Raw genomic sequence first — 72,089 nt, forward strand, 5'->3', positions numbered from 1 at the left:
CCTGGACACATGGCTGTCTTTAGAAGAGCATATGACGGCCGTGGCCAGGGGGGCTTTTTATCAGGTTCGCCTGATATGCCAGTTGCGCCCCTTTCTGGATCGGGACTCCTTGTGCACAGTCACTCATGCCTTGGTCCCGTCACGCCTGGACTACTGCAACGCTCTCTACATGGGGCTCCCCCTGAGGAGCACCTGGAGGCTCCAGCTGGTGCAGAATGCAGCCGCGCGGGTGATTATGGGAGCGACGTGGCGCTCCCACGTAACACCTCTCCTGCGCGAGCTGCATTGGCTCCCGGTGTTCTTCCGGGTGCGCTTTAAGGTGTTGGTTCTCATCTTTAAAGCGCTCCATGGCTTAGGGCCAGGGTATTTGCGAGACCGCCTGCTGCTACCGATAACCTCCCACCGGCCAATACGCTCTCACAGAGAGGGCCTCCTCGGGGTGCCGTCGGTCAGGCAATGTCGGCTGGCGGCCCCCAGGGGGCGAGCCTTCTCTGTGGGGGGACCCGCCCTGTGGAATGAGCTGCCTCCTGGAATACGATTGATCCCGGACCTCCGGACCTTCCGTAAAGCCCTGAAGATGTTTTTATTTCATCAAGCCGGCCTAGCCTAAATGGTTTTTTAATTGGGATTTTAAATTTTATGGATTTGGGGTTTTAAATTTGGGTAGCCAATGATTTAATTCTTTTAATTATCTTAACTTTTGCATTTGTATGTTTTTTAATTTTGGCTGTTCACCGCCCTGAGTCCCTTCTGGGAGAAGGGCGGTATACAAATTAAATTAATAAAAATAATAATTAATAAAAAATCTAAAATTTGTTACTACTGGTTCTGTGGGCGTGGCTTGGGGGGTAATATGACTGGGTGGGCGTGGCCAATTCTTTTTTTTTTACTTTTAAAACCATTTTTTCTATAACCTCTGAAGACGTTGTAAAAAAATGCTTTCAAAAGTCTCTGACAATCAGGCAACTCAGCTGGGATCGTTAGAGGCATTTAAAAGACAAAAGTTTTTTTCTTTTAAATGCCTCTGACGATCCAAGCTCTGATGATCCCAGCTGAGTTGCCTAATCGTCAGAGACTTTTGAAAGCATTTTTTTACAACCTCTTCGCGGAAGAGATTGTAGAAAAAATGCTTTTAAAAGTAAAAAAAAAAGGCTCTGATGATTGTACGGGTAAGCTGGGCATGTGGGTGGGTGGGGGAGCAGGGATTTTTGCTAACGGTTCTCTGAACCACCCGCCTCCATCGCTACCGGATCAGGTGATCCGGTCCAAACCGGGAACATTTCACTCCTTTTCTGGATGAATCCAGTTCCACACAGCCTCCCATTTTCCTCAGTGTGACCCACCTTCCTGAGTGGAGAAGGTCCCCTCCGGACAAGGAACGCAGTCATAGCAGCAAACTGGCTCTCCTTCTCGAGCCCTCTTGACAAATCCAGGATGACAACTTTCCACACATTTGGACTGAGGCAGAGACTGAGCAGAAAAAAAGGAATGCCAATGGAAATATGTTAGAATTCACCATCCATTGAAAATGGGGGGAGAAATGAACATTAGACAAGTAAATTCTGGGCTTCACTGAGGTAAATATGAATATCTCTGACTCCTTCCAAACAGATGTAGGAGATGTGACCCTGTGTAAGGATCGCCTCTCCTTCTAACTCAAGAAAATGAGAACTCTTGAAACGTGGTTGTTCAAAAGGATTCTTATATTAAGCAGAAGTGAAAGCCATCCAGCTAAAGAATGATCTGAATACCCTTAAGCAAAGCAGTAGGATTAAAGCAATAGAGGCCTCTCCTTCCAATTTAAGAAAGTAAAGACTCTTGAAAAGGATCCTTTTATTAAGCAGAAGTGATAGCAACCCAGTTAAAGAAAGAGCTGAATGCCCTTAGACAAGACAAGTAGGATTAAAGCAGTAGAGACCCCTCCCTTTAAGTCAGAATGCAGATTTTAGCCAATACACAAGTGTGAAGATGTTTTCTTTACTAGTTTCCCTGAGAACCCAAACAAACATGCATTCCCACCGTTATCCTTTAAAGTGAAAAAACCCACATGGCTATCATAAACATTCCTCCACGTTAAGAGGATCTCAGGGCTCTTTGGCGCCAGGATATGGGTTGTAAAATATCTGTTGACACAGGCAATGCTATTAAATCGAATCCAAGTTTCCCCCCTCCTCTGATTGAATGGCAGTATCACTTTTAGGGATCTGACACCCTGGAAGGTACTTTCTTTAGTTCCTCTCCTTTGCTTCTGGCATTTACCACTGCAATAAAGGACTTTTCTATTTAATGTAGTCTAGAGGGATGGAGTTGAAAAAAGATTTAAAAATGGTGATATATTCTTATTAAAACTGATACTAAAGTTTACTGTAAAAGATTTAGAAAATTTTATTCTATTAGTTTTTTAAATATGAAATTAAACTGTGATGAAGAAAGAAACCTCTGACCAGTAAGATCTTGAAAGGTTTCCATAGAACATGGCAAAGCCTCTCCACTTAGGTCCCGTCTGTTGAAGAGCTTCCATTAGATGACACCATCTGGCATGGGAGGCCAACCACCCTGGAGACTCTAGGCTTTGCCCACTTGAAATGGGACCTCAGGCTTTGGAAAACAGAGAAAATACACCAAAATTTCTCCCACCTTATTGAGCAACTTTAGCCGTGAAAGAGTATCTTGGTCGATAGTAAGTCTCTGTCTTTTAAAATACGCCATAATCTCTCTCCTGGCATCCCCCTTGGGGAGAACCAAGAAGCCGTCAATGGCCAGATCTGCCATTATCTCTCCATTTTGGTCCAAGTACATTTCAAAGCGGGAAATATTCCAAAATTCATTCTTCTCCAGAAAGGGATGAAACTAGAATGGGAACATCCAGGAATTTGAAAAACAGAGAATTTTGTTTTTTATCCCACATTGAATCTTTCTTCTACAATTGTCTCATCTCCAAATATGCTTAATTAGGATACAAATACTGTCATCATCTTCATAAGTGAACAAGAAAGTTTGAGAAAAATTTGTCAATCATTTACTGACAAAATATAGAAAAAGTATATAATTGACACAATTGGTCAATTATAAGGAACATTCTAGAGCAGATGACAAATAAAATAAACAGAGGAAAAAAAAGATGATTCATAAACTCTTTGAAAACAACAGTTGATTCCCAGAAAACATGGGTTGATCAAGAAGAAAGTTGTCAGGCTAATCTTCTCCCTGGTCATCCTGATGGAAAACACCTCCAGATGTGCTAATTGTAATTAATTGTAATGCAACATTAACAAAATTTTGCAGATCTGAAAGAGCAAATCTCCCACCAACTCTTTTCTCATCCTGAAAAGTTAGCCAGGATCCTTTCTGAGCTTCTTTCTCTCCCATTATGCAGCTGCAGGATTCTCCCCTCTTCTCTGATCCTTCCCTAGGCAGCCTCTCTTCCCCTCATCCCAAAAGTCATTCTCACACATCATTACACTTCCTAAATAGATTATGGGAAGACTGGTGATATCACTGGATTTCAGTAAAGGACTCACAAACAATTTTGTGATGTGATTAGAAACCTGAGGGGCTGGATAATAACTGGATAAAAACTGTCTTCAAAATGATACTCAAATAGTTTTTAACCCTTTTCAATCTTTCCTAGGAAACCTGAAGGTGATGGATAACAATTTGCCACTGCTCATCAATTTTTCTATGTTGTCATTAATACGGTAATTAATAAAATCTTAGAATAAACTAATTTGATGTGATTTTAAAAAATATAAAGTCTTTCAATTTACAAGCCTTTTTTGAAACTTCATTTAAAAAGTTTGATAAAATAACAATGGTATTAAATCAACTTAAAGGCGATAATCAGAAGCAAGCTACAATTGTTGAATCGGATGTATTGGATGGTCAGATGGACTGGAACTTAATTTCCTGCTGGCATCCCTGAAGGAGGAGTCTGGTTTGAAGGCAGGCTGCTTGGAGACGGCTGGAGAGGCCATGGACCCTGAAGACTCAAAGTGGGCAGAACGGATGACTGATGAAATGGATTATTTCAAGAAGATTGAGGGAGATTGGGGAATGGACTAGTCATATTTAACTGGAAAACAAATCTTAAGAGTCTTTGTGTCTCAATTTACAGGAGGTCCTGTGACTTTGGGGAATGGAAAGCAGTTGCTGGGAAAGTTCCTAAGTAAAATTTTAAGGAAATGCATTATTATTAAGAATCAAACAAAGATGTTTAAACCTGGACAGATTCTGGATGGATCAGAGATGATGATTGTGGTGGTCTGTGGTAGATAAGAAGCTCCTGTAAATTTTCTGTGAGTTAAATACAATAGCAGATAACAGATCATTTTGAAGTTTTTAATTTTAACTTTATTGTTGGATTGCCTGTTAACTTCGTTTTTTATATACAGCAGATAGATGACAGGTCAAAGTAGTTGCAAATAGATGTATAGTTTATAATTAGTGGACCTATTTTGCAAGAGGGAGAAATTATTATTGCTGTATTTTATTCAACTGGGGGGACAATATGCAAGTTTTTGTCTGTTTTTAATGCACATTTAAAAAAAAAATACTTTGTCTAATTTTGTTTTGTCTTTGTAATAGTTTTATTTTCCAAAACTTGTATTTTACCTTTTTGAATAAAATAAAATTTAATAAGAGGAATATCAAGCTTCCAAAAACAATAATTATGATTAGGACACAGAGAAGGATGCAGGAGTAAAAAGCAGGAGAAAAAAAATCTGATTTTCAGCAACTAGGACTTGACTAACAATAGACTCTCATATAAGAACATGAATGGTGGACTGGAAGAAAGATGAGGGATGCCAAACTTGATAGGCATGTTTGTGAAAATGATTTCAAAATCGTAGTTAACTGGGAACAGAATCTGAGTCAGCAGGGAGATGTTCATGGAAAGAAGGCAAATGCAGCCATGAGAATCTCAGGAAGTGAATGTTTTGGTTTGGGGAGACCCCAACTCAAGGACCAGGTCCCCTTGCAGGCAGCCGGTTTGACCGAGACACACGGTCATCCGGAGGCCTCTGTCCCTCACACGGAGCATCGCTGGAGAGGTTCCAGCTGCTTCTTTGTTGGCTGATAGTTAATGCTGCCTATCTCCTATTTATCTTTGATTCTCACTCTTTGCATCTCCTCAGTTTCTCCGTGCCCTTTTCTCCCAATGAAACACCCAGATCCACCCCAGGCTCCCTTTCACTGGAGGAGAAGAGGGGGGTTGAGCTGCCGGTTGAGCTGCACACAGACCCACCTGCAGTGGGGACGGAACAAAGGGGAAATTCCACCATGCTCATCACAAACCCACAAATACAGGAATTTTATTTAAAAAAGAATACAGCATTTTCAAATGAGCAGAGTTTAATATTAAAATGCCGTGGTATCTACTCTTTGGGACCATTATTCCCTGAGTAATTGAATTGGCCAGATCTGTTGAGTTGGTTCCCCTCCTTCTCTTCTGGATTCCTCCTCCAAAGGATCTAATATTGATGGATCCATATCGGGACCCCATACCTGCCACGGCTGCAGACTTGGAGACCCCAAAGTCTTTTCTCCCTCCTTCCTTCTCCTCCTCGATCTGGAGGAATAAGCGGCATTCAAGGCCTGGGCCAGAGTCTTCATAAAACAGTAATCATGGTATTGATTTGGGATCCTTTTTCTGTTCCTTTTTTCCTGGGTCTCCAGTGGGGCTTTCTGGGTGCATCTTCTGCGGCCTTTGACAGAAAAGACGTTCTTTGAAAGAGAACAGCGGAAATAAAAATCTTGAAACTTTTCTTCCACAAAGAAATGGGGTTTAAAGGCATCATCCATTGGCCTTTCTTTTGGCAGATAACCAAAGTTCCAAATACTATGGATGTATTTGAGAAGTCTATGGTTGTTCATTTTATACCGAAAAAAATTTGTGACAATCCAGACTTTCCCTTCAATGGGTCCTGGCAGACGAATAAATGTTTCATGGAAAGGATGAATTCTCTTCCAAATGGAATCAAATTCCATGAAATGAACAAAGACATTGACTTGTCTCCACTTAGAGAGGGAATCCCTGAGGGATGCTGTTGTGTATCCAGTTGTTGAGAACAGTTGTGATATAACCACACAAATTCCATTCCTGACAAGCATAGGAGGAAAAATCCTCATGAAATTCTCTCCCTTCTCTGTGTCTGAAGCAAAGAGGCCAATCAGGGTCCATCTGAAATGGAGGAGCAGTGGGACAATTGCTGGGTACTGGAATCCTTCTTTAGGATTCATCCGGTGGAAAAAGGGAAATTGACTTTTATCACTCAGAGCCTCTGAAACAATTTTATGACTGATCTAAAAAAGCAATGAAGAATGCTGTGTTATATTTGGGATCAGATCAAGTCCAAAATATTAGATTTTAATAAATCCAACCTGGTTCTCATGAATGTATTAGAATAGTTGTTAATCAGACATAGTTTAAAATATTAAAGACAGAATATTGGCAAGATTGTATCATAATAATGGAAAATAATAAGCAAATTAAAAAACAAAAAAAATGTAAATCATATAACTGTATCACCGCTACAGTTGATCACAATTAGATTAACATGTGCAAATGCCAACTGGAGTATTCTATTCCAATAAAGGGCCTATTATAATTTTCGAGGATTGCTGCATCTTTTTCTGCTTCTATATCCCAGATTCTTTCTGGAGGAAATTTTTTAACTTCTTTCTCCAGTTAAACAAGAAACAGGCAGACCTCAAAGCCTAATAAGATTTGTCAGTTGCATAATCCAAGTTTGGTCTTTAATTGAAGTTTTGTCTGTTCCAACAGCCACAATTTTCAAAGTCTGTCAGTTTCCATAGATTACATTTTATGCCAATGCCCATATTTTCTGAATTTAGACAAAGCAGAAATTGTGGAAATTCCCAAATTAGCTCTGAGGGCAGCAGCTGGAGTCCTTTTACCCACCCCAAGATCCTCCTCAGAGGCTGAGATTGGGTTGGTTCTGCTGGTGGTTTCTCTCTGGAGCCCCAAACATCAGATTGATGTAAGAACATGGGGGAAAACTGGGCCTCGTATACTTTAATAATTGGGGCTGAGGAAGCTGGAGAGCTATGAGGTTTTCATTTAAGCACCACTTTCACTCCTGCCCTTTCTCTAACGGAGCTCCTTGGATGATGAGGGGGCCAAGATTCAGGCTCAGAGCAAACTACCCAGGTAAGGAAAGGTGTTACTTGCTCTAATGGCTGACCATCTATGGCTATGATGTCATTTCACAAAGGCCATAACTTTTGAACTTGCTTTATAAATCATCAGATAATTATTAAGACAAAACAATCCAAGTCTATACAATCCAATGTGTAAGTATGATAATTTCACATTATCTGTATAAATCAGTGTGTTCCAATAGAAATTTAGCAAGCTAAACATGTGTACCTATAACAGAACTTATAAAAAAATAAAAGGGTTGGAAGGGACCTTGGAGGTCTTCTAGTCCAACCCCCTGTTCAAGCAGTAAACCAGGCATAATAGCAGTAACTGTGAGAGGGATCCTGGAGTCTTAGTGGAAAACCAATTAAATATGAGTCGAGAGTTTGCAGCGGCAGCCAAAAAAGCCAATGTAATCTTAAATTGCATTAACAGAGGGATACAATCAAGATCAAGAGAGGTACTAATACCACCCTATAAAGCCGTAGTAAAACCACACCTAGAATCCTGCATCCAGTTTTGGTCCCCACACTATAAAAAAGATGTTGAGACTCTAGAAAAAGTGCAGAGAAGAGCAACCAAGAGGATTAGGGGACTGGAGGCTAAAACATACAATGAACGGTTGCAGGAACTGGGCATGGCTGGTCTAGTGAAGAGAAGGACCAGGGGAGACATGATAGCAGTCTTCCAATATATATTTTTTTTGTAAATATTTTTTTAGTTTTTTCAAACTTAAACATAAAAGATAACTTTCAAGAACAGAGTCTTGATCCGGTCATAGATGGTTACCACGCTTACATTCCTTTAACAAGCTCCATTCACAATTTCCCATTACATCTTTTACAAATAAAAATTCAAAACATAAAAGAACAAATTTTGACATAAATTCTAGCATCTTCATCTAAACAAATCCATTATATCAATACCATTTTAATTTCAAATTAACTTTCGCTCATTTTTATACCTAAATATCAATCCTGATTATATCTTGTTCTTCTTCACCTTGTATCTTTTACCATCAATGTCAAAATAATTTTTAACAATATTCTAACCTCTTATTCTAATTATTTACCTTACAATTTTATCACCATAAATCTTAATTTCAAATTCAATAGAACTCCATTTTTATTACACTTTATAAAACAAAATTCTATCTAATTCTTAATCTCTTGACCCTTTTCCTCGAATCTTAATATCTTAAACTTTATCAATTTATCTTTGATTTTATCCCAGTTATCATCTCTTATACTTTTCATGTTACACAGGTTTATCACAAAAACATATTTTATTTAAACTAATTTCCAACATATTTTTTTCCATACCTCCCTCTATTGTTTGGCTGTTTTCCAGCGTATTATGTTTGGCTGATTCCCAGCATAGTCTCCTCCAGGGCTCCCACTCTCGTTTGCCTGATTTCCAGCATAGTCTCCTCCAACTCTCCTGTAATTGTTTGGCTGATTTCCAGCATTTAAACTAGTTTCCAACGTATTTCCTCCGAGTCTCAAACTCTTATCTAGTTGGTATCCATCCCTCTTATTTTAACTTTCCTTCAGAATATAATTATCTATTTTATGTCAGTTTCCCAGCATGCTCTTTCAAATTAATTCTCAATATATTTCATAATAATAATCATTTCCAGCATATATTAAATTAAATCACAATTTGTTGCTAAAATCTGTGTATCTTATAGTTTGTTCAATAAAACCTTAATCAAGCGTAATCACCAATCTAGCATTTGTTTGCAAATTAAAATTAAAACATATTACATCAGACAGTAAATTTTCTTAAAGTTGTCTCACATTAATATATACTCTTCTTTATTGTTTTTAACCACCTATATATCATCCTCTATTTTAGTTGCCATCTCTTATTTTCTATTTTTATTACTCCAAAAACCCTCCTGTTTTGATCCAAAAATCATGTATACCTTTAGGCTTTTAAACTTTACATTTCAATTTAGTTAAATTTAAATTTATCTACTGTATTTCCTCCTTTTCTTCCTTTTCCTATCTGTCCATAAATGTTCCATTTCAAAGTTCATCTGTTCAAATTGAAAAATTATGTATGTCCCTTTAATGCTTTTATAATGACTGTTCCATGTGTGATGCATCAACTTCCAATCTTTTGTTCCTACGCCACACCTAATTATTTTTGCTAAGCTTGTTAATTTCCATTGTCAAATGTCCAAAGTATTCCTTCTTTCTTCTTGAAATCATCCAGGACAGAATAGGGATCTCCAAAATCCATAGATCTAATGTTAATTTCAAAGTAATCCAAGGTAAAAAGTCATTAAGATGTTTCTTTTCCAAACAGAAAGGGAAATCTCTTCAATCCACTTTCCTGCTTAGTCACCGCAGACTCCATGGCAATTATGTAGCCATCCGTCTTTCTTTCTTCATTAGCTTCATTAACTTTCAAAGGTGTAAACTCCCAGATACATTTCTCCAATTCAGTCCAAATAAAAGAAAAGTCACTTTTCTAAGTTGTTAAAAGCCAATTCTTCCAAGCCAAATTTACTAAAACAAAGTCTGTCTTGGGTCTTTATTTCCATTTTTTTTCCTTTTTGATCTCCAAGCCCCACAGATCTGTAGCCACTATTTAAAGTTTGGGGTCTTATTTTTTTCAAAAATCCAAATAATCATGTTGTTTTGCCTGGGTTGGTGTCGCTCACCCGGCTTCGAGATACTCACTCTTTCTTCTTCTTCTTTCCTGCACGATCTTGTGTCCCGGTCTGCCGCGGCTTTTTGACAGCCGCCATGGCTGCCTACCCCCACCGCTGACTTTGAGGATTCCCTCTGGCCTCCGACGAACTTGCCTGTTCCTCTTGGCACACTGAGGCGCTCCTCTTCACCCCCCATCCCTGCAAGATGAGGGTCCGCCTTCAGAAGTTGTGGGAGCTTCATCACTGGAAGCTTTCAAGAAGAGGCTGGACCGTCCTCTGCCAGAAATGGTGTAGGGTCTGCTTAGATGACCTACAAGGTCCCTTCCAACTCTGTTAATCTGTATCTATCTATACTATTCCAGACAAGTGGCTGTCCAGTCTCTTCTTAAAAGCCTCCAGTGATGGACCACCCACAATTTCTGAAGGGGAGATGTTCCATTCCTCACCATTAGGAAATTTCTCCTTTGTTCTAGGTTGTTTCTCTCCTTCATTAGTTTCCATCCATTGTTTCTTGTCTTGCCTTCTAGTACTTTGGAAAATAGGTGGACCTCCTCTTCTCTGTGGCAGCCCCCCCAAATATTGGTACATTGCTATGATGTCACCCCTCGTCCTTTTCACTAGACTAGACAGACTGAATTCCTACAACTGTTCCTCATATGTTTTAGTCTCCAGGCCCTTAATCATCTTTTCTGCACTCTTTCCAGAGTCTCTACATCTTTTTTATAATATGGAGACTAAAACTGGATGCACTATTCCAAGTGTGGTCTTGCCAAGGCATTATAATATGGTACCAATACTTCATGTGATCTTGATTTTATCCCTCTGTTAATGCAACCTAGGACTGAATTAGCTTTTTTAGCTGCTGCTGGCTCATACTGCAGAGATTGTCCACTCAGACTCCAAGATCCCTCTCACAGTTACACTTATTGAGCCAGGTTTCACCTCTTCTGTAAGTGTATATTTGGTTTTTCTAGCCTAAGTATAAAACCTTACTTTTCTCTACATTAAATTTCATTTTGTTAGATAGGCCCAGGGTTCAACTCTATTTAGATCCATCTGGATCTTCAGCCTATCTTCTGGCGTGTTGGCTATTCCTGCCACTTTAGTGTTGTCTTCAAATTTGATGATTTCCCCATTTCTCCCCTCATCCAAATCATTCATGAAGATGTTGAAGAGAACTGGGCCTAAAATGGAACCTTGGGGTCCCCCACTGCTTGTTTCCCTCCATGCAGACGTAGTTCCATTGAGGACCACAGGCTGAGCCCATCTGGGGGTGATGCTGTCTATCCCACATATTTTCAGCTTACCAAGAAATAGGTTGTGGTTTCCTTGTCAAAGCCTTTCTGAAATCCAAGTACTGTATACTACATGCACTGCATTTCACTGGTCCAGTTATTTAGTTATTTTTGTCAAAAAATGAAATAACATTTATTTATGATCTGTTTTTTGACCCTGCATTTGTCCTAGTAAGTCATTCATATCTAGACTGAAGAACAAGGGTTCAAATATGCATCTTTCCCTTCCTCCTTGGTAAGCATAGATCCTTCTTCTCATGGCTCCATTGAGCCCAAACCTCCCTCTCAAACAAGGGCTTGGATCAGGGCCAACAGGCTGAGCTCCATTTTGAGGGCAATCAATTTTCTCCATCATAATTTTCTGTTTATTGAGTCAAATGCTACACTAACATCTAGAAAGCAGCAAACCTTGTTTTACCTCACTGATATAGATTAGATATTTCAAGACAAATTTGTTGCCAATATTAGATTATTAACTTATGCATTATTTCTTACAAAATCAATACAGCATTTAACTCTACCTAAAACCTTCTCCAAGGAATGAATTTTTCTCAAGCTTAACTAAGAGGATCATGGCATAAATCTTAGCCACAGTATCTGCTACTCTATTTGGCCTATAATTGCTAGAGTGATTTTTATTCCACATTTTAGATAGATAAAATGCTATTATTGCCAACTTCAATCTGATTGGATAGGGCAGGCATCATTTACGTGTGAAAATGAAGATGCCAATAGAGGCCCCAACAACCAGGGATATTTTTTGATCAGTTAAATAGTTGGTAAAATGTCTTCTCCAGGGAATGTATTGCTTGCATTTCAGGCCTTTTATGATTAATCTCGACATGAACATAATGGGGTAAAATATTGACGTTTTTGCTAATATGGAGAAAAGCAACTCTTGAATTCCATGGAGAAGACATGATTGCATCTATTGCTCACCCACCGCCACCCACCCCTCACTTTACCGGAAGGAGAAACACACACACAAACCTGTGGGACTTTGTAGGTGCCTCCTAATGTTGACATCTGGATGGAGATGCCCCTTCTAGCTCCATCAAGAAGAGCCAGGAGGTTCTCCTTCCTTCCACAGCTGTAGTTGGGGACATTGGCTTCTCCAGTGGAGAGAATGTCCAGCAAGACATCTGAAGTGTGGAAAGTTCTCAAATAGTTGTTATGGATATTGTAGCCAAGTGTGAGATTGTGCAAGAGATGGGAATTCTTGTTGGCCAGTTGAATGTTGAAAATTAATATTAAGCAATATAAAAATTCATGAAAAGCCCTATTGAAAAAAAAGTTATTATAATCAACAGCCACAACAAATACTTTTGTTATATGTAATATATATAATCCTCCACAAGCCTACTGAGCCTTAAACCAACATTGATCCAAAAGCAATGATCAGTTACACAAATATGGAAATGGGCTGAGGTACGGCAACTACAACTGATTCCACCACTACTTTAAATACAATTCATTATCCAAGTGATAAATTAAGGATTGAAAAGAGAGAGGAAAATAATCTGCAGGCCTTTCAGCTTTTTTTTCAGATTCCTTTTTGAGTCTCTTTCACAAAATCAGATCAAAGAGAGAAGCCATGGAAATCAAAAAATTTTCCATGGCCATCAAAAAAAGGAAGAGTAGTACAGAGGACTAAAGCACAGTTATTAACATCTGCTGCTTGCAATTACTGCAAGTTCAAATCTCACCAGGCTCAAGGTTGACTCAGCCTTCCATCCTTTCAAAGGTAGGTAAATTAATATAAATTAAAGCCAAAAAAAAAATCATTTGGAAATTAGACATATTCCCCAATATAGGAATAAATGAAGAAAAAAAAACATAAAATAAGGAGAGTGTTAGAATGGAGGGACTCCATCACCCTGAATGACTTACGGATCATGGAAAACAAACTGAAGAGAAGGAGCAACGTTGAAAAGCAACTTTGTATGTAATTTTTCCCTTCCACTGGTGACTATACCAATGAGATGGTCTCCTGGTCTGTAGTAGCTCCATAGTTTCCCATCCTGGTTTTCCGAACTCAGCGGGCATTTCATTCTCAGCTTCCCAGAGACTGGATGGGACAAAAGCAGCATCAGAAGCAGAAGCAGGAGGTCCATAATTCATGGCGTGAATCAATGAATCCCTTTCCTGTTTCTAAAGAAGAATTAGAAGAATCAAATGACTCTCACAAGATGGAACATCCAGTTGCTTTTTCTCAACCCAGAGAAATGCTCAGCTTCACCTGGAAAGAAGAGAGATGTAGATTCAAGAGCACAGACTCTGCCTGTCCCAAACCTCCATATTTCTCTGCCCAAAGTCTCCCCTGGAGGATTCGGCCAAACAGCAGAGCTGAAACTTTTACCATAATTTTCCCTCTCAGGAGGGATCCCTGGATAATTCAAAGAGTTCTTGGACTTGGAGATTGTTGGGAAATTCTCTGGAGGGAAATGAAAGGGAAATAATCTCCATGTGATTCATAATAACAGGGGCAGAGATGGAATTAAATTGGTCATCTAGAATTGAGAGGTTTGGGAGCTCCATGCTTGAAAGTGACCCTGGAGGGAATACACGGCACCTATGGCTGAAGAAAGAAAGAAATCTGATATTTGTTTGCATAGTGATGAAAGACAGAACTCCGGGGCCAGTTAATGCCAGAGTATGTCACAGATCTGAAATAGCTGCCAGTTGGATAGCTGAGTTGGAACCAAAATTTACTTTATTTTGAAAGCTAATGCTCAAGGGCATCGCCCAAAAGGGCTGATGCAATAGTGTGGCCAGTCTCTAAGAACAAAATCAACTTTAATGAAAAACTAGATGGAGACATCAAGGCTGCCTCTCACCCCATGTGGGGAAAGGAGGGGAGGGAGGAAAGGGGAGCTGAGGACCCTCGTGTTGCAGATGAAAAGCTGATCTTCAAAATCCAACTTCCACCTTCAGAGACCTGGGAATGCAGAAGCCCCTATCCCATGTTCCCCTGCCACACTTTCCTATGCACAGGCCAGGCAATGGGGCTCTTGCAGGGATGCCAGACAGGCCTCTGCCCAGCTGAGTAGGGAACCTTTCCTGAGATAAGGAAGTTGGGGAGCCTGATGGTGGGAAAGGGAAGCAGAACTGCAAAATCTCCCTCCAGGTTCCATCTTCTGAGTCCTGGAAATGGGGGAGACCATATCCCATGTTACTCAGCCACCTCTTTCCATGCATGGGGCACTCAGGGGAAAGCAAAGGGCAGACCCACGGAGAAAGCCCAGGATGGCCAGGGAGGAGGAGGGGATCTGGGGCATTCCTGGGAAGAGGCTAACCTGGTTTATGGGTCCCAGGGTTGAATGTTGCGGGGGGGGGATGCAGCCCCTGGGGATTCTCCAGCTTTGCTTGGACTCCATGTCTTTCCAGGGGAAGCTCCTGTGGGGGAGAAGTCATGCCGGGCTGGGTCTTCCGAGGGGGATCTGGGTTGCCTGTGGGGAAAAGACAGCCAGCTTCACCCTAGAGGGGGCCCTCCATGACTCTGAGGAAGATGGAGGTCCCCTGTGGCCCCTCCAGAGCCCCCAGGTGAGGAGACCCTCTTCATTGCAGCCTTTTCTGGGGAAGGGGCTTAAGCCCCCCTCCCTCTGCAATTCTGGGAGGTTTTGCCTCTTTCTCATCCCCCCCCAAGCTTTGAATTTTGCTCTTTATTTGACACCCCCCCCCTTTGGCTTGGCTTCTTCAGCCTCTTCTCCATCTGTAATGATTGCCTCTCCTTCCAACTTAAGAAAGTAAAGACTCTTGAAAAGGATCCTTTTATTAAGCAGAAGTGATAGCAACCCAGTTAAAGCAAGAGCTGAATATCCTTAGACAAGACAAGTAGGATTAAAGCAGTAGAGACCCCTCCCTTTAAGTCAGAATGCAGATTTTAGCCACTACACAAGTGTGAAGATGTTTTCTTTACTAGTTTCCATGAGAACCCGAACAAACATGCATTCCCACCGTTATCCTTTAAAGTGAAAAAACCCACATGGCTATCATAAACATTCCTCCACGTTAAGAGGATCTCAGGGCTCTTTGGCGCCAGGATATAGGTTGTAAAATATCTGTTGACACTGGCAATGCTAGTAAATTGAGTCCAAGTCTCCCCCTTCTCCCAATTGATTGGCAGCATCACTTTTAGGGATCTGACATGCTACCCTCCTTAGAAAATAAAAGGATCCACCTGTAAAAAAAAAAACAAATATAAACAAAATTTCATGATAGTATATTAACAAGGTTTGTTAGGGTATTGGGAGTGAAATTTTCTCAGTAAAGTTGGAGCCCTAACATGGTGTTTAGCGACCCATTCATTGTGTGCTGATGGTAAATGTTTACAAGCAACTAAATATTGGATTTTCCCTCTGTGAATCCTAGAGTCAATGATTTCCTTGATTTCAAAGTGTTGTTCATCTTCAATCATGATGGGAACAGATGGTGTAGATGCAGATGGTCTGAGGAATGAGATTACTTCTCGCTTGAGTAAACTGTTAGGTGTTTTGTGCCAGCCATGGCAGTTTCTTAAAGGCCACCAGATGGGAGCAAAGAGGCACCTTTGACCCCACTGGTGGGTCAAGGGGCTCCGGCCCCTGCAGCCCCATTGGGGAGAGTTCTTGAATAAATTACAACGGGTGGAAGAAAGGATGCAAAATGGATTAACCCAGACAACATTGATAGAGGAAAGGGAGTACTGGCAACACCAGATTAAATTATTAGATCAAGAGGAATTAGCAAATAAAATAAAGTGGACTAAACAATTTTTTTTTGAAAGGGCGAATAAAACAGGAAAATGGTTGGCTTACCGGCTTAGAAAGGAGCAGGAACAACGGAGAATAGAAGGGCTGAAAGATGTAATTGGGAATTTCCATTGTACTAAGGAAGGCAAGAGAATGGTAGCTCAGGATTTTTTCACACAGCTTTATCAGAAAGGAGAGGAAAATATCTGTGAAATTCGGAAATATTTGGAAAAGACAGACTTGCCTAAAGTCTCGGAAACAATGAAGGAAATTCTTAATGCGGAATTTACGATGGAGGAAGTAGAAACAGTTATGAAAGCACAGGCGAATGGCAAAACCCCGGGTAGAGATGGCCTTCCAGTTGAATTATACAAAATAGTGTTTGACGTGATAGGAAGACACATGACGGATTTATTCAATGCGGTTATGAAAGAGGCTCAGGTTCCAGTATCTTGGACTGAGGCTTATATTTCTATTATCCCAAAAGAAGGAACTGATCTATCTCTTATTAAGAACTATAGACCAATATCATTACTAAATTCCGATTATAAGATATTTGCAGGGGTTCTTGCAGCTAGGCTTAGTTGCTTCCTTAACCAATTCATTCATTCAAACCAAAACGGCTTCCTTCCTAATAGATATCTACGAGATAATCTTAGAATTATCATGAATACACTAGAATTTTTCGAAAATCACCCTGATAAACAATTAGCTTTAATTTTTGTTGACGCCCAAAAGGCGTTTGACAGAATCAGTTGGGAATTTATGATTTCTCAATTGGAATATATGGAGTTTGGTGGGAATTTTATTCGGGCAATTCCAGCTATCTACCGGGAGCAGACTGCAAGAGTTCTCATAGATGGAGAGGAGACGAAGAGAATTCAAATTCGTAGAGGTACAAGACAGGGATGTCCCCTTTCCCCATTGCTATTTGTATTAACTTTAGAGCCCTGCTTAGAGAAGTGAGAGGAAACACGGAAGTAAGAGGAATGAAGATTAGGCAGGAGGAAGTTAAAGTTCAGGCTTATGCAGACGATCTTGTATTTATCTTGGATCAACCACTGGACTTGGGCCTGAAATTATTATGCTTGATTAGAGAGTATGGGAAGGTAGCGGGGTTAAAGATGTATGAAGAAAAAACCTAAAATCCTAGTGAAAAATATGACTCAGATGCAAAGGCAACAGCTGGAGCAGTTAATGGATTTAAGAATAACAAATAAAATTAAGTATCTGGGTATATGGTTGACCGCCAGATGTTCCTCCATAAAGGAGGATAACTATCTTCCTCTTTACAGCCAGATGCTCAGAGACTTAGAAAGATGGAAAAATCTCCAGCTATCAATTTTGGGAAGGGTGGCAACCATTAAGATGTGTGTGTTACCCAAATGGTTATTTCTATTCCAAACAGCCCCGGTAAGGTTGAATAAAGAGTTTTTTACAAATCTGGATAGGAGTATATCTAAATTTATCTGGCAGGGAAAGAGGCCGCGGATTAGACTTAAAATGTTACAAGAACCCAAAAATAGAGGAGGATTTGGACTCCCAAATTGGGAGCTCTATCACCAAGCAGCGAACTTGATTTGGGTGAAAGAATGGATGGTCCTACAAAAGAGACGACTTTTGACATTTGAGGGAGCCGGTCTTCAACATGGCTGGCACTATTTCCTATGGCCGGGAGCATCCGGCCGCCCTAGACACTTTGATGATCACTATTTACGTAGGACGCTTGGGTACACTTGGGAAAAGGTTAGAAGAAGAGTATATTCAAAAGTTCCATGTTGGATCTCGGCGCAGGAAGCTCAGATTTACCCGACATTGTATAAAGGGGAGAAAACCTTGACGTATGAAGGTTTCTTGGATGTTCAGGGTAATCCGAAGTCACGAGAATTATTAACTCTTCAAGGATATAAGATAGACTGGTGGTTTTATTCTCAAGTGCACTCCAGGTATAAAAAAGATTTACATAGTGAAGGAATCTACCGTAAAAGACAAGAATTGGATAAGATCTTATTAGAAGGAGGGAAAGGGATATTATCTAAATGTTATGCATATTTATTGTCTCTGCAGATAGGACAGGATGTAGTGAAGGATTGTATGATAGCATGGGGGCGAAATTTTGGATATCCCCTTGACTTCCAGCAATGGGAACAGATTTGGTTGAAAAATAAGAAATTAACCATGGCCTCCTCATATAAAGAAAACATATATAAAATGGTCTACCGGTGGCATCTCCCCCCGGCGAGATTAGCTAAAATGTTTCCCGGGACATCTGCCTGCTGTTGGAAGTGCGGTTACAGCAATGGAACCTATTTTCACCAATGGTGGACCTGCCCGCAGGCGGTTAAATATTGGAAAAAAATACGGCAATGGATTTTGGAAATTACACAGATTAATTTGGAATTAAGACCTGAGATTTTCCTATTGGGGGCAAAACCTTTGAATGTTAAATCAGATATATGGTTCTTGTTGATTCACATTATCACTGCAGCAAGATTAGCGTATGCGCAGGAGTGGAAAAATCAATACTTACCGATAGATTTGAAAATAATATATAAAATTAATGAGTGTGTGGAATCAGATAGATTAACTAGATTGATCAATGCTAAAAAAGATTCAGAATTTTATAACAGTTGGAAAGTATGGTACGATTGGGTCCAGAAAAGGTGGGATAGAATAGATATATGATGATGTATATACATATGATGGCAAATATGTATGTATAAAGGAATGATTTTATACTTATGGACAATGTAATCATATTATACCATGGTGGCAGGATTGTATATTTTTTGTGTGTGTTAGTGTATAGAATATATTAATAAAAATTATATATATAAAAAAAAAAGAAGAGAGAAGAAGGACAGAAAGGAAAGGAAAGGAAAGGAAAGGAAAGGAAAGGAAGAGAGAAGAAGGACAGAAAGGGAAAGGAAAGGAAAGGAAAGGAAGGAAAGGAAAGGAAGAGAGAAGAAGGACAGAAAGGGAAAGGAAAGGGAAGGGAAGGGAAGGGAAGGAAAGGAAAGGAAAGGAAAGGAAAGGAAAGGGAAGGGAAGGGAAGGGAAGGGAAGGGAAGGGAAGGGAAGGAAAGGAAAGGAAAGGAAAGGAAGGGAAGGGAAGGGAAGGGAAGGGAAGGGAAGGAAAGGGAAGGGAAGGGAAGGGAAGGGAAGGGAAGGGAAGGGAAGGGAAGGGAAGGGAAGGGAAGGAAGAGGAGGGTTCAGGAGCCCCCAGGCCTCATCCCAGGTGCCGCCCACAAAGGCAGAAGGAGAAAGGGGGGTCTGGCCTTGTCCTCGCACTTACGACTAGTGCAGCATCCCCTTGGACACAGAGTCACAATTTGGGTGCCTGGCAATCAACATGGATTTATGACAAGTAAAATCAGGGGGCGAAACGGCGTTTGTTTTCGGCTTTTCCAAATCAGCCTGCTGCTGCATCCTACAGGTAGTCCTTCACTTACGACCAGAATTGGGACCAGAAATGGCATTGCTAAGCTAGGCGGTTGCTAAATCAGTTGTGCTGAATTTTACGATGTTTATTGCCACCGTTGTTAAGCGAATCACTGGGGTTGTTGAGTGAATCCTGCAGCCATGAAACAAACGCCGTTTCGCCCACTGATTTTCCTGGTCATAAATCCATGTTGATTGCCAGGCACCCAAATAGCGACCATGTGTCCAAGGGGATGCTGCACTAGTCATAAGTGCGAGGACCCGTCATAGATGGCTTTTTTCAATGGCCGTGGAACTTGGAACTGTTGCAAAATGAATGGATATAAATCGAGGACTTCCTGTAGGTTTGTAGGTTCCCACTAATGTAGACATCTGGATGGAGATGTCCATCCTGTCAGCTGCATCCAGAGGAGCCAAAGGAAGTGGTCCTTCCTCCCACAACCGTCCCTGGGAACAGGGGCTCCTCCAGTAGGAGGAATTGTGTATCAATCAGCAGTTATAAAAATATGGAACTCGGCTGGGCAGGGGCCACTACAACCGTTTTAATCACTACTTTAAACAAAAGTTAGTATTCAAGTGATGAACTCAAGTTTGGATGGAGAGAGGAAAATAATCTGGAGTTTTTACGGTTTTTATTCCATCCCATCTTTGGATTCCAGCAACTTCCACAATATAAGAGAAAAAGAGAGAAGCTTTGGAAATCCAGACCATTCAGAAAATTAGACAGGTCCATTAATACAGGAGGAAGTGAAATAAAAAGGAAAGAAGGAAAGTGTGAGGAATGCGAAGAGAGGAAAGGAAACTCCAGCACAGGGAATGACTCAGGAATGAAACTGGCAAGGAGGAGCCTGGTTGGAAGTCCTTGTTGTATGCGATCTTCTTGTTCAACTGAGGATTCTCCCCATGAGATGGTCTCCTGGCCTGGAAGAGCTTCCCCTTCAGCCTCTCCCATCTCGGGTGGCCCAGGAGAAGCTCCGGGTATTTGGGAGGCCGTTGCCTGGAGGGGATGAGATCTCCCTGGACCAAATTCTCTTCCTCCGACAGTCGAGGCTCTTTTCCATATAAACCACCAAAGACCAGATTGACCCAAATTCCATACTCACAAACTAGAAACTTGAATTTGATTTGGGTTTTTTTGTCTCTCCCTTCAATGGCTGAGGTGAGATTTTTATTTCACAAATAGGAAAGCTTACACATTTTTAAAATTAAAATAAACAAAAATTCTAAATTGTAAATCCTTTCAACCTGTGCAGAAAGTAATGTTAACACTATAACTATTTTAGCTATTTTCTATAAGCTGTTTGACGACACTATTTTTTTAAACGTCCAATTTTACTTCATCTTCCGCTCTCTCTGCTCTGCGTCTCCAATAGATTTGCTTAAGGCTGACTTTTATCATTCTTTCCTTTATTTGCTGTATATCTCATGGATCTCACTCTACAGAGCTAAAGAACTTTTTCTACAGAGTTTGATAATTTCTCTTTTTTGGTGTTCGCTTTTTATTTTTCTTCTGTCAAAGTCTAAGTTTTCCTTTTTTTAAAAAAAATATTTTTAAATATTCCTTCATTTTCTCTGACCCTTCCCTCCTTCTGATTCTGGGCTGCATCAGAACAGAAGAAATCAGATTTCTCATTCAAATCCTCCTGTTCTTTTTTTTTTAAAAAAACATTTTATTAGATTATAGAATAAAATATAAAAATAAAAAAACAAACAAAGAGGAAGAATTGGGAGGAGGAGAAAGAGAAGTGGGGGGGAGGGAGAAAAGAAAAAAAGCGCTGACTTCAGACTTCCTCTGTTGCAGTAAAATAAAACCATAAAATCGAATCTCAACTTTTTTTTTGAAAAAAGGTTTTTATTTTTAAACAAAACTTAAAACATAAAACAATTATCATCCATTACAATTACAGAAAGTGTATTGATCGGTTACAAATCTTTTGTGCTTAATCCTCTATCCAACATTTTCTTATTTAACAGTTTATTATACTATTATTCTCATTTACCAATTATTTGACAAAAGCTTATCCTCCATAAGGGAAATGAACCCCTCTTTATACGTTTTATTATTTTATCCATTTCATGTTTCATATTTCATTTCCATGCTTTCTTGTCTAACCATTGATAAAATAAATCCCATATCAAATAATATTGTTTGTCTTCCTGTTCCCTAATTTCAAATGTCAATTTACTCATTTCAGCACCTCCAAAATTTTCTTAATAACATCATCATCCGTGGGTATCTTCACTCCTTTCCAGTTTTTAGCAAATATAATTCTAGCTGCCGTTAAAACATTCACAATTAAATATCTCAATTCTCTGTTGTATGTTTCTGGTAAGATCCCTAATAAAAATATCTCTGGTTTAAAGTCAATGTGTTTCTTTATCATTTTTTCCAGCCAGGTGTGGATTTTAGTCCAATATCTTTTGGCTTCTGCACATGTCTACCACATATGTTAGAATGAACCCGGAATCTGTTGACACTTCCAACATTTCTCCGATTTATTCTTGTACATTCTGGCTATTCTTGCTGGGGGTAAATGCCACCTGTAAAACATCTTACACAAGTTCTCCTTATATGCTGTTGTCATTGTCATTTTATAATTCTGCGACCACATTTTTTCCCATTTCTCTAAATCAATCCCATGACCAACATTTTTCCCCAATCATTGTTTCCTTAACTTGTTCTTCTGCCAATTTTACTTCTAATAAGTAACCGTACAGTTTTTTAATTACATAGTCATCAGAACCTGTTAAAATTTTATCTAAATTTGTCAAATTGCTATAAAAACCCTCAATGTTAGAATCTTCATCATATCTAGACTGTATTTGCATATATGAAAACCAATCCATTTCAATCTCTTGTTTTTCTAATTTTTGCTTTGATTTAAGTTCACCCTTTTCATTTAATAATTCACCATATCTGACAATTTGTTCCTTTCTAAATGTTATTGAGTGTGAAACTGCTTCAATAGGAGATAACCAGACTGGAATTGTTAAATAATGACATTTTTCGATCTTCTCCCAATTTAATAACAAAGATTCTTGTATCATATGCCTTCTAAAATAACCCTGTATTTTTGTTCTTTTATACCATATAAAAGCGTGCCAGCCCAACAACAAATCTTGTCCTTCTAAACTCAACAATCTAATATTCATTCTTTAATCCACATCAAATCACAAGCTTGATAATATAATTCCCAATCCGGCAAACCAAAACCTCCTCTTAGTCTAACGTCTTGCAACAGTTTTAATTTTATCCTTGCCTTTTACCCTGCCATATATATTTTAACACAATTTTATTTAAATCTTCAAAATATTCTTTTCCCAACTTAATTGGAATTGTCTGAAATAAATATAAGAGTCTGGGCAATATATTCATTTTAATAGTTGATATTCTCCCTATCAATGATAATTGCAAATTCTCCCATTTTGCCAGATCTGTCGCTATCTGTTGTTTAAGCTTATCATAGTTATTCTCCTTAAGAGTACCACATCTTGCTGTCAAATGTATCCCGAAATACTTGACCTTGTTCGTGACCTGCATCCTTCATACTTCCACCAACTCTTCTTTCTGTTTTTTTAGCATATTTTTTGTCAAAATCTTCGTTTTATCTTTATTTATTTTCAAGCCTGCCACCGTCCCAAAATCTCCTATTTTATCTATCAGTTTGTTTATAGATTGAAGTGGAATTCGAATCTCAACTTTTTACTTTTTCATAATAATATAAATGATTTTGTAAAAGAAAGCAGATATTGCATTCAAATCCTCCAGTTCTCAGGGAGGACAAAAGTCCCGCCTCTCTTTCTCTCTACTGGCTGCTTCTATTCCTGGCCCATCCCCTTCGTCATGACAACCCTGTAGCCAATCAAAGAGGGGGAAGAGACGGTTGCCTGGGAGCTTCCCTGCCCTCAGCCTGATGGAGAAGACGCTGAAGAAGCCAAGCCAAATGGGGGGGGGGGTCAAATAAAGAGCAAAATTCAGAGCTTTGGAGGGGATGAGAAAGAGGCAAAAGCTCCCAGAATTGCAGAGGGAGGGGGGCTTAAGCTCCTTCCCCAGAAAAGGCTGCAATGAAGAGGGTCTCCTCAGCTGGGGGCTCTGGAGGGGCCACAGGGGACCCCCATCTTCCTCAGAGTCATGGAAGGTCCCCTCCAGGGTGAGGTTGGCTGCCTTTTCCTCCTGGGCAACCCCGGATCCGCCTTGGAAGACCCAGCCCTGTATGGCTTCTCCCCCACAGGAGCCTCTCCTGGAAAGACACGGAGCCAAAGTGAGGCTGGAGAAACCCCGGGGGCTGCGGCCCCGCCCCCAACATTCAACCCTGGGACCCATAAATCAGGTTAGTCTCTTCCCAGGAATGCCCCAGATCCCCTCCTCCTCCCTGCCCATCCTGGGCTTTCTCCGTGGGTCTGGGCTTTGCTTTCCCCCTTGAATGCCCCATGCATGGAAAGAGGTGGCTGAGCAACATGGGATATGGTCTCCCACCTTCCCAGGACTCAGAAGATGGAAGCTGGATTTTGCAGATCAGCTTTCCATCTGCAACATGAGGGCCCTGAGCTCCCCTTCCTTCCTTTCTTCCCTCCCTCCCCTCCCCACATGGGGAGAGAGGCAGCCTTGATTTCTTCATCTCTTTTCACTTGGCTTTCTCTAACTTCCCTCCCTCCCTCCCCCCCCTCTCTCTCTCTCTCTCCAGCTCTCTGTGATTTTTTTTAACTGCAAAGTTCGAAAAACTAGTTTTTCACTAAGGTTGATTTTATTCTTAGAGACTGGCTGCACTATTGCATCAGCCCTTTTGTGCGGTGCCCTTGAGCATTAGCTTTCAAAATAAAGTAAATTTTGGCTCCAACTCAGCTGGCAGCTGTTTCAGATCTGTGGCAGGCTCTGGCATTAACTGGCCCCTGGAGTTTTGTCTTTCATCACTATGCAAACAAATATCAGATTTATTTGTTATTTCAGCCATAGGTGCCATGTATTCCCTGCATGGAGCTCCCAAAACTCTCAATTCTAGATGATGGATTTAATTCCATCTCTGTTCCTGTTATTATGAATCACATGAGGATTATTTCCCTTTCATTTCCCTCCAGAGAATTTCCCAACAATCTCCAAGTCCAAGAACTACTTGAATTATCCAGGGATCCCTCCTGAGAGGGAGAATTATGATAAAAGTTTCAGCTCTGCTCTTTGGCCGAATCCTCCAGGGGAGACTTTGGACAGAGAAATATGGAGTTTGGGGACAGGCAGAGTCTGTGCTCTTGAATGTACGTCTCTCTCCTTTCCAGGTGAAGCCGAGTGTTTCCCTGTGTTTGAAGAAGGAAAGCAACTGGATTTTCCACCTTGTGAGACTCGTTTGATTCTTCTAATTCTTCTTTAGAAACAGGAAAGGGATTCATTGATTCACCCCATGAATTATGGACCTCCTGCTTCTGCTTCTGATGCTGCTTTTGTCCCATTCGGTCTCTGGGAAGCTGAGAATGAAATGCCCATTGAGTTTGGAGAACCAGGATGGGAAACCATGGAGCTACTACAGACCAGGAGACCATCTAATCAGTATAGTCACCAGTGGAACGGAAAGATTACATACAAAGTTGCTTTTCAACGTGGCTCCTTCTCTTCAGTTTGTTTTCTATGATTGGTAAGTCATTCAGGGTGATGGAGTTGCACTCCCTCCATTCTAACACTCTCCTTTTTTTCAGTTTTTTATTTGTCATTTCTTCCTATATTGGGGAATATGTCTAATTTCCTGAATGATTTTGATTTCCATGCCTTCTCTCTTTGGTCTGATTTTGTGAAAGAGACTCAAAAATGGGTCTGAAAAAAAGCTGAAAGGGTTGCAGATTATTTTCCTCCCTCAGTTCAATCTTTAATTTATCACTTGAATAATGAGTTTTATTTATTTAAAGTAGTGGTGGAATCAGTTGTAGTTGCTGTACCTCAGCCCATTTCCATATTTGTGTAACTGATCTTTGCTTTTGGATCAATGTTGGTTTAAGGCTCAGTAGGCTTGTGGAGGATTATATATAGAATATATAACAAAAGTATTTGTTGTGGCTGTTGAATATAATAACTTTTTTTTCAATAGGACTTCTTACAATTTTTATTTTTGCTTACTATACATTTTCAACATTCAACTGGCCAACAAGAATTCCCATCTCTTGCACAATCTCACACTTGGCTACAACATCCATAACAACTATATTAGCACTTTCCACACTTCAGATGCCTTGCTGGACATGCTCTCCACTGGAGAAGCCAATGTCCCCAACTACAACTGTGGAAGGAAGGAGAACCTCCTGGCTTTTCTTGATGGAGCCGAGAGGGACATCTCCATCCAAATGTCGACATTAGGAGGCACCTACAAAGTCCCACAGGTTTGTGTGTGTGTTTCTCCTTCTGGTAAAGTGAGGGGCGGATGGTGGTGGATGAGCAATAGATGCAATTATGTCTTCTCCATGGAATTCAAGAGCTGCTTTTCTCTATATTAGCAAAAATATCAGTATTTTACCCCATTATCTTCATGTTGAGATTAATCATAAAAGGCCTGAAATGCAAGCAATACATTTCCTGGAGAAGATATTCTAACAACTATTTAACTATTTAACTGATCAAAAAATATCCCTGGTTGTTGGGGTCTCTATTGGCATCTTCATTTTCACACATAAATGATTCCTGCCGTATCCAGTCAGATTGAAGTTGGCAATAGTAGCATTTTATCCATCTAAAATGTGGAATAAAAATTACTCTAGCAATTATAGGCCAAATTGACTAGCAGATATTGTGGCTAAAATTTATGCCACGATCCTCTTAGTTAAACTTGAGAAAAATTCCTTCCTTGCAGAAGGTTTTAGGTAGAGTGAAATGCTATATAAATTTTGTATGAAATAATCAGGGGTGAAATCTAAAATTTTTTGCTACCGGTTCTGTGAGCACGGCTTAATTAGTGGGCGGGGCTTGGTGGTAAGGTGACTGGGTGGGTGTGGCCAAGTCAATGTCACTTCTTTGCCCTATTTTAACCTACAAAACACAATACAGCACAACTGGCTCACCCACAATGTAAAAGCAGCTGTGCTAGACCCAAAATGGCCCCTGCAACTAGCAGGAACCTCACACAGCCACAAAAAGCCCAAAAAACCAACTTTCACAGTTTACACACACAAAATTCCACATACAGCTTTGTGAGAGTTTATGTGTTTGTGTAGTTAGAGTGAAACACTACAGAAACACACTAAATCTCAGAAAGCTGCACAAATATTATTTTATTTTAATTTATTTTTATTTTTATATAAAAGCAGCTAAATTTAAAACTTCCTAAACTTTAAATGGCTAAGTCTAAAAAAAGAACAACTAAAAAAAACTCCAATTAACTATTTTTTTTAAGCTCCCAAAGGGGAAAAAAACTTACTCAAAGGAACAGGGGTCTCCAACCTTGGCAACTTTAAGACTTGTGGACTTCAACTCCCAGAATTCCTCAGCCAGCTTTGCTGGGAATTGAAGTCCACAAGTCTTAAAGTTGCAGATAGAGCTGCTCACCGATGAGCTTGATTGCAGGCAGGGAGAGTCAGTTGATTGCTGATGCAATGGATTGCGTTGCGACCAGCAGCTAAGATTAGCAAGCTGGAGGGGGGGGACTTTTTTTCTTTTAAATAGGTCTGACAATCCAAGATGAGTTGCCTGATTAGCAGAGCTAATTAGCAGATCGTCAGAGCTTGGCTGGTCAGAGCCATTTAAAAGGGAAAAAAGGCTCTGATGATCGCAGGGCTCAGCTGGGCATGGGGGGCAGGGATTTTTGCTACCGGTTCTCCGAACTGCCTGCCGCCATCGCTACCTACTCGCCCGAGCAGGTCTGATCCGGGAGCATTTCACCCCTGGAAATAATGCATATTAATAATCTAATATTGGCAACAAGTTTGTCTTGAAATATCTAATTTATATCAGTGAGGTAAGACAAGGTTTGCTGCTTTCTAGATGTTAGTGCAGCATTTGACTCAATAAACAGAGAAATATGGAGAAAATGTTTTGCCCTCAAAATGGAGCTCAGACTGTTGGCCCTGATCCAAGCCCTTGTTTGAGAGGGAGGTTTGGGCTCAATGGAGCCATGAGAAGAAGGATCTATGCTTACCAAGGAGGAAAGGAAAGGTGCATATTTGAACCCTTCTTATTCAGTCTAGATATGAATGACTTACTAGGACTAATGCAGGATCAAAAAACAGATCATGAATAAATGTTATTTCATTCTTTGACAAAAATGACTAAATTAGTGGACCAATGAAATGCAGTGCATGTAATATACAGTACTTGGATTTCAGAAAGGCTTTGACAAAGTAAACCACAACCTATTACTTGGTAAGCTGAAAATATGTGGGATGGACAGCATCAGCCCCAGATGGGCTCAGCCTGTGGTCCTCAATGGAACTACGTCTGCATGGAGGGAAACAAGCAGTGGGAGACCCCAAGGCTCCATTTTAGGCCCAGTTCTCTTCAACATCTTCATGAATGATTTGGATGAGGGGAGAAATGGGGAAATCATCAAATCTGAAGACAACATTAAATTGGCAAAAGTACCCAATATCCCAGAAGATAGGCTGAAGATCCAGATGGATCTAGATAGACTTGAATCCTGGGCCTATCTAACAAAATGAAATTTAATGTAGAGAAAAGTAAGGTTTTATACTTAGGCTAGAAAAACCAAATGTCCACACACAGATGAGGTGAAACCTGGCTCAATACAGTAACTGTGAGAGTCTGAGTGGACAATCATTTAAATATGAGCCAGCAATCTGTAGCAGCAGCCAAAAAACCCATTACAATTCTAGATTGCATCAACAGAGGGATAAAATCAAGATCACATGAATTATTGGTACTGCTTTATAATGCATTGTCTTTTTTGGCTGCCGCTGCACCCTCTTGACTCATATTTAATTGTTTGTCAACTAAGACTCCAGGATCCCTCTCACAGTTACTGCTATTATGCCTGGTTTTCTGCTTGAACAGGGGGTTGGACTAGAAGACCTCCAAGGTCCCTTCCAACCCTTTTATTTTGTTATAAGTTCTGTTATAGGTACACATGTTTAGCCTGCTAAATTCCTATTGGAATACACTGATTTATACAGATAATGTGATTTTATCATACTTACACATTGGATTGTATAGACTTGGATTTTTTTTGTCTTAATGATTATCTGATAATTTATAAAGCAAGTTCAAAAGTTATGGTCTTTGTGAAATGACATCCTAGCCATGGATGGTCAGACAATAGAGCAAGTAACACCTTTCCTTACCTGGGGTTTTTTTCTCTGAGCCTGAATCTTGGCTCCCTCATCATCCAAGGAGCTCAGTTAGAGAAAGGGCAGGAGTGAAAGTGGGGCTTAAATGAAAACCTCTCAGCTCTCCAGCTTCCTCAGCCCCAGTGATTAAAGTATCTGAGGCCCAGTTTTCCCCCATGTTCTTCCATCAATCTGATGTTTGGGGCTTCAGAGAGAAACCACCAGCAGAACCAACCCAATCTCAGCCTCTGAGGAGGATCTTGGGGTGGCTAAAAGGTCTCCAGCTGCTGCCCTCAGAGCTGATTTGGGAATTTACACAATTTCTGCTTTGTCTAAATTCAGAAAATATGGGTATTATTGGCATAAAATTTAATCTATGGAAACTGAGAGATTCTGAAAATTGTGGCTGTTGGAAGAGACAAAACATCAATTAAAGACCAAACTTGGATTATGCAACTGAAAAATCTTATTAGGCTTTGAGGTCTGCCTGTTTCTTGTATAACTGGAGAAAGAAGTAAAAAAATTCCTCCAGAAAGAATCTGGGATATAGAAGCAAAAAAAGATGCAGCAATCCTCGAAAATTATAATAGGCCCTTTATTGGAATAGAATACTCCAGTTGGCATTTGCACGTGTTAATCTAGTTGTGATCAATTGTAGGGGTGATACAGTAGTATGATTTACATTTTTATTTTTTAAAAATTTGCTTATTATTCTCCATTATTAGGATACAATCTTGCTAATATTCTGTCTTTAATATTTTAAACTATATCTGATTAACAAACTATTCTAATACATTCATGAGAACCAGGTTGGATTTATTAAAATCTAATATTTTGGACTTGATCTGATCCCAAATGTAACACAGCATTCTTCATTGATTTTTCAGATCAAAGTTGAAATTGCTTCAGAGGCTCTGAGTGATAAAAGTCATTTCCCATTTTTCCACCAAATGCTCCCCAAAGAAGGATTCCAGTACCCAGCAATTGTCCACCTGCTCCTCCATTTCAGATGGACCCTGATTGGCCTCTTTGCTTCAGACACAGAAAATGGAGAGAATTTCATGAGGATTTTTCCTCCTATGCTTGTCAGGAGTGGAATTTGTGTGGTTATATCACAAGTATTCTCAACAACTGGTTACACAGCATCCCTCAGGGATTCCCTCTCTAAGTGGAGAAAAGTCAACGTCTTTGTTCATTTCATAGAATTTGATTCCATTTGGGACAGAATCCTTCCTTTCCATTTAACATTTATGCGTCTGCCAGAACCCATTGAAGGGAAAGTCTGGATCCTCACAAATTTTTCGGGGTATACAATGAACAAGCAGAGACTTCTCAAATACATCCATAGTATTTGGAACTTTGGTTATCTGACAAAAGAAAGGCCAAAAGATTCTGCCTTTGAACCCAATTTCTTTGTGGAAGAAAAGTTTCAAGATCTTTATTTTCTCTGTTCTCTTTCAAAGAACGTCTTTTCTGTCAAAGGTCACAGAAGATGCACCCAGAAAGCCCCACTGGAGACCCAGGAGAAAAGGGACAGAGGAAGGTTCACAAATTACTACATTCATTACAGTCTCATGAAGACTCTGGCCCAGGCCTTGAATGCTGCTTATTCCTCCAGATGGAGGAGGAGAACGAAGGAGGGAGAAAAGATCTTGGGGTCTCCAAGGCTGCAGCTGTGGCAGGTATGGGGGTCTCAATATGGATCCATTAATCTTAGATCCTTTGAAGGAGGAATCCAGAGGAGAAGGAGGGGAACCAACTCAACAGATCTGGCCAATTCAATTACTCAGGGAATAATGGTCCCAAAGAGTAGATACCATGGCATTTTAATATTAAACTCTGCTCATTTGAAAATGCTGTGTTCTTTCTTAAATGAATTCCTGTATTTGTGGGTTTGTGATGAGCATGGTGGAATTTCCCCTTTGTTCCGTCCCCACTGCAGGTGGGTCTGTGTGCAGCTCAAGAGGCAGCTAAACCCCCCTCTTCTCCTCCAGTGAAAGGGAACCTGGGGTGGATCTGGGTGTTTCATTGGGAGAAAAGGGCAGGGAGAAACTGAGGAGATGCAAAGAGTGAGAATCAAATATAAATAGGAGATAGGCAGCATTAACTAACAGCCAACAAAGAAGCAGCTGGAACCTCTCCAGCAATGCTCCATGTGAGGGACGGAGGCCTCCGGATGACCGTGTGTCTCGGTCAAACCGGCTGCTTCCGTCTCCTCCAAAGGCTGAGAGAAAAGGGACTCTGGCTTCAGACCATAAAGTTAGGCTTATCTGCCCCTGGCCACTCGGTGGGGCTAGAGCAACAACAGCACAATAGATACATGTTGTGGCATGACAACCTTTATAAATTTGGAGGAGACCCTGAGACCATCTAGCCCAACCCCTCCTCTCTGCAGGAATCCCACTTAAAGCTTCTCTGACTGATGGCTGCTCAGTCTCTGCATTCAGACAATCCATGAAGAGGAGACTGAACTTCTCTGCTTTACTGGCTCAGCTCTAAAACAACTCATCCTTTTATCATATTTTTTCTCTCCTTCAGCTAAAATCTCCTTTCTTGTAACTGAATTCATTTTTCCGTGTCTGACACTCTGGAATAATAGTGAGCAGATCTTACGCTTGTGTGTAACCTGTGTCAGTGATTGGAAGAGGGCTGCATCCTCCCTTCTCCAACCGAGAGATTGTGTCAGTTGGAAAAGGGGCTCCCAGACTCCTCCTGATCTTCAGCTCTTCTCCTTGTTCTCTTTCCTCAAGGCTAAGAGCAGCTCCTTTGATCTCTTCCTTGGCTTCATTGTCCTTCCCTGAAGTTCACATGTAGATTTTGTGCAAATTCTCCTCCAAGTGTGGTGCCTGCAAGGGGACCTGGTCCTTGAGTTGGGGTCTCCCCAAACCAAAACATTCACTTCCTGAGATTCTTATGGCTGCATTTGCCTTCTTTCCATGAACATCTCCCTGCTGACTCAGATTCGGTTTCCAGTTAACTACGATTTTTAGATCATTTTCACAAACATACATATCAAGTTTGGTGTCCCTCATCTTTCTTCCAGTCCATCATTCGTGTCTTTATATGAGATTCTATTTAGTTAGTCAAGTCCTAGTTGCTAAAAATCAGATATTTTTCTACTGCTTTTTAGATATGCAGCCTTCTGTGTGTGCTGATGATAAATATTGTTTCTGGAAACTTGATATTCCTCTCATTAAATTTTATTTTATTCAAAAAGGTAAAATACAAACTTCAAAAAATAAAACTATTACAAAGTCAAAACAAAATTAAATGAAACATTTTTTAAAAAAATTGTGCATTAAAAACAGATAAAACCAAATACGCATATATTGTTCCCCAGTTGAATACTGACAGATGTACATTTCTCTCCCTTGCAAAATAGGCCCACAATTATAAACTTCTACCGATATATTTGGAACCACTTGACTTGTCATCTGTCTGCTGTATATGAAATATGTAGTTAACAGGCAATCAAAAAACAAAAAAAATTCAAAACTTCAATACTGTCTGTTATCTGCTGTTATATTTAACTCTCAGACAATTTGCAGGGGCTTATTATGTACCACAAACCACCACAATCATTATCTCTGATCCATCCTGAATATGATCATGATTCAATATCTTTGTTTGATTCTTAATAATAATTCATTTCCTTAAAACTTTAATTACGATCTTTCCCAGCAACTGCTTTCCATTCCCCAAAGTCACAGGACCTCCTGTAAATTGAAACACAATGACAAAACAATGACTTGTTTTCCAGTTAAATATGACAAGTCCATTCCCTCAATCTCCCTCAATCTTCTTGAAAGAATCCATTTCTTCAGTCATCCGTTCTGCCCACTCTGAGTCTTGAGGGTCCATGGCCTCTCCAGCCATCTCCAAGCAGCCTGCCTTCAAACCAGACTCCTCCTTCAGGGATGCCAGCAGCAAATTCAGTTCCAGTCCATCCATCCAATTCATCCAATTCAACAATTGTTGCTTGTTTCTGATTATCGTCTTTAAGTTGATTTAAAAGTATTGTTATTTTATCAAACTTTATAAATGAAGTTTCAAATAAGGTTTCTAAGTAGAAAAACTTTATATTCTTTAAATTAAATCACATCAAATTAGGTTACTCTAGGATCTACATCTTAGATCAAATCTTGTGTGAAGGGGATTTATCAATCTGACTGTATTAATGATAAGATAGAAAAATTGATGTCCAATAGCAAAAAGTTATCCCTAACCTTCAGTCCCTGGCCCATTAATTAAAGTATATAAAGTTCCCCCTATGCTCTTGTATGGAGCAGAAGTTTGGGATTTCTACTCAACCACAGTACTAGAACAAACACAGTCCCAGCACCTGAGCTGTATTGTGGGTGTAGATCTAAGGACATCTGCTGCAGCAGTTAAGAGCCGAATTGGGAATGTATACAATTCATCCACTATCCAAGATCAAAGCATATAACCACTGGCACAAAGTCAATGAAATGGAGACTGCTAGACTCCCCAAGTTATGCTTACTAGAGCAGATAAACTCACAATCACAAACCTCTTGGATCACTAAACTGATTAATTTTGGAAGTAGCTGTGGCCTTCCTGTCTCTTGCGTAACAGGAGAACAATTCAAAAAACAGCTGCACAAAGAATTAAGGATATAGAAGCACAAAATGACAAGGCTATTCTTAGTAAGGTGGATAAATTGAAATGGCTGAGCAAATACAAACCTACTTTTCAACTAGACAATTGTTTAAAGTTACAACTGCCAAAACATCTTAGGGAGAGATTTACGTGAGCGAGATTCAAACAGCTGGACACAATGGTCAGATATGAGAGATTCCACTCTAGACCTGATAATGGAGGTCTCTGCATTTGCAGAGTGGCAGAGGCAGAAGACCTGGCTCACATCCTGTTTGATTGCTGCCCGCAGAAGAGGGTGAGAGGCAGGTACCTTGGTCCATATACCAAAGGAAGGACCCATTGGGAATCCCATATCAAAACGACTCACCTTATCTGCAGCCAGAATTTGAAAACAACATTTAATACAGCTTAGTACTTGATCGGCTGAGATCGGCATTTGTGGGACTGATTGGGGTAGACTGAAGGGATGATATTGAAATATAATTTTATCATATTTTATTTATCCATATATTATTGTATTCTATTCCAATCTCATTTTAATCACTTTTTATCATTTTTATCACTTTGAAGGCAGTTTTTATCCACTTAGTTATCATACCATCCGCCCCTCAGTTTTCTAATCACATCACACAATTGTTTGGGAGTCCGTTACTGAAATCCAGTGATATCACCAGTCTTCCCATAATCTATTTAGGAAGTGCAATGATGTGTGAGAATGACTTTTGGGATGAGGAGAAGAGAGGCTGCCTAGGGAAGGATCAGAGAAGAGGGGAGAATCCAGGGGTGAAATTCACTTACCTTCCCTATCGGTTTGCAAATGTGTGCGCACTACCACAGAGCCCCCATCAGAGCCTCCCCCAGACTCCAGGACTGGCCCATGTCCCTCCCCAATCTCCTCACTGTCCGAATCTGCTGCCAGCTCCACTGGCCGCTGGTGGGCCACAACAGCTATACGGGTTCTTCCTTCGGCTTCTGTCAATCCTGTCTCCAGGCGCAGAAGTGCATCTGAGACACAACGTGGCATCTGGAGAATTGATCTGAATTTGGATTGAACTACTTCTAATGATGATAGTAGCCTCCCTTTGCGCGGAAACAATGAAGAATGGTGCTGGCTGATCTTTGGCCCAGGGCAGCTGCATGTTTCTTGAATCCTTGGCCTGAATGGCCACCCCCAGGGATTTGAAGGGGCTTCCCTGCTCTATTTTGTGGCCATTTAGATACCATGAATCAAGTTTTGGCCTTTTTGATCTTTGTTTTCTCATCATTTATGCCCAGTTGATTGTAATTACGGTACTGGAGAAGGGCTCGCAAGGCTCTTTTAAGGCCTACTGGTGTCCTGGAGAGGATCACAGGGGCATCTGCATAGAGCAGGAGGGCGATGCTTCGGTCACCTATTTTTTTTGGGGGGGGGTGATTTGGTTTGTTTAGCCATTTTACCATGCCAGTTATGTAAAAGTTGAAAAGCAGGGGGGCCAAAATGCCCCCGTTTAACCCCCTTTTGAGTTTTAACTGACTTCGAGAGGGATCCCTGCATATCACACCTCACCTTGAGGGATGTCTTAGTATGCAGGGCAGGTAAGAGATGAAGAAGCCTGTGGTCAATTGAGGCAGCTTCCAGCTTCTCCCATAGCTTAGTCCTGGGAACCGTATCAAAGGCTGCCTTGAGATCTATGAAGCAGGCGTAGAATGATGCAGGTCTATTTGAAATGTATTTTTCAATCAGTTGAAGAACTAAGCACTGATCGGTAGTGCCTCTCCCCTCTCTAAGCCCGGCTCCCTCTTCAGCGATCAAATTCTCCAGAGCCAGCCACTCTCCATCTGGAGGTGTTTTCCATCAGGATGACCAGGGAGAAGATTAGCCTGACAACTTTCTTCTTGATCAACCCATGCTTTCTGGGAATCAACCTCTTGCTTTCAAAGAGTTTATGAATCACCTTTTCCCCCCTCTGTTCATTTTATTTTCATCTGCTCTAGAATGTTTCCTATAATTGACCAATTGTATCAATTATATTTTCTCTATATTTTGTCAGTATATGATTGACACATTTTTCTCAAAAGTTTTTCATTCACTTATAAAAATAATGATAATATTTGTATCCTAATTAAGCATATTTGCAGATCAGACAATTGTAGAAGAAAGATTCAATGTGGGATAAGAAGCAAAGTTTTCTACTTTTCAAATTCCTGGATGTTCCCATTCCAGTTTCATCCCTTTCTGGAGAAGAATGAATTTTGGAATATTTCTGATAGAAAACTGTACTTGGACCAAAATGGAGAGATAACGGCAGATGTGGGCTTTCACAGCTTCTTGGTTCTTCTCAAGGATGATGTCAGGAGAGAGATGATGGCGTATTTTGAAAGGCAGAGACTTTCTATCAAACAAGATGCTCTTTCACGGCTAAAGTTGCTCAATAAGGTGGGAGAAATTTTGGTGTCTTTTCTCTGTTTCCCAAAGCCTGAGGTCCCATTTCAAGTGGGCAAAGCCTAGAGTCTCCAGGGTGGTTGGCCTTCCATGGCAGGTGGTGGAAGCTTTTCAAGAGACGGGACCTAAGTGGAGTGGCTTTGCCATGTTTTATGGAAATCTTTCAAGATCTTACGAGTCAGAGGGTTCTTTCTTCATCACAGTTTTACTCTACATTAAAAAATCTAATGGAATAAAAGCTTCCTAAAATTTTTATCGTAAACTTTGTTCTCAGTTTTAATGAGAATATATCATCATACTTTAAAAAAAATCAATTCCATATCTCTAGACTTTATTACATAGAAAATTACTTTAATGTAATTTTAAATTTTGAAAGCAAAAGGGAGGAACTAAATGACGAATCTGCCAGTTGTATTACCTCCTTCATCTGTTTAGATCAGTGGTTCTCAACCTTCCTAATGCCACGACCCTTTAATACAGTTCCTCATGTTGTGGTGACCCCCAACCAGGGGTGGGTTCTAAATTTTTTTAATACCGGTTCTGTGGGCGTGGCTTATTTTGTGAGTGTGGCTTGGAGGTCATGTGACTGGGTGGGCGTGGCTAGCTGGTCATGTGACCGGATGGCCATGGCTATGTGTATAGGGACTACTCAGAGGGCTGAAAAAAGTGATTTCTGACAGGTCCTCGCACTTTTGACTGGTCCTCACACTTATGACCATCCTCACATTTATGCCCGTGCAGCATTCTTAACAACCGTGTCACTCATTTCACAACTGCTTCTCTTCACCATGGTGACAAGATAGGGCAAAAATGTAAAATGTGAGGACAGTCGTAAGTTCGAGGACTGGTCAAAAGTGCAAGGACCAGTCAAAAATAACTTTTTCAGCCCTCTGAGTAGTCCATATGCACAAAAGGACTACCCAGAGGGCTGAAAAAAGTGATTTCTGACAGGTCCTCGCACTTTTGACCGGTCTTCGCACTTATGACTGGTCATCATTTATGCCCATTGTAGCATTCTTAACAACCGTGTCACTCATTTCACAACTGCTTCTCTTCACCATGGTGACAAGATAGGGCAAAAACGTAAAATGTGAGGATAGTCGTATGTTCGAGGATTGGTCAAAAGTATGAGGACCAGTCAGAAATAACTTTTTCAGCCCTCTGAGTAGTCCATATGCATAAAAGGATACAGCAATAGAGAGGGATGAAGGAAGGGAAGGGAAATTAGAGTAGGAGAGAGAGGGAGGAAGAGAGGAGGAGAAGGAGAAAGGAAGAGGAAGTAGGGAGGAGAAGAGGGGGAGGAAGAGAAAGTAAGAAGGAAAGAAAAGAGAGGTGGTAGGTTTGAGGAGAAAGATTGCTGTACAATAAAAAAGATGAAAGGGAAGAAAGCCAACCACAAACAAATATAAAGATATTAAGATAAAGAATGAATTGTTAAACTTTAAAGAATAAAAGAGAACAAATATGAATAAATAGCAATAATTAGAAACACACGTACAAACATACAATGTATTTTCTTTGAACAGAGTATTTGGCCGGTTCACAAATTGAAACAGTGTTTAGTCATTTCAATTAAATTTACAATTTCTATATTTCCTTTTTGCCATATTTATTCCTCATCTATTTTTGTAAAAAACCAATATTACCCTTCATCCTCATCTCTAATCTTAATCAAATTCAATTTTTCCCTTCTATTCTATATTATACCCCTTCCCATTGTCATCTATTTTTATATCCATCCTCACATTGGTTAATTATGTAATATTACAGTTGTTTAATATAAATTCAACATTTTAATATAAATCTATTAGTTATATAACTACCTTTTTTGTATATTAATCAATATGAACATGAATATTCCAATTATTTCCATGCAATCCAATTTCTTACAAATCAATTAATTATATTTACCAATAATAAACCAAATAATTTCCCCCATATAGTCCTCCAAACCACAACTTAACCATTTCTGCTTTCAGAAATATACAATTAATAGTATCTCAATTATTACAATTCCCTAGTTAAATAGAGCTTTTTTTCTTTTGTGTTTTAAAATCTTGAACTCTCCTCTTTTTCCCTAAATTTCCCATTGTTTGCACCTACCTTTTTTGGTGAGGAAAAAGAAAAGAAATCTGCCTGCCTAATTTTCCAAAGTTACAGCAAAGCCAACAGCCTGCTTTACTTTCTGTTTTGTTTTTCAGCATAGCTAGGGGGAAAAAATTGCTCCAGCACTCTTTGCAAGCAAGCAGCAGAGCCCTGAGCAAAACAGCTGAGAGCAAATCAGCTGAGAGTCGGGAGCCGATCTAATCAAGGGCTAATTAGCCTATGCTGAAGCTCCGCGGGCCAATAAAATTACAAAAAAACACCGAACCATTTGTTAAATTGCTGACTCGCCCGCCCCTCGCCCACCACTATTTATTGGCAATAAATAGTGGTGCGGAGGGGCTGGGCAAGGGGCGGGGCGGAACTGGCAGAATCCCACCACTTTGAAACCCCGTGGCGGCCCTTTGAAACCCCGTGGCAAGAATTTGAAGTTTTTTTTCCTCTAGCCATCAGCTGGGACTGCGGAGGCAGCAATAGAGTGGGGGTGGGCGGGGTAAGCGAACGGCCGGCGATCCAACAGAGCAGAGAGTGAGGTGAGTGAACGCATGGGGGGGGGGCAAGAGAGGGCGACCCCTGTGAAATGGCCGTTTGACCCCCAAAGGGGTCACGACCCCCAGGTTGAGAACCGCTGGTTTAGAAGGAGTCAGAGGTTTCCTATTTACCTCAGGGAAGACCAGAGGCTACTTGTCTCCATCCATTTCTACCTCCATTTTCCATGGACAGAGAGTTCTAATGTATTTTCTTTGACATTCCTTTTCTTCTGCTCAGTCTCTGCCTCAGTCCAAATGTGTGGAAAGTTGTCATCCTGGATTTGTCAAGAGGGCTCGAGAAGGAGAGCCAGGTTGCTGCTATGACTGCGTTCCTTGTCCGGACGGGACCTTCTCCACTCAGGAAGGTGGGTCACACAGGGGGAAATGGGAGGCTTTGTGAAATTGGATCCAAATTAAAAGACAGATTGAAGCTCACCTGTTTTTTTCATTTTTAACCTGCACAATTTCTCATCTAAAAGGAAGTAAATCAAAAAGACTTGGAAGGAGGGGCTGGGAAGAGATGGGAGGAGGGGGTGGCAGACTGGGCAAGCTTTACTAACAGCAGAGCAAATATCTCTTATGCTTTTTAGTTTGGATAAGTGCTGCTAAGTTTTCCTTTCTAGGAACATATGAGTCAGGGGTGAAATGCAGAATTTTCCCCTAGCGGTTCTGTGAGTGTGGCAGGGGAAGGATATTGCAAAATTTCCATTCCCAACCCACTCTGGGACCAGCCAAAGGTGGTATTTGCCAGTTCTTCGAACTACTCAAAAACTTCCGCTACCGGTTCTCCAGAACCTGCTGGATTTCACCTCTGATCTTAGTTCTTTGAAACTGCAAGACCTTTCAAGCCACTGTATATTGAATCCTCCCCTTGAGGATCACTGAGAAGGTGTCACTGGTCCATAATCTGGTGCTGTGGATAGTTATGGGGGGAACTCATTACACAATTATTCTGCCAGTCATGTAGATCAATCAATCAATCAATCAGAATAGAATAGAGCTGGAAGGGACCTTGGAGATCTTCTAGTCCAGCCCCCTGTTCAAGCAGGAGAACCTAGACCATTTAAGACAAGTGACTGTCCAGTCTCTTCTTAAAAACCTTCAGTGTTGAAGAACTGAAAACTCTGGAGGCCAGCTCTTTCCACTGGTGAATTGTTCTCACTGTTAGGAAGTTTCTCCTTAATTCCATATTGCTACCAGATGTTACAAGATGCTGTAGGTATCCTCCAAGTCCAGGATTTTAAGTGCCATGTGGCAGGATGTTTGCCTAAAAAGATTATATGATTCATTATTAACGTCTAATAATATAGGTTCCTATGGAGATTCTACACATTACATTGGAAATAATTAACACCCTAAAATTTCGCTCAACTTCATATACCTAGCTACATTTTTAAAGAAAAAAAATATCCTTCTTATGCTCTTTTTAATGAAATAGTAAAGAAATTCTTCTTGGAAAATGTCTGTGGTATCAGCTGTTATCCAAAGAAGGTTTTGCTTGCAAGAGAAAAGGAAAGAATATTAAAGAAATATTCCTTTTTTGCTATCTCAGATACAAAAAAATGCACCAAGTGTCCAGATGATAAATACCCAAATGAGGCCAGAGTTCAATGTATCCCCAAAGTTATAATCTTCCTGTCTTATGAAGAACATCTCGGCATCATCCTGGTCTCTTTTGCCCTACTCTTCTTCCTAACAACAGGCCTTGTTTTAATCATCTTCATTAAATACCGAGAAACTCCCCTTGTCAAAGCCAACAACCGGGACCTCTCCTACATCCTCCTGGTCTCCCTTCTGCTTTGTTTCTTGTCTCCTCTTCTCTTCATTGGTCAACCAAGGAAAGCCACCTGCCTTCTCCGACAAACGGTTTTCAGCATCATCTTCTCAGTTGCCATTTCTTCTCTCTTGGCCAAAACCATCACGGTGGTGCTGGCCTTCCTGGCCACAAAACCAGGAAACCGAGTGAAGAGATGGTTGGGGAAGAGCTTGGCCAACTCCATCATCTTTTCTTGTTCTGCTGTCCAAATTATCATCTCCTCCACCTGGCTGGGAGTTTCTGCCCCCTTCCCTGATTCTGACCTCCACTCCCAGCCTGGAGAGATCATCCTGCAATGCAACGAAGGGGCCGTTGTCATGTTCTACGTCACCCTCAGCTACATGGGCTTCCTGGCTGCCATCTGCTTCACGGTGGCTTTCCTGGCCAGAAATCTGCCTGGGGCCTTCAACGAAGCCAAGCTGATCACCTTCAGCATGCTGGTCTTCTGCAGTGTCTGGGTGACTTTTGTGCCCACCTACCTGAGCACCAAAGGGAAATCCATGGTGGCTGTGCAGGTCTTCTCCATCCTGGCCTCCAGTGCTGGTCTGCTGGGCTGCATCTTCATCCCCAAGTGCTACATTATCCTTCTGAGGCCAGACCTCAACACAAAGGAGCAGTTCACAGCCAGAACAAATGTGAAAACATGAGACGTAATCTATTAGAATAATTATTATAGAATAAGGCAGTAATTATTCCCACTTAAATAGTTTGTTTTGAAATGGGAAATGGTTGAATGACTGGAATTATTGCATTATTCATCCCAATAAATCTAGCTAAAGAGAAATCGGTGAAAGTCATTCATAGGAATTTTTAAATATTTTGCAGCTCCCAAGAACCAGACACTTTATAATTTGAGCAAATATTCCTACTGTCAGTGACTGAAAATATAGATGTGTAGAAAGAGAAAGTAGGAAAAGAGGTAAGATGGAAGCTGTAGGACCCATCCTCCAAGAGTTATACCATCATCTTCATGAGAACCCTTGTTCACCAAGCCAGGTGGGGGGGGGGCGTCCCTGAAGGCTCTCTCACTGAGAGACCCCATCAGCACCTCTTTCCAGCAGCTGCCCCTCCCCTGGGAAAGAGAGCTTTGTAAGGGATCCTGCATCCTCCCCCCTCCGTCCCTTTAGTGGGTGATAAGGACCCCTCCGACAGCCGGATCTATTTCCCTCCTCCCCAGCCTGCGGGGCTGCAATCTCAGCGAAGGGCATTACAAAGCGAAACCTCAGAGGTTTCCCGGAGCCCAGTGGTGAGGGATCCGCTGCCCAGGAGAATAACTTCTCAGTCGCCCTCCTCCTCCTCGCCCGCCCAGCTGTCGCCTCTTGCGGGGAGGCGTCGGGTGAAGCTGCCGCTCAGAAGCCCCACTTAGGCTCCAGCGTTCTGGAGGCCTCCCCGCCCCGGTCCCCCAGGCAGGGGGCTCTTTGGCGGGGCTCCTGCAACCTCTGAGCTCCAACGGGGCCGGGAAGGGAGAGGCGCAGAGCTGCCCGCTTAGCCCTCCATCCCCGCAGCCGGGCTGGGAGGAAGGCGATGCAGGCAGCCGCTGCTCCGCTGCTTCCTCGCCCGCTGCGCTTCCCAGAGGGGCCCTCAGCCAGTCCTGAGGGGGGGGCTCCTGGGGGGCCAAGGCGGGAGGGGACAGGGAGGGGGATCCGCCCAAGAGGACGAGGGCCCAGAAAGAGAAAGCGAGGAAAGCAAGAGAAGTAGGAAGGAGAGAAAAAAGGAGGGGGAGGGGAGGAGCCCAGCCCCCCCTTCTTAACCGGCTTCCAAAGGTCTGCTGAGCAACCGGAGGCAAAGTGGCCCAGAAAAGCAGTGGTTTTCAGCCGAGCAGCTCCGCCTGGTCTTCCCCCGAGGGGATGGGGCCCTTCTTGCTTTTCTCGCCCCCGGGGCTGCGCTCCCTTGGCTGCCCTCCGCGGCTCCCTCTGGAGCGAGAGTCGGTCTTCCGCATCTCCTTCGGCTCTCCCGGGCCCCCATCTTCCCCCGCGGGGAGTCCAGGCCGTCTCTGCCACTCAAGGCGTTTCCGTCCGATTCTTCTGCGCTGCGCTTGAAGGCGGTCGGGTCCGACTCGGTGGTCGCCCCTGGGCGCTTCCCTACCCAGGCAGAGCCGGACCTCCCGGGAAGCCATGGCGCCCTGCCTGGAGCTTGGGGGGGCTGCTCACTCTCCCTGCACGGAGGCTGCCTGAGGCGGCCCAGTGGTCCAAGCAGCAGCCTAGGAACGGAGAGATTCTGGGTTCGAATCCCACCAGCTGGGGGGCTCTGGGCCAATCGCTGATCCCAGAGGTTAACTGTCTGCCTTTGCCCCCCCCCCCTGCGATCAAGGCACAACCCTCCCCACTAATGGACTAGCAAGAATAATGGGTGGATCCCACCATCTTCCCTTCTCTGGATCTTCCCAATCCCGGACTGCAGGTTTCCCTCTGGGAGGGGAAGAAGAAGGGCGGAAGGCGCCACCCAGGCGGGGCTTCCTTTGCCAGAATGCAGGTGAGGAGCCACACCAGCCCCACACACCCCTTCACGCCCTGGCCCCGCGCTGCCCAACCCCCCCCCCAGCTGCTCTTGGGAGGGGAGCCGCAGTAGGCAGCCTCCACCTGGGTGGCCCCTGATTTCTACTTCTGTGCCTGTTTACCGAGGCCTTCCTGGTTTCATCACATTGTTAAAGCTTTTTTTTAAAGGCAGGAATCGTTGAGAAAATGGGGGGGGGGCAATGGATTGGCGGCGGGGGGGGCGTGTCCTCCGCGGGTGAGAGGTCGGAGGGGCGACCGCGGGGGGCAGAGGGCGGGGGGGGGGTTTGGGCAGTGCGGGGCCAGGGCTTGAAAGTCGGGGGAGGGGGGGGGCTGGGCGCAAGGGGGCGGGGCAGGGGCAGGCGGAGGGGCGTTTGGGGTCGGGGGAGAGGAAGGGGCCGCGGCCGGAGGAAGCGGCGGCTGCAGAGTTGAAGGGGCCGAAGAACCGCGGAGATTCTCCCGCAGCGCCTGCAGCGTCTCCGGGGCTAAGCAGGGCTGCGGAAGGTCTCGCCTGGATGGGCGCTGCGGAGGAGCCCAAGAGCCGGGAAGCCCCCCCTCCCTCTTCCCTCCCCCGGAGGAGCAGCAGGAGAGGCTCCCCCGCCCACAAGCGCCGCCCCTCCTTTGCCTTCGCCCTGCCCGACGGTCCCCAAAGCCCCCCCGGCTCTCCTGGCCCCTCCCCTCCCCTCCGCCCCCCCCCCCCAGGCTCCCCCGCCGCCCCGGAGAGTCCCAGGGCCTCTGCCTTCCTCCGCGTGGCTGCCCCGCGGGCCCCCTCTCTCTGCCACTGGGGCTGGGACCTCCGGCTTCCCGGGGCTGAGCGAGGCTCCGGGGCTTTGGGGCCGGCTGGGTTGGGCTCCGCTGTGGAAGGGCTGCGGAAGGAGAGGCGCCACGAAGAGCTCCGGAGACTTTGGGGCAGCTGAGCGGGAGGAAAAGAGCCTGGAAGGAAAGGGGGGGGGCTGTTGGGGGGAGAGAAATGAATAAATGCCCAGAAGCTTCTCCTTGGTTTGAGTCGGTCAGGCGGAGACTTTCCCAGTTCAACCAGTTCAGCCCAGCCAGCCAGTCCAGCTCAACCACCAAGGCAGAATCCCCGGGAGCGCCCATCACCCCCGGCCAGAGCGGGCTCCGTGGCCCAGGAGAAGCGGGAGGGAGGCCGAGGGACGGCCAGGCTGAGGAGGCAGGAGGAGCCCCTGGGACGGCGGAGCTGAAGGGCTGCTCGGCGCCTCCCCAGCTTCCTTCGCGCCCTTCAGCTCGGCCGGCGGAGGCCCCGGACGGCGCCTGGGAGTCCAAAGAGCGAAGGGGGGGGGGCTGGAGCGCTCGGGGGCTGCGGAGGGAGCCTCGGTGGGGCTGAAGGCTTTTGGCCAATGGGGAGGAAGAGCGCCCCCTGTAGGAAGGGCGAGGCAGCGATCTGGCTAGACTAATATGTGTGTGTGTGTGTGTCCTAATAGGGGCTCACCTGGGATCTGGGGGGCAGAGCGAAGGGGAAGGAGGAGCTGGGATTCTGAGGAGGGGGGGCTGCTTTTCTTGGGGGGAAACAGGCTTCCCTGCTGGCTGGCTGGCTTTTCCTCAGAGATCGCTGGGGTCGCCCATCCAGAGGAGACCCTCCGCATCCCTGCTTAGCACCAGAGACCATCCAGGCAGCTGCGCCTCCCTGCTCCCCCCTCGCCTTGCCCCATTGCCCGAGTGTGGGAGGCTGGATTCTAGAATCTCCTTTGCGTGGAGAAGAAATCACAATCTGTCTCTTAGAAGTTTAGAGCTCTTTCTGAGCTCACCTGCTTGCCTTTCCCTTCCACTTGAAGCTGGGCTGGGAGGGGGAGAAGAGAGAACCCTGAGAGCCTGGACAGAAGCATCAGCTCCTCTTCATTCTCTCGGAGGCATTTGGGAGGGGGCTCAACCAGGGTCTCCATGCAGCCAGGGTGGGCTGCCCCAATTGAGGTGCCCTGCAAACAGGCAGGAGGTCCTGAGTCCAGACTGGGATGGAAGCCCCGAAGTTGCCGTTGACCTGGGAGCCTCTGGATGGAGCTTGGCGCTGGGTCCTCTGGGAATTGGCTGCTCTCTTCGCGTCTCTCAGTTGTCGTCCTTAAGCAGATCCTGGCAGTTTAGGGGAGATTGGGGGTCATCTTGCTTGAGATGGATGCTTTTTAGGCTGTGCCTTTATGGTTTTGTTTAATTCTGTTGAATTAATAATAAAGCTTAAAATCTCTTTTTTCACTGGGGAGAATTAGAGTAGAGTAGAGTAGAGTAGAGTAGAATAGAATAGAATAGAATAGAATAGAATAGAATAGAATAGAATAGAATAGAATAGAATAGAATAGCTGTGCCCAAGTCCAGGCGCCCCCCCCCATTTCCCCCTTTGCCTTTGTGGAGAGCAGGTGGGCTAAGTCCTAGGGACTCTAGAATCTTGCCCCCTCCCCCCCACCATATCTCGGGGTTTATTGGGAAGTTGCAGGTGGGGGAGGGTTGATTGGGACAACTGGGGCCTTCTTCAGTCCCACAACTGTAGACAGCAACATCTGGAGAAGGAGGGGCTTCCTCCGCCTTGGGGGAGGAGAGAAATAAGGGCAGCTGCCCAGATTCAGGGGGCCAAAATCCTCCTTTTGTTTGAGTTCAGGTGGACCCGGTTCCTCCCCTCCAGACCTTCCGGCTCTGGGGATCTGCAGAGGCCCCTTCACGAGGGCCCTTCAATTCAGTCCAGGAGACCCTCCTTCCTCGGTCAAACGGCCCAGACTGGCCGTCCTGCTAGATCCCTTCCTCTTCAACTCTGGCAGGGACCTCGGTCTGGCCGGGGATGATTGGCAGCTCCTGGGTATTTTGGGTTGGTTGTTGAGGTAGCCTGGCTGGGTGGGGTTTGCTCTGCTGCGTAAGAGCTGCGTAAGGGAAGGTCACAAATATGTGGCGGACACCTGGTGGCAGGTGAGGAGGGAGGAAAAGACGAGAGGGAGGGGGGAAAGAGGGGGAAGGGGAGGGAAATCAACAGAGCCGAGACAGCTGCACGGGGTCCCTTCTGAAGAGGGCGGCCTTCGGATTGCTTTGATCTCGGAAGTTTTGAGCAGGTCAGGCTGATTCTTCTTCGGGTGTTTGTACTTAGAAAATCATCCAAAGACAAGGGAAGGGGACGGGGCTTTCTTCCCCCTCCCCTCCCCCTCCTCTTTCAATCCCTCTTTCCCTTCCCGTTTCCCGCCAACTCACGCAGACTTCATGCAGATTCCTCCTTCTCCAGGGGGGCCTGGATGAGGCCGTTGGAGATGGAAGAGAAATCCCATCTTCTCTTTGTTGATTTAGTGGAGAGAGGTGGACACTCAACCTAGTCTCAGACACACGTGGATGGATGGATGGATGGATGGATGGGTGAATGGATGGATGGATAAGTAGATGGATGGATGAAGAGATGGGTAGTAAGGCTCTCCCCACGACCCCCTCTCGCCTTGCCCAAACTTACAGCCGTGGCTTCTGCCCTTGCCTGTCCCACTGCCTTGCACTTCTGTTTAGTCTCCTGTCCAAGGGCCTCATCAAGGCCACCCTGGAGAATTAGGAATTTGTATTGAAGGGGGGGTCTGGGAGGATTGTATTAATGTAAATGAAGCGGGCTCTGATAGATGACTACTGGATAAATTTCTATTCACTCTATTCTAAAAGCAGGAAATGCATCCGGTTGGAAAAAGTACAAACTCAGCCAAAATCCCTTTGGTACCTCTAGGAGGCCTCTAAGTTGTCAGAAGAAAGGAACATTCTAATGACATACAGCTTAAAGGTTGGTTGGGTCAAGGGGATCCACATGAGTTAAAAGTTGTCTATCATCAGAAGATGATTTGAGTCTATGCTTCCGTAATCTACAAAAAGAATTATAACTGTTGGCAAAGAATAAAATGAAACAGTAATTAGGAAATGTCAATTAAAAATGACAAATGTATATGACCATATGAATTGCTGAGTTAACAGAATCCTTTGTCTAGAAGGGTATAAAAACCATTGTACCTAATTTCTGTCTTTGTTCAACGCTTCATGTACAGAGCTTTGAACCTATTGCGCAATATACAAATTGTCTCTGATTAACCCAAAAGTTGTGTTGGTCTTATTAAATCCACAACAGTATAGGAAACATCCTGATTGGCAGCAGCTGTTGATCCCTCGACCCCCAGGGGAGGCATTGCAGTCGGAGATGAAAGGAAGAACCAGAAATCCATAAACGGAGTAGATCCTAGACGGAAGGTGGGACTCAGAATCCTTGGGTGGCTTTGAAGGACCCGGATGGTCTTATCCGTCCTTGGATGCTCAGAGGAAGTTTAAAGGGCTTCACTGACCGGGATTTGAGTAACGGTCGACTCTTCCTCCTCTGCTGGGCAGCTGCAGTCTTCCGCAAGGGGAGGTTTCCAGGAAAAGTTCCCTTATTGAAAGTTCTATAAAATGGAATATGGGGGGAAAAGACGTAGGAAACCGCGTCAAATTGGTTTAGCCCAAAGGCGAAGAACGCGACATTCTAAACCAGCCCATCAAAATCAGCCATTGCCCACTCAATGAACCCATTGCTGGAGAGACTCGAGAGCCCATCAGCCCCTCCGGCTCTTCTTCTTCGAGGCCATCCTCAGTTTGACAGAAGACACAAACCACGTCAGTGGAGACCGACTGTTGCTGGGCGGATCCGGAGGCTTCCTCGGGGGTTTTCGGTTGCAGGTGGAAAAGCCCAGGTGGCTGGAGGGCAATGGGGCTGCCACGGGCGCCCCTCTTGCTCCTGGGGGCCTCGCTGTGTGTGTTGGGGGGGCAGCTAGGGTGGGTCCTCGGGAGACCTTGCCACCTGGAGCGGAGGAAGCCGAGAGGGGAGGGGCAGCCGCGTCCTGGGCTGGGTCTCCCCCCCCTCTAAGCAACTTGCCCAGGAGGGGAAATCTGCCTTCCTCGCGGCTGCCTTCCTCTGCGGTCTCTGGAAAGCCCGGGAAAGAGAGGGCGGGAGGGAGGCTCTTTGGGCAGCGGAAACCCTTGCTCCACTTCGGCCTCTTCAGGCACCGGCCGGCCTTCCAGTTGCGAGGGGCTGGCAGCAGGGACGGCAGCGGAGGCGGGGAAGGGGCTGTGGCAGGAGGGGGGGCAGGCCAGGCGCGGCTGGTGGGGGGCTGCCTCGTCCGTCTGGCTGAGCGAGACGAGGGGGCGGCGGGGGCCGAGAGGAAGGCGGGCAGCGGCTTCACCTCCCCTCCCCGGTTCTTCTTCATTGCGGTGGGTGGGGGGGGGCTTTCTGCCCCGCTGGGTACTGAGCGGGCTGATTGCGAGAGCAACTCAGGTCACCGAGCATGTGCAGAGCACCAGGTGCGGCCCCGAGAGCTTTCCCTGCCCCGGAGGAGCCGGGCTGGGAACTCCGCAGCCCCTCCGGAGAAGTTGGGCGGGGGCTTGCCTAGCCTTGGCCCCGGCCCTCCAGCCCCTGCACAGCCCCCGGCGCTCAGGCTCTGCTGGAGGGGCTCCATGGCCAATCGGGGCTCCGAGGAGGGGTCTCTTCTGAGCCCTGGAGGCGCAGGGCGGGGGGTGGGGCAGGCGGGGCAGCAGCGGCACCCTTGGCCTGGGGGGTGGGGGGGCTGTGCTGGCATTCTCTCTCTCTCTCCCTCTCTCTCTTCCTGAGGATCCTTTATTAAGGGGGGAGAAGCTTTCCTTGCATTCTGTGCCAGCTCCCCCCTCCTGCTTTGCAATTGTCTTTTTGGTGGTGACAGAGAAATCCCTCTTCAAACTTCTCATTCCCGTCTTTTGTTTCTTTTTTTCAAAAAGAAGGGGCGGGGGGGGAGAAAGCATCAGCTCCGCAAACCCTGCGAGCGGGGTTCAGTCCGGGATCGAACTCGAAGGCAGCCAGGTTAGAAGGGAGGTTGTTGTAGCGCAGTAATAACGAGAGGCACAAGCAAGCTAGTGACAACAGCTCTTTAATTCAGAGTGAGACTTCAGCAAAGAAACACAGGCAACAGTCCTCTTTATATACTTTTCAGAGGCAACCATTAACCAATCAGAATTCACAGAACATTTGAATTTCCCGCACAAAATAGATACATACATAACACCCCTCCACTCCCAGAAGGCACTTATCCTATCTATTTACATATTTACATACAAAATCACGCAGGTGACCAGGGCGTGTCTTAGTTCTGGTTGACCTGCACAGTTCAGTTGTTGGCGAGGTGTCGAGCCAGTCAGAGGGACCTCCTGTCTCTCCTGGCTCCGCCAATGGAACCTCCTGGATTTCTCCGGAGGTGTGGCTATCCCCGGCTGGGAGCGCTGACTCACTGGGGCAGCGCTGGAACTCTTGTTTGCCAGATAAGTATTCTGGCTTACTCGGGCTTGAGGTAGCTGTGTCAGGAAAACTTTGGAAGTTAGGGCTCACAGTGTTTGAGTTGCTGTAATCGTCTACGCAATTGGTCTATGTGTCTCCTCCAAATTTTACCATGCCCTATATCGACTGTGTATGATTTTGGACCGGTGATTCCTACGATGGTTCCCTCTACCCATAATGGCCCGTTGGTGTAGTTCCTGGTGAATACCGGTGTTCCAATTTGGAATTGTCTTAATCCCCCCTCTTCCTCCTTGAAGCTATCGGAGGAGTAATTGGGGTGTAAGCGATCGAGAATGCACCTAAGCTTTCGGCCCATTAATAGCTCGGCTGGGCTGCGGCCCGATGTGGGGCATGGTGTTGCATGCTGAATTGCTAAGAATTGGTCTATCCTAGTTTGCCAATCCCCTGCCTCAAGCCAGGACAGTGCTTCTTTGGCCGTTCGCACAAATCTCTCTACAAGGCCATTCGAAGCCGGATGAAAAGGAGCAGATAATGCATGACGTATGCCTAACTCGGCCAGGTAGCCCTCGAATTGAGTTGCCGTGAATTGGGGCCCATTGTCGGACACTAGGATGTCCGGTAATCCGTGCATTGCAAACAGTTTCCTGAATACTTTAATTACGGTCTCAGAAGTTGTAGATGGCATTAGAGTAATCTCTAGCCACTTAGAATAGGCATCTACAATGATTAGAAAATTCTGGCCGTGGAACGGGCCAGCAAAATCGATGTGAATCCTCCCCCACGGACCCTTTGGTTTTTCCCATTCCCGAACGGGAGCTATAGGAGGATCTGAGCGGGATTCCTGGCAAGGCCTGCACTTCCCCACCCACTCAGTGACGTCTTGGTCGAGGTGTGGCCACCAAACATAGCTACGAGCTAGGCCTTTCATGCGAACAATACCAGGGCGTCCCTCATGCAGCATTTCCAAAACCCTAGGCCTTAACCGCAAATAAGCAGCCCCCCAACATTGACAGTTCATTTTTTTTGTTAAAATACATTTGAAAATCCCCACTGTCCACCTTGGTAGGCCAACCCCGCATTACCCAGCCCATTACAGTGTGCAAAACAGAGTCCCTGGCAGAAGCCTTCGCCACCTCGCTTGAAGAAATGGGGCCCAGGGACACAACATCAATGAGTAAAATGGGGGCTTCCGGAGTCGGATTGTCTAACAGTTCAGGCAAGGGGCATTGGCTTAGCGCGTCAGCATGGCCCAGAGTTCTGCCCGGCCAGTGGAGCAGTCTGTAGGAATAGGCGGCTAAGAAAATGGACCATCTGGTCATCCGGGGGGAGAGAGCAGCCGGGGTTGGTTTGTCTCTAGCCAAAAGTCCCAAGAGAGGCTGGTGGTCCGTGACAAGTTCAAAATTCCGGCCAAACAAGTACTCGTGAAATTTTTTGACCCCATCTACAGCTGCTAATGCCTCCCTGTCCAGCTGGCTGTAGTTTCTTTCGGCACTAGATAAAGTGCGAGAATAATATGCAATGGGCGCCTCTAACCCATTTGGCAGTCTATGGCTTAACACTGCGCCTACGCCAAAGGGGAAAGTGTCACACACAAGTACTAGAGGCAATTATGAGTTGTATTGAATGAAGAAGCTGTCCTTAGACAAAAGTTTTTTAACTGCGTTGAATGCAGCCACTTCTCGTTTGCCCCACACCCAGGGAACATTTTTTCCTAGGAGCCTGTGCAATGGCTCTGCAATGGTGGCTTTGTCTTTTAAAAACATGGTGTAGAAATTAAGAAGGCCCAAGAAGGCCTGCAGTTCAGGCTTCGATTTGGGGGTGGGCGCGTTCCGAATGGCCCTGACTTTGCTTTCCGTGGGGTGAATGCCTGTGCCGTCGATTCGGTAGCCTAAGAATTCCATGGATGGAACCGCTATTTTGCATTTTGATTGTTTGAGTTTGAGTCCCGCTTCTCTGAATCTGGTTAGGACTTGTCTAACCCTATTCCCTAGCTGTATTTCATCTTGGCCACTAATTAGGACGTCGTCGAAATAAGGGACGACTCCTGGGAGGCCTTGTAGAAGGCGCTCCATGGTGCTCTGGAAGATCCCTGGGGCGATGCTAACCCCAAACTGTAGCCTAGTGCATTTAAAGGCACCTCTGTGAGTTACTATGGTCTGCACTTCTGCTGTAGCGTCATTTACTGGCAGCTGCTGGTACGCCTGCGCAAGGTCTAATTTTGCGAATAGCTTGCCAGGCCCAAGGGAGTGTAATAGATGGTGGACGATCGGAACGGGATAGGCGCTCTGCTGCAACGCCTTGTTGATCGTACACTTATAGTCAGTGCAAATTCTAATTGACCCGTCCGATTTAACTGGCGTGACTATTGGGGTTTTCCACTTAGCGTGATCTACAGGAACTAGCACCCCTTGCTTAATTATCTTGTCGAGCTCTGCTTCGATTTTGGGCTTTAACGCAAATGGAACCCGTCTTGCTTTTAGCCTGATTTGTGCTACGTTGGGGTCTAAATTAAAGGAGATAGGGGTCCCCACGTACTTGCCCAGAGTCTCCTCAAAAACGTCCCGAAACTCGTGAAGAATGGTTTCCTTGAGGGATGGCCCGCCGATGCTGTGGACACCCGTGAAGCCCATGCCGAGGGCTCGGAACCACGCCATGCCCAGGAGACTTGGTAGCGGCTTGCTTATGATGGTCAGGGGCAGCTCTTTCTGGAACTCGCCGTAGGTGACCCGGAACGTGCCCACGCCTTCCACAGGAACTCGGTTTCCTTGGTAGTCGAGGTGGCGAACTCTGTGTCGAGACAGCTGGGCTTTCTGGAACTTAGGCAGGAGTGCTTTGAGTGTTGTCCAGGACATGATAGACAGTGTAGACCCGGTGTCGATTTCCATTTTGCATGGTCTGCCTTCGATCTCTACTTTCATGTAGACTTTTTCATCGTCGGTCATGCTGGCTTGGCTGATTCTCGTGCTGTAGGTCTCCCGCTTTTGATTCTCGCGCTGTTTTCTTGCGCCGTCAACTTTGATTGGCTGTTTTGAACGTGCCGGTTCTGGTTGGTCGTGGTAGTCACGTGGCCTGCGACTACACGGAAATTGAGCTCTACAAACTCATGCTAGGTGGCCTTTCCTGTCGCAATGCCTGCAAATGGCGTCTCTGTATTTACACGATTGTCTCTCGTGATCCCCGCCACAGCTAGAACAGCTCTTGTGGCGGCAGCTTTGCTCACTCTTTTTCTTTTCCGTGTGGAAGATGTCCTCGTCTGACTCTTCCTCTGTGCTGGTCCGCGCCTCCTCTCTGTGAACGGGGGCTGTTTTCAGGCCGTCTTTGCTAGGTAGTGGCTGCTGTAGCGCTTCAGAAGCCTTCGTGAATGCTTCGTGTGCTCTGGCTTCGTCAAGCGCGCCGGCTAACGTTAGATCTGGCTTGGCCAGAAGGCACCTCTGTAAACGAGTGTCTCTAATGCCACAAATCAATTGCTCGAGTAGTGCGTCGTCTAGATCTCTGTAGTCACAATGCGTTGCAGCTTTTCGAAGTGCGGCCATATATGCGCTGACCAGTTCTCCTTCCCTTTGTACACGTTGTCGAAGCTCGTAGCGCTGTACAAATTTCGAAGGAACTGGAGCGTAGTGTGCTCTCAGGTTTGCTTGAAGAACGTCCCAGGGAACCGTCTGGACTGGGTTGGCTCACAGAGGGATTCGGCCATCTCAAATATGTCTGGCCCACAGTAGTTTAAGAACAGGGCTCTTTTTCGGTTCGCTGAGAGCTCTTGCATCTCGCTTGCTTCCAGGGAACACTCGAATGTGGTCAGATACGATCCCCACTTCTCTCGGGTCAGATCGAAAGGTTTGGGCGGGACGTAGGCAGACATCGCAATATGTCTCCGTAGTCCGTTCGTTACCCTGGCTGGAAGTTAGAGCTCTTTTTTGAATTGCTTCTTGTGGCCTCAATCCCACCTTCGTCGCCAATGTTGTAGCGTGGGAATAACGAGAGGCACAAGCAAGCTAGTGACAACAGCTCTTTAATTCAGGGTGAGACTTCAGCAAAGAAACACAGGCAACAGTCCTCTTTATATACTTTTCAGAGGCAACCATTAACTAATCAGAATTCACAGAACATTTGAATTTCCCGCACAAAATAGATATATACATACTAGAGGTGAATTCCCAACCTCCGATGGCAGAGGGTGCAAATCCTGCAGGAATAGCTACCCAATGGGCAGGCGGGCCGGGTGGGAGCGGAATCTACTGGATCTCCGAATTGCTTCTGTCGGAAGGCGGGTTGCACGGAGACGTCCACTCCGGAGAGTCGGCGGGACATCCCAGAGGCTCCTGGGCCTTGGAAACCTGGAAGGGGCTTCACTGAAGGAAGGGGCTGCTTCTGCCTCCCCTATAATTCCATGGGGGGGGGGGGGAGAAGCAGAGGCAAAAAGCCTGGCTAGACAAGGCAAAAGAAAACAGCCGCAGCAGCAACAGCAGCTGTTAGACGGGGGTGGGGGGGGTTATTGGGAGGGGGGCTGGAGGGAAGGAGGATCCTTCTGGATTAGGAGGGATCCCTGCAGATCCTCTCCGCCTCTTCATGGTTTAGCTGACGGGTTTCCTGTCTTCCCTTCAGATTGGGGTGGGGGTGTCTGTCTGTGACCCCCAAGTCTCTCCCCCCTCGTCATCCAGGCAGCAACTCTTCCTGCAGCAGAATCTTCACCTGAAATGAATGGGGAGGAAGGAAGGAGGGAGGAGGGGGGGTGTCCTGGCCCGATGCTTCCAACCCCAGAGGAGGAATCGGCGGTTCTGAATTGGGGGGAAGAAGCCTTTTTCTTGGACTTTGGACTTTTCAGCTATTCCACTCCACTCCACTCCTTTCCTTTTCTTCCCCTTTCTTTTCTTTTCCCCTTTATCCCACTCTTCTCCTTCTCCTTTCTTTCCCTTTCCCTTTCCTTTCCTACCTTTATTTTCTATTTTTTGCCATGATCATCTTCATAAAATATAAAAAATAAAAAGGAACATTTTGTTTTAGGAGCGCTTCTTGTTCCACAGCTGGAAATGCACATTTTTTGGGGGGGGAAGCTCATCACAAAACACAATTTTTGTGTAAACTGTGATAGTTTGTTTTTGAGCTCTCTGTGACAGACTTTTTGTGTGAAGTCCAGCTGCTTTTGCATTATGTCTGAGTCAGTTGTGTAGCTTTTGTGTTTTTTTGTGTAAAGTCTGATAGTGGGTTTTCCTGGTCACATGACCACCTAGCCACACCCACCAAGCCACGCCCACAGAACCGGTAGGGAAAATTTTTGAATTTCACCCCTGCCTTCCACCTCCTCCTGGGGAGAGTCTCAAGGTCCTCTGTCTCTGGGCATCTTCTCCAGCCCTTCACAGACAAGACAAGCTTGGAAGAGGAGCAGAGAAAATGCTTTAGGTAGAAATTGTGGAGTTGAAAATTAAAGGGCCTGAAAACTGCTATTTTCTTTCTCTGGTTGAGGAAAGGAAAAAAACATACAGTTTAAATTTCTTTACACACTTTATTTTTTTATTTACTTTGTATTATTATTTTAGTGTAACGTATGTACCAAAATTAAAACAATCCCAAACTGAAATCCCAGACAGCTGTCCTGCTGAATTCTTTCTGCAAAGGAGGTTTCATGAGGAAATCAAGAAAGAATTATATAAGATTTCCCTCCCCAGTTGAGAGACAGTCAAACATGGCATATTTCACATCATTCCGGCATTCTCAAGCTCAACCCTTCCAAGACTGAGTGGCTGTGGTTCCCGGCATCCCGATATAGTCAGCTGACTCCATCGCTGACTATCGGGGGCGAGTCTTTGGCCCCCGTTGAGAGGGCGTGTAATCTGGGAGTCCTCCTGGATACGCAGCTGTCTTTGGAGGAACATCTGACGGCTGTTGCCAGGGGGACCTTTTGTCAGGTTCGCCTGATTCGCCAGTTGCGCCCCTTTCTTGATCGGGATTCCGAGTGCACAGTCACTCATGCCCTCGTCACCTCTCGCCTGGACTACTGCAACGCTCTCTACATGGGGCTCCCCTTGAGGAGCACCCGGAGGCTCCAACTGGTCCAGAATGCGGCCGCGCAGGTAATTATGGGAGCTGCATGGCGCTCCCGCATAACACCGCTCCTGCGTGAGCTGCACTGGCTCCCAGTGGTCTTCCGGGTGCGCTTCAAGGTGTTGGTTACCACCTTTAAAGCGCTCCATGGCATAGGACCTAGTTATCTCCGAGACCGCCTTCTGCCACCGATGACCTCCCATCGTCCCGTGCGCTCCCACAGAGAGGGCCTCCTCGGGGTGCCATCAGCCAAGCAATGCAGGCTGGTGACCCCCAGGGGGAGGGCCTTCTCTGTGAGGGCACCTACCCTCTGGAATCAGCTGCCCCCAGAGATAAGGAGAATCCAAGACCTCCGTGCCTTCCGCCGTTCCCTTAAAACTTTCCTTTTCCAACAAGCCGGGCTGGCCTAACAATGCCTTTTAAATGATTTTAAATTTGTATGTTTCTTAAATTTTTTGGCCAAATTGAGATATTTCCTTTTAATTTGTTCTTAATGTTTATATTATGTGTTTTTATCTGGCTGTACACCGCCCTGAGTTCCCAGGAAGAAGGGCAGTATATAAATTCGAAGTAAAATAAAAAAAATAAAATAAATTCTCACGGAGAGGATCAGGCAACCAGGCTGGTGCTTGGTTCCCACAGCTTCCTCCTGACCTCTTCTCCTACTCATTCCCTCTCACAAACACACTTTTAGCTGCTGTCAGTAGCTATTATTATTTTCTATAAGTGTCACATAAAGTAGCTGGCAAATTCCTCTCAATAACTTTCAAAGTTCTCTTTAGCAAGATTTATTGAAAGGGGAGGGAACAACAAGAATTCCAGTTATTCAAAAATTTCCATTGTGGAACATATAGATATGATTTTCTTTGACTTCTGCATACTATATAAGAACTTAATATCTCCTTTCAAATAAAAGAAAATGTAATAATTCTTCCAATATTATATTTGTGTTATGTCTCATGCTTTTACATTTGTTCTGGCTGTGAGCTGCTCCTTTGTGTTGAGGTCTGGCCTCAGAAGGATAATGTAGCACTTGGAGATGAAGATGCAGCCCAGCAGACCAGCACTGGAGGTCAGGATGGAGAAGACCTGCACAGCCACCATGGATTTCCCTTTGGTGCTCAGGTAGGTGGGCACAAAAGTCACCCAGACACTGCAGAAGACCAGCATGCTGAAGGTGATCAGCTTGGCTTCGTTGAAGGCCCCAGGCAGATTCCTGGCCAGGAAAGCCACCGTGAAGCAGATGGCAGCCAGGAAGCCCATGTAGCTGAGGGTGATGTAGAACATGACAACGGCCCCTTCGTTGCATTGCAGGATGATCTCTCCAGGCTGGGAGTGGAGGTCAGAGTCAGGGAAGGGGGGAGAAACTCCCAGCCAGGTGGAGCAGATGAGAATTTGGACAGCAGAACAAGAGAGGATGATGGAGTTGGCCAAGCTCTTCCCCAACCATCTCTTCACTCGGTTTCCTGGTTTTGTGGCCAGGAAGGCCAGCACCACCATGATGGTTTTGGCCAAGAGAGAAGAAACGGCAACTGAGAAGATGAGGCTGAAAACCGTTTGTCGGAGAAGGCAGGTGGCTTTCCTTGGTTGACCAATGAAGAGAAGAGGAGACAAGAAGCAAAGCAGGAGGGAGACCAGGAGGATGTAGGAGAGGTCCCTGTTGTTGGCTTTGACAAGGGGAGTTTCTCTGTATTGAATGAAGGTGACTAAAACAAGGCCTGTGATTAAGAACAAGAGGAGGGCAAAAGAGACCAGGATGATGCCCAGATGTTCTTCATAAGACAGGAAGGTTATAAATTTGGGGATACATTGGACTCTGTCCTCATTTGGATGTTTATCATCTGAACACTTGGTGCATTTTTGTGTATCTGAGAAAGCCAAAGAATAATATTTCTTTAATATTCTATCCTCCTATCTTTCAACAAAGATCTTAAACTGATAGCAGGATCAATTTCCAAGATTTGTTCCTTAACAATTTCACCAAAAGAATATGTATTTGCAAACAAATGTAGAGCGAAGTCTATGAAACTGGAGGAAGTCCTAGGATGTTAATTATTTCCTGGTTAATGTGCAGAATCTTCATAGGAACCTACGTTATTAGAGGTTAATAATGAATCAGCTAATCTTTCTAAGCAAACATCCTGAGACCTGACCCATGGCACTTCTTAATATATTGACTCAGAGGGTTCCTATCCTGGGATATCTAATTGGCTGTCAGAATATTCGTGTAATGAGGTTCCCCCATAACTGTCCACACTACCTCCCTGTGGACCAGCAACTCGGAGATCCTCAAGGGGAGGCGCATGTAGAAGGTATCATAGTAATCCTTCCAGGTGATGGACCTAAGACAGTCCCTCAAGTTTCAGAGAACTCGGATGGTCCCAGAGAGTTAAATGTGGCAGGAAACATCCACACTAAAGAGAAATTTTCACTTTAAACATGAAATCTGAATAGATAGGTTTGGGCCAGCCACTATCTCTCAGCTCCCATCTCTTCCCAACCTCTCCTTCAAAGTCTTTTTGATTTACTTTAGGTAAGAAATTGTGCAGGTTAAAAATAAAAAAACCAGGTGAACTTCAATCTGTCTTTTAACTTCCACTTTCATGAAAAGGTTCTGGATGGATCCAATTCCACAAAGCCTCCCATTTTCCTCAGTGTGACCCACCTTCCTGAGTGGAGAAGGTCCCCTCTGGACAAGGAACGCAGTCGTAGCAGCAAACTGGCTCTCCTTCTCGAGCCCTCTTGACAAATCCAGGATGACAACTTTCCACACATTTGGACTGAGGCAGGGACTGAGCAGAAAAACAAGGAATGCCAAAGAAAAGGTGTTAGGACTCTCCGTCCATGGAAAATGGAGGGAGAAATGGATGAAGACAAGTAACCTCTGGTCTTCACTGAGGTAAACATGAAATCTTTGATTACTTCTAAACAGATGCAGGAGGTAAAACAACTGGCAGATCTTCATGTAGTTCCTCCCTTTTGCTTTGGAATTTAACATTGCAATAAACTACTTTTCTACTTAATAAAGTCTTGAGGGATGGTATTGAAAAAAAGATTTAAGTATAATGATATATTCATCTTAAAACTGAGAACAATGTTTACTGTAAAAAATTGAGGAAGCTTTTATTCCACTAGATTTTTTTTAATGTAGAGTAAAACTATGATGGAGAAAGAAACCTCTGACCAGTAAGATCTTGAAAGGTTTCCATAAAACATGGCAAAGCCACTCCACTTAGGTCCCGTCTCTCGAAGAGCTTCCATTAGATGACACCATCTGTCATAGAAGGCCAACCACCCTGGAGACTCTAGGCTTTTCCCACTTAAAATGGAAAACAGAGAAAAGAGGGCATAACTTCTCCCACCTTATTGAGCAACTTTAGCTGTGAAAGAACATCTTGGATGATAGAAAGTCTCTGTCTTTCAAAATATGCCAGAATCTCTATCCTGACATCCTCCTTGGGGAGGACCAAGAAGGTTTTGATGCCCAGATCTGCCGTTATCTCTCCATTTTGGTCCAAGTACAATTTTCTTTGAGAAATATTGAAAAACTCGTTCTTCTCCAGAAAGGGATGAAACTAGAATGGGAACATCCAAGAATTTGAAAAGTTGAAAACTTTGTTTCTTATCCCACATTGAATCTTTCTTCCACAATTGTCTAATCACCAAATATGGTTAAATAGGATACAAATACTGCCATTATCTTCATAAGTGAATGAAAAGGTTTGAGAAAGATTTGTCCATCATATATGACAAAGCATAGAGAAAACATAATTGACACAATTGATCAATTATAGGGAACATTCTAGAGCAGATGACAAATAAAATGAACAGAGAAAGAAAAAAGACGATTCATAAACTGTTTGAAAACAAGAGGTTGATTCCCAGAAAGCATGGGTTGATCAAGAAGAAAGTTGTCAGGCTAATCTTCTCCCTGGTCATCCTGATGGAAAACACCTCCAGATGGAGAGTGGCTGGCTCTGGAGAATTTGATCGCTGAAGAGGGAGCCGGGCTTAGAGAGGGGAGAGGCACTACCGATCAGTGCTTAGTTCTTCATCAACTGATGGAAAAATACATATCAAATAGACCTGCATCATTCTACGCCTGCTTCATAGATCTCAAGGCAGCCTTTGATACGGTTCCCAGGACTAAGCTATGGGAGAAGTTGGAAGCTGCCTCAATTGACCACAGGCTTCTTCATCTATTACGTGCCCTACATACTAAAACATCCCTCAAGCTGAGGTGTAGGGGTCCATCTTGAAGTCAGTTAAAACTCAAAAGGGGGTTAAACGGGGGCATTTTGGCCCCCCTGCTTTTCAACTTTTACACAACTGGCATGGTAAAATGGCTAAACAAACCAAATCACCGTCCCCCCAAAACAGGTGACCGAAGCACCTGTTCAATCATCTGATCTTCAGAGAGCCAAGGATGGCAACTAGATTTCTGACTTGGAATGTTAATGGTCTAAATTCACCACAAGAGAGGAGGAAAATTACCTGAAACAGTTTAAAAATGAAGTAATTTGTTTACAAGAGATACATATTAAAATGAAAGATCAAAAATATCTGATAAATGCAAGATTAGAAACACATTTTGTTGCATCTGCTCCAGAGAAGAAAAATGGTATAGTTATATATTTTTAAAAAGATTTAATGGCTAAATTGATTGAAGTAGATGATCAAGGTAGATTTATAGCAATTGAACTTTTAATAAAGGGGGAAAAACACTTTTAATCGGAGTATATGCACCGAATCAACAACAAGAAAAATTTTACAAGCTTTTACATTCCAAGTTACTACATTGGGATTATAAATCATGTATTTTACTGGGTGACTGGAATGGAGTTCTGGATATCAAAAAAGATAGAAAAGGGCTCTTGCAAAACATCTCAATGTGCTCTAGACTGCCAAAATCTTTTTTTGAAATGATGGATGATATGGAGTTGAGAGATATTTGGTGAGAGAGGAATGTTGAAGAAAAAGATTTTACCTTTTTTTCTGATAGACATCAATCCTTTTCCAGGATTGATTTTATACTAATTACTAATGATCTCTTTCCTAGGATGAAGAAGACAAAGATATGCCCAAGAGTTTTAACAGATCATAGACCGGTTTGGATGGAACTGGAGTATGGGAAGGAACCTAAGAGGTCTTGGGGGTTAAATGAAAATCTGTGTAGATATGAGGAAAATGTAAAAGAATGTAAGAACTGCAGTTAAGCAGTTGAAAGTGGGTAAAGCTCCTGGGACAGATGGTTTGACAGCTGCTTATTATAAAAACCTGCAGTTAGAAATGGTGGGACCACTTAAGGAATTATTTACGAAAATACAATCTGGAGGAGAGGTACCCCCATCCTGGAGGACAGCTTTTATTACTTTGATTCCAAAGGAGGACCAAGACCATACTCAGCCAAAAAATTATAGGCCTATATCACTTTTAAATACAGATTATAAGATTTTTGCTAAAATATTAGCAAATAGGTTAATGTTAGTTATGCAACAAATGATTCATAATGATCAAACTGGTTTTGTAAATGGGAGACAAATGAAAAGTAATGTAAGGCAAGTGGTTAACTTATTGGAGTATTTGGGGAAGAACAACCAAATCCCTGCGGTGCTTATATTTCTTGATGCGGAGAAAGCATTTGATCGATTGAATTGGCAATTTTTATTGAAAATAATAGAAAAGATGCAGTTTGGAGAATATTTTACACAATCTATTTAGGCAATATATCAGAAACAAACAGCGCAAATAATAGTCAATGGTAGTTTAACAGATAACTTTAATATAGAAAAAGGAACAAGACAAGGATGTCCCTTGTCTCCACTACTGTTTATTTTGACCTTGGAATTCTTGTTGAATAAAATACGTGGGTCAGATAAAATAAAGGGAATTAAAATCAGGCATTTTGATTACAGATTACGAGCATTTGCAGATGACTTGGTTGTTACTTTAACCCAACCAGTATAATTGGTTAGAGGTTTAATGGATATAATTAATCAATATGGACAAGTATCTGGATTCAAAATAAATGCAGGGAAAACAAAAATAATAGCTAAAAACATGTTTACAAATCAAAAAGAAGAACTAGAAAGAGTAACAGGATTTGAAATAGTAAAAAAGGTCAAGTATTTAGGGGTTTATATTACGATATCAAATGTGAAATTATATAAGTATAATTATGAACCGTTGTGGCAAAAAATTCAGAGAGAGATTGAAAACTGGAAAAAATTACAACTGTCTTTGTTGGGAAGAATAGCAGTAGTAAAAATGAATGTTTTGCCAAAGTTTTTATTTCTTTTTCAAATGATACCAATACTTAAAAAAGATGCAAATTTGAAGATATGGCAGAAGGGGATTAGTAATTTTGTATGGGCAGGAAAGAGACCAAGAATAAAACAAAAAATAATGCAAGATATACGTGAAAGAGGAGGTCTCAAAATGCCCAATTTAAGATTATACTATGAGGCAGCTGTCCTAACAGCAATTAGTGACTGGATATATATAATATAATTGTGGGCCTATTTTGCAAGGGGGAGAAATATACACCTGTCAGTATTCAACTGGGAAACAATATATGCGTATGTGATTTTATCTGTTTTTAATGCACAATTTTTTTAAAAAAATGTTTCATTTAATTTTGTTTTGACTTTGTAATAATTTCATTTTTTGAAGTTTGTATTTTACCTTTTTGAATAAAATAAAATTTAATGAGAGGAATATCAAGTTTCCAGAAACAATATTTATCATCAGCAAATGTTTATGAAAATGATCTCAAAATCATAGTTACCATATTTTTCGGAATATAAAATGCACCGGAGTATAAGACACACCTATCTTTATTGGTGAGGAAAAGAAGAAAAAGAAATCTCCCTCTGCCTCTGAGCAATTTTGCCTCATTGCAGCAAACAGCAAACAGCCTGCTTTACTTTCATTTTCATTTTCAGCATAGCTTGATTAGCACAAGGGGAAAAAAATCTGCTCCAGCAATTTACCTCTTTCCGGCAAGCAGCAGAGCCCTGTGCAAAACAGCTGAGAACAAATGAGCTGAGAGTCGGGAGGCCGATCCAATTAACTTGTGCTAAGTAGGCTGTGCTGAAGCTGAAAGGAGCTGTTTTTTCTTCCTGTTTGCTTGCAAAGAGGCAGAGGGCAAAGGGTGTGGGCCAGTGGGTGGGCAGGGCTACATTTGGTGTATAAGACACACCTAAATTTTCACCCCCTTTTAGGGGGGGGGAAAGGTGCGTTTTATAGTCCGAAAAATAAGGTAAACAGAATCTGAGTCAGCAGGGAGATGTTCATGGAAAGAAGGCAAATGCAGCCATAAGAATCTCAGGAAGTGAACGTTGTGGTTTGGGGAGACCCCAACTCAAGGACCAGGTCCCCTTGCAGGCACCACGCTTGGAGGAGAATTTGCTGTTTTAGAGCTGAACCAGTGAAGCAGAGAATTTCAGTCTCCTCTTCATGGATTATCTGAATGCAAAGACTGAGCAGCCATCAGTCAGAGAAGCTTTAAGTGGGATTCCTGCAGAGAGGAGGGGTTGGGCTAGATGGTCTCAGGGTCTCCTCCAAATTTATAAAGGTTGTCATGCCACAACATGTATCTATTGTTCTGTTGTTGCTCTAGCCCCACCGAGTGGCCGGGGGCAGATAAGCCTAACTGTATGGCCTGAAGCCAGACTCCCTTTTCTCTCAGCCTTTGGAGGAGACGGAAGCAGCCGGTTTGACCGAGACACATGGTCATCCGGAGGCCTCCGTCCCTCACACGGAGCATCCCTGGAGAGGTTCCAGCTGTTTCTTTGTTGGCTGTTAGTTAATGCTGCCTATCTCCTATTTATATTTGATTCTCACTCTTTGCACTTCCTCAGTTTCTCCGTGCCCTTTTCTCCCAATGAAACACCCAGATCCACCCCAGGCTCCCTTTCACTGGAGGAGAAGAGGGGGGTTTAGCTGCCTGTTGAGCTGCACACAGACCCACCTGCAGTGGGGACGGAACAAAGGGGAAATTCCACCATGCTCATCACAAACCCACAAATACAGGAATTCATTTAAGAAAGAATACAGCATTTTCAAATGAGCAGAGTTTAATATTAAAATGCCATGGTATCTACTTTTTGGAACCATTATTCCCTGAGTAATTGAATTGGACAGATCTCTTGAGTTGGTTCCCCTCCTTCTCCTCTGGATTCCTCCTCCAAAGGATCAAAGATTAATGGATCCATATCGGGATCCCCATACCTGCCATGGCTGCAGCCTTGGAGACCCCAAAGTCTTTTCTCCCTCCTTCCTTCTCCTCCTCGATCTGGAGGAATAAGCGGCATTCAAGGCTTGGGCCAGAGTCTTCATCACACTGTAATTATTTTCGTTATTTGGGATCCATCTTCTGTTCCTTTTCTCCTGGGTCTCCAGTGGGGCTTTCTGGGTGCATCTTCTGCGGCCTTTGACAGAAAAGATGTTCTTTGAAAGAGAACAGAAAAAATAATAATTTTGAAACTTTTCTTCCACAAAGAAACTGGGTTCAAAGGCATCATCCATTGGCCTTTCTTTTACTGGATAACCAAAGTTCGAAATACTATGGATGTATTTGAGAAGTCTGTGCTTGTTCTTTGGAAAATATAGAAAATTTGTGAGGATCCAGACTTTCCCTTCAATGGGTCCTGGCAGATGCATAAATGTTAAATGGAAAGGAAGAATTCTGCCCCAAATGGACTCATATTCCATTAAGTGAACAAAGACGTTGACTTGTCTCCACTTAGAGAGGGAATCCCTGAGGTATGCTGTATATCCAGTTGTTGAGAACAGTTGTGATATAACAACACAAATTCCACTCCTGACAAGCATAGGAGGAAAAATCCTCATGAAATTCTCTCCATTCTCTGTGTCAGAAGCAAAGAGGCCAATCAGGGTCCATCTGAAATGGAGGAGCAGGTGGACAATTGCTGGGTACACGATCCCTTCTTTCGGATTCATCCGGTGGAAAAAGGGGAATTTCCTTTTATTACTCATAGCCTCTGAAGCAGTTTTAAGACTGATCTGAAAAAGCAATGAAGAATTCTGTTATATTTGGGATCAGATCTAGTCCAAAATATTAGATTTTAATAAATCCAACCTGGTTCTCCTGAATGTATTAGAATACTTTGTTAATCAGACATTGTTTAAAATATTAAAGACAGAATATTAGCAAGATTGTATCATAATAATGGAAAATAATAATCAAATTAAAAAACAATAAAAATGTAAATCATATTACTGTATCACCCCTACAATTTATCACAATTAGATTAACACGTGCAAATGCCAACTGGAGTATTCTATTCCAATAAAGGGCCTATTATAATTTTCGAGGATTGCTCCATCTTTTTTTGCTTCTATATCCCAGATTCTTTTTGGAGGAATTTTTTTTTCCAAATGATTTTTATTTTCAAACAAACAAACAAAAACAAAAATAAAACATTCAAACATCATTCTTTCAAACAAGTACAGACAGTACATCAGTCGGTTAATATCCTTTGTGCCCTAACCACTCTTCTAAGTATCCCTATCTATTCAAAATTTATTCTTATAAGAAATAATCCACTTACATTTATCACTTAAAAAATACAGCATTTGCTAGTTTATCACCATTTTTTATTATCTACCCATTGGTAAAATAAATCCCATATCAAATAACATTGTTTTTCCTCCTGTTCTCTTATTTCAAATGTCAATTTACTCATTTCGGCACAGACTAACATTTTCCTAATAATTTCTTCATCTTTAGGTATCGTTTCTTCTTTCCAATGTTTTGCAAATACAATTCTAGCTGCTGTTAACAGATTCACGATTAAATACTGCAATTCTTTGTTGTATATTTCGGGAAGAATCCCTAATAAAAATATCTCAGGTTTAAAGTCAATATGTCTCGTAGTCATTTTTTCCAACCATGTGTGTATCTTAGTCCAATATCTCCTTGCTTCTACGCAGGACCACCACACGTGGTAATACGATCCTGGGGTCTGATGACATTTCCAACATTTCTCTGATTTGTTCTGGAACATTCTGGCTATTCTCGATGGGGATAAGTGCCACCTGTAAAACATCTTATACAAATTTTCCTTATATGCTGTATTGAAGGAATTTTTTTAACTTCTTTCTCCAGTTATACAATAAACAGGCAGACGTCAAAGCCTAATAAGATTTGTCAGTTGAGTAATCCAAGTATGGTCTTTAACTGAAATTTTGTCTGTTCCAACAGCCACAATTTTCAGAGTCTGTCAGTTTCCATAGATTAAATTTCATGCCAATAATACCCATATTTTCTGAATTTAGACAAAGCAGAAATGGTGTAAATTCCCAAATCAGCTCTGAGGGCAGCAGCTGGAGTCCTTTTAGCCACCCCAAGATCCTCCTCAGAGGCTGAGATTGGGTTGGTTCTGCTGGTGGTTTCTCTCTGAATCCCCAAACATCCGATTGATGTAAGAACATGGGGGAAAACTGGGCCTCAGATACTTTAATAATTGGGGCTGAAGAAGCTGGAGAGCTGTGAGGTTTTCATTTAAGCACCACTTTCACTCCTGCCCTTTCTCTAACTGAGCTCCTTGGATGATGAGGGAGCCAGGATTCAGACTCAGAGACTAGATGACCTACAAGGTCCCTTCCAACTCTGTTAATCTGTATCTATCTATACTATTCCCGACAAGTGGCTGTCCAGTCTCTTCTTAAAAGCCTCCAGTGATGGACCACCCACAATTTCTGAAGGGGAGACGTTCCATTCCTCACCATTAGGAAATTTCTCCTTAGTTCTAGGTTGTTTCTCTCCTTGATTAGTTTCCATCCATTGTTTCTTGTCTTCCTTCTAGTACTTTGGAAAATAGGTGGACCTCCTCTTCTCTGTGGCAGCCCCCCAAATATTGGTACATTGCTATGATGTCACCCCTCGTCCTTTTCACTAGACTAGACATCCTGAATTCCTGCAACTGTTCCTCATATGTTTTAGTCTCCATGCCCTTAATCATCTTTTCTGTACTCTTTCCAGAGTCTCTACATCTTTTTTATATTATGGAGACTAAAACTGGATGCACTATTCCAAGTGTGGTCTTGCCAAGGCATTAAAAAGCGGTACCAATACTTCATGTGATCTTGATTTTATCCCTCTGTTAATGCAGCCTAGGACTGAATCAGCTTTTTTAGCTGCTGCTGGCTCATATTTAAGTGATTGTCCACTCGGACGCCAAGATCCCTTTCACAGTTACGGTATTGAGCCAGGTTTCACCTCATCTGTAAGTATACATTTGGTTTTTCTAGCCTAAGTATAAAACTTTACTTTTCTCTACAATGAATTTCATTTTGTTAGATAGGCCCAGGGTTCAAGTCTACCTACATCCATCTGGATCTTCAGCCTATCTTCTGGGGTGTTGGCTATTCCTGCCACTTTATTGATTGATTGATTGATTGATTAGATTTCTATACCGCCCTTCTCCCGAAGGACTCAGGGCAGTGTACAGCCATGTTAAAACAATACAAAAACAAATCAACACCTTTAAAACTAAATTAAGAGAATTATATAAACTTGGCCAGCGTTAAAACCCCGATAAAACCAATTTAAAATTTAAATTAAAATAGTTCAAGTAATTTAAAACACCCATTAAGCCATTACACTTTAGTGTTGTCTTCAAATTTGATGATTTCCCCCCTCATCCAAATCATTGATGAAGATGTTGAAGAGTACTGGGCCTAAAATGGAACCTTTTTTAATCAGTTAAATAGTTGGTAGAATATCTTCTCCAGGGAATGTATTGCTTGCATTTCAGGCCTTTTATGATTAATCTCAAGATGAATGTAATGGGATAAAATATTGAGATTTTTGCTAATATGGAGAAAAGCAGCTCTTGAATTCCATGGAGAAGACATGATTGCATCTATTGCTCACCCACCACCACCCACCCCTCACTTTACTAGAAGGAGAAAGACACACACAAACCTGTGGGACTTCGTAGGTGCCTCCTAATGTTGACATTTGGATGGAGATGTCCCTCTCGGCTCCATCAAGAAGAGCCAAGAGGTTGTCCTTCCTTCCACAGCCGTAGTTGGGGACATTGGCTTCTCCAGTGGAGAGCATGTCCAGCAAGGCATCTGAAGTGTGGAAAGTGCTCACATAGTTGTTATGGATGTTGTAGCCAAGTGTGAGATTGTGCAAGAGATGGGAATTCTTGTTGGCCAGTTGAATGTTGAAAATGTATCGTAAGCAATAAGAAAAATCGTAAGAAGTCCTATTGAAAAAAAAAGTTATTATATTCAACAGCCAAAACAAATACTTTTGTTTTATATAATATATATAATCCTCCAGAAGCGTATTGAGCCTTAAACCAACATTGATCCAAAAGCAAAGATCAGTTACACAATATGGAAATGGGCTGAAGTATGGCAACTACAACTGATTCCACTGCTACTTTAAATAAACATTTTTATTCAAGTGATAAATTAAGGATTGAATTGAGGGAGGAAAATAATCTGCAGCCCTTTCAGCTTTTTTTCAGATCCCTTTTTGAGTCTCTTTCACAAAATCAGACCAAAGAGAGAAGCCATGGAAATCAAAATCATTCAGGAAATTAGACATATTCCCCAATATAGGAATAAATGAAAAATAAAAAACTGAAAAGAAGGAGAGGGTTAGAATGGAGGGACTGCAATTCCATCACCCTGAATGACTTACGGATCATGGAAAACAAACTGAAGAGAAGGAGCCACATTGAAAAGCAACTTTGTATGCAATCTTTTCTTTCCATTGGTGACTATACTGATTAGATGGTCTCCTGGTCTGTAGTAGCTCCATGGTTTTCCATCCTGGTTCTCCAAACTCAGCGGGCATTTCATTCTCAGCTTCCCAGAGACTGGATGGGACAAAAGCAGCATCAGAGTTAGAAGCAGGAGGTCCATAATTCATGGGTGAATCAATGAATCCCTTTTCTGTTTCTAAAGAAGAATTAGAAGAATCAAAGGACTCTCACAAGGTGGAAACTCCAGTTGCTTTCCTTCTTCAAACACAGAAAAACACTCAGCTTCACCTGGAAAGGAGAGAGACGTAGATTCAAGAGCACAGACTCTGCCTGTCCCCAAACTCCATATTTCTCTGCCCAAAGTCTCCCCTGGAGGATTGGGCCAAAGAGCAGAGCTTAAACTTTTATCACAGTTCTTCCTCTCAGGAGGGATCCCTGGATAATTCAAGTAGTTCTTGCAGTCAAAGATGGTTGGGAAATTCTCTGGAGGGAAATGAAAGGGAAATAATCCCCAAGTGATTCAAAATAACAGGAGCAGAGATGGAGTTAATTCCATTATCTAGAATTGAGAATTTTGGGAGCTCCATGCAGGGAATACATGGCACCTGTGGCTGAAATAACAAATAAATCTGACATTTGTTTGCATAGTGATGAAAGACAAAACTCCGGGGGCCAGTTAATGCTGGAGCATGTCACAGATCTGAAATAGCTGCCAGCTGAGTTGGAGCCAAAATTTACTTTATTTTGAAAGCTAATGCTCAAGGGCACCGCAGAAAAGGGCTGATGCAATAGTGTGACCAGACTCCTAGAACAAAATCAACCTTAGTGAAAAACTAGTTTTTAGAACTTTGCAGAATTAAAGAGAGAGAGAGAGAGAGAGAGAGAGAGAGAGAGAGGGAGGGAGGGAGGGAGGGAGGGAGGGAGAGAGAGAGAGAGAGGGAGGGATGTTAGAAAAAAGCCAAGTGAAAAGAGATGGAGAAATCAAGGCTGCCTCTCACCCCATGTGGGGAGGGGAGGGAGGGAAGGGGAGCTCAGGCCCCTCGTGTTGCAGATGGAAAGCTGAGCTTCAAAATCCAACTTCCATCTTCAGAGACCTGGGAATGCAGAAGCCCATGTCCCATGTTCCCTTGCCACCCTTTCCCATGCACAGGCCAGGCAAGGGGGCTCTTGCAGGGATGCCAGACTGGACTCTGCCCAGCTGAGTGGGGAGCCCCTCTTGGGAGAAGGAAGCTGGGGAGCCTCATGGTGGGGGAGGGAAGCAGATCTGCAAAATCCCCCTCCAGGTTCCATCTTCTGAGTCCTGGAAACAGATGAGACCATATCCCATGTTGCTCAGCCACCTCTTTCCATGCATGGGGCACTCAGGGGAAAGCAAAGCCCAGACCCACGGAGAAAGCCCAGGATGTCCAGGAAGGAGGAGGGGATCTGGGGCATTCCTGGGAAGAGAGTAACCTGGTTTATGGGTCCCAGGGTTGAATGTTGGGGGGACGCAGCCCCTGGGGTTTCTCCAGCCTCGCTTGGGCTCCGTGTCTTTCCAGGAGAGGCTCCTGTGGGGGAGAAGCCATGCAGGGCTGGGTCTTCCGAGGGGGATCCGGGGTTGCCCTGAGGGAAAAGACAGCCAGCCTCACTCTGGAGGGGACCCTCCATGACTCTGAGGAAGATGGGGGTCCCCTGTGGCCCCTCCAGAGCCCCCAGCTGAGGAGACCCTCTTCATTGCAGCCTTTTCTGGGGAAGGGGCTTAAGTCCCCCTCCCTCTGCAATTCTGGGAGCTTTTGCCTCCTTCTCATCCCCCCCAAAGCTTTGAATTTTGCTCTTTATTTGACCCCCCACCCCCACCCTTTTGGCTTGGCTTCTTCAGCCTCTTCTCCATCTGTAATGATTGCCTCTCCTTCCAACTTAAGGAAGTAAAGACTCCTGAAACGTGATAGTTCAAAAGGATCCTTTTATTAAGCAGAAGTGATAGCAACCCAGTTAAAGAAAGATCTGAATACCCTTAGACAAGACAAGTAGGATTAAAGCAGTAGAGACCCCTCCCTTTAAGTCAGAATGCAGATTTTAGCCAATACACAAGTGTGAAGATGTTTTCTTTACTAGTTTCCCCGAGAACCCGAAGAAACATGCATTCACACTGTTATACTTTAAAATGAAACAACCCACATGGCTATCATAAACATTCCTCCACGTTAAGAGGATTTCAGGGCTCTTTGGCGCCAGGATATAGGTTGTAAAATATCTGTTGACACAGGCAATGCTAGTAAATGGAATCCAAGTCTCCCCCTTCTCCCAACTGATTGGCAGTATCATTCTTAGGGATCTGACAGGTGGTTTAAATTGATTGGTTCACACTACAGGTGGGAAATTCAGGAGATCTAGTGGCTGAGCTGTCAGACAGCTCCCTTTAAAAGAGGGAGCTCACTCACTTCTTGTACCAGTCTACCAAATAAACAAGCTTTTGTCTTAGCCGAGAGTCCTGCCTCTTCACTCGACCCACATTTAACACTTTCCACACTTTGTGCATGAATCTGGTTTCCTCCTGAGGGGATCCTTTGATGGGAAAGGAGGGATCTCCTCCTGCTGAGACTCTGTTCACCCATCAAGGATTGAAATGGCTTCTCCTCTTGGCTCTCTGGCTGCTTTTCCTCCGGCCTTTTGAGGTCCTCATTGAGATGGAAGGGATTCTCCTCCCGGGTTACATCCAGTTCCTTGCTTTATTTGGCTAGACACAAATAAAGAAACTCCCATTAAAATACAAGAACAAGAGATCTGTTTACCTACTTTGTGTGTCTTCTTTTACTACCACCAATATATTTTCCCTCTCTGCTTATAATTGGAGGACCCTGAGGTTGTTTTTCTTCTGACTCCATCCCAGACAATTTAAGGCCTCCTTGCTGGGCCTTTCCTGTCGGTCACAAGAGAAACTGATTTGTCTCTATTCCTAAGTGGGTCCCACTTCTGTTAGACTCAGAGAATGAGGGAGTGGCAGGAAAGACCGGACTAAAGAGGAAAAAGTCACCTCTAAGAAACCGTAAACCTTTTTTCCATCTTCTGCAGAGGGGAGTGAAATGCGGCCTGAAGGAGCTTTGCCTCCAGGAGCCCCTCCTGCTTCTAGAAAGCCCCCTCCTCGTCCTTGTTTCTGCCCCTCCACAAGGGGAGACTTTGCTTCTTGGAGCACCCAGAACTTTCCTTTCCTCTCTTTGGGAAGACAAAGGGGTCCCAGGAAGAGAGACCAGGGTCCTTCTCCAGGTGCCTGAAGGTCCCAGCGCTTTGGATGGGGGACAAAACCTTCAGCTGAACCTGGCAGGAGTGAAGGGGGGCCTGAGTTGTTTTCTCCTTTTGGTTCTGGGACTTTATCACCTCTGAGGATGGATTAGGGGGGAACCACCCCAGACCCTCCCCCAGGGCCTGATCTGGGGGTCCTTCTGGAGCCACAACTCCTGCCTGAGGATCAGGGGGCAGCCGTAGTTAGGAGGGGCCATGGCAGAGTTTTGGGTTTTGCCCCAGTCAGTCCCTTTTCTGGGCCACCTGGCTCCCTTCACGGCCACTCAAGCCCTGCTCGCCCCCAGGATGGACTACTGCAGAGCTCTCTCTGTGGGGCTGCCCTTGGAGAGCATCCGGGGACTCCGCCTGAGGCAGAAGGCAGCTGCGAGGACAGTTGTGTCTCTGCTGAAACAGCGGTGGACAAAGAACAAAGGGATCTCGACTTACAACGGTTCATTTAGTGACGGTTCAAAGTTACAAGGACACTAAAAAAGGATTTATGACCATTTTTCATGCTTACAATTATTGCAGTATCCCCATGGTCATGGGACCAAAACTCAGATGCTTGGTAACTGTCTCAAATTTATGACGGTCATAGTGTCTCGGACTCAGGTGATGGCCTTTGGGGACCTTCTGGCAAGCAAAGTCAATGGGAAGCCAGATTCGATTAACAACCATGCTGCTAACTTAACAACTGCAGTGATTCACTTAACAACGGTGGCAAGAAAGGTTGTAAAATGGGGCAAAACTCACTTAACGACTGCCTTATTTAGCAACATAAAATTCTGGGCTCCATTGTGGTCATAAGTCGAGGACCATCTATAGACCTATTTGGAAGCCTCCTTCCCAAATGGTGAAGTGACATTCGACACAAAGACACACAATCGCGCACAAAGGGCCAGAGTGCGACTGTGACAGAAGGGGATGAATGGGGGCAGGTGGGAAGTCCTGGGATTTGGCTCCCTTCAGACAGAGCCCTTCCTCCCCTGGGATGAGCCCCGAGTTAGATCCCCCAGGGACACACACACACACACACACACACAGAGTGTGACTATTGGGGGGGGGGGCTGTGCAGGTTCCCTCTTGCGTGGGAGGGGTCCCCTCCCTGACAGCCTCTTCACTTGGAAGCCAAGAAAAGGGGGAGTCAAAGGCAGCAGCCAAGAAGGGCTGAATTCAAACTCTTTGCTGCCATTTTGCCAGCTCTGAGCCAGCCAGGTGAAGGGAAATGATCCGGGCAAAGCAAAGGGGAAAAGAGATTTTTTCTTTCCG

The 72,089-nt window shown here is 43.8% G+C and overlaps 1 protein-coding gene across 1 annotated transcript; it reads left to right on the forward strand.

The window, feature by feature from the left end:
• The first annotated feature begins 25,368 nt into the window (after positions 1 to 25,368).
• On the forward strand, positions 25,369 to 36,148 carry LOC148112053 (vomeronasal type-2 receptor 1-like). Its single transcript, XM_087879223.1, has 3 exons — positions 25,369 to 25,649; positions 29,429 to 30,223; positions 35,365 to 36,148. The coding sequence occupies exons 1-3, from the start codon at positions 25,512 to 25,514 to the stop codon at positions 35,647 to 35,649; spliced, it is 1,218 nt and encodes a 405-aa protein (XP_087735349.1). The 5' UTR covers positions 25,369 to 25,511; the 3' UTR covers positions 35,650 to 36,148.
• The last annotated feature ends 35,941 nt before the right edge of the window (positions 36,149 to 72,089 follow it).

The sequence above is a fragment of the Pantherophis guttatus genome, chromosome 15 (assembly GCF_059756535.1).
Source record: "Pantherophis guttatus breed Tessera chromosome 15, ASM5975653v1, whole genome shotgun sequence".
Classification (NCBI taxonomy): Eukaryota; Metazoa; Chordata; class Lepidosauria; order Squamata; family Colubridae; genus Pantherophis; species Pantherophis guttatus.

Excerpts from the sequence above, each read along its gene's own strand:
- LOC148112053 (XM_087879223.1), top strand. The coding sequence starts at position 25,512 with ATGCTCTCCACTGGAGAAGCCAATGTCCCCAACTACAACTGTGGAAGG. Across the intron at positions 25,650-29,428 it reads GCACCTACAAAGTCCCACAG|ATCAAAGTTGAAATTGCTTC; the intron begins GTTTGTGTGTGT and ends TTGATTTTTCAG. Across the intron at positions 30,224-35,364 it reads CAAGGCTGCAGCTGTGGCAG|TTTCATCCCTTTCTGGAGAA; the intron begins GTATGGGGGTCT and ends TTCCCATTCCAG.